Source organism: Ascaphus truei, chromosome 8, assembly GCF_040206685.1.
Source record: "Ascaphus truei isolate aAscTru1 chromosome 8, aAscTru1.hap1, whole genome shotgun sequence".
In the NCBI taxonomy this organism is placed as follows: Eukaryota; Metazoa; Chordata; class Amphibia; order Anura; family Ascaphidae; genus Ascaphus; species Ascaphus truei.
In genome coordinates, this window is record NC_134490.1 from 92,906,433 (window position 1) to 92,978,521 (window position 72,089).

Below are 72,089 nucleotides of genomic sequence, written 5' to 3' on the forward strand. Positions count from 1 at the left end.
GCAGATTTATTCTGAATTTCTTTTCTTTAGTAGCTCCTCTGACGGCTCTTACTTAAAAAGGAGCAGATCCCTTGTCTTGGTCTTCCGCTCCAGTGAAATCTTTTGATCTCTTAAAGAAAGTGTTTGGATCTGCCCAGTTCTGATGCATCCTGATCCTAAGCTCCCCTTTACCCTCGAGGTATACGCATCTGATGTAGGTGTAGACGCTTTTCTGTCAAAGAGAAAAAAAACCTCAGGCCAGGTTGCATCCTTGTGCTTTTAACTCCGCCCATGAGAATTCCCTCAGTTTTTTTTCATTTTGTCCTTTCTCAAACCTGTGATCCAGAACGCTCGCTCCATTCCCGTTCCCCCCCACCACTTCCGTATTGGTACAGGGTCAGCCCGAAAACGAAATACAATCTATCCTGGATTACAAATTCTATCGAGGCTCCTTCCATTATCTCGTTCATTGGAAGGGATTCGGTCCTGAGGACAGATTGTGGGTTCCTAGTCATCGGATTCATGCGGTAAGAATGGTCAGGAAATTCCATTTGAATTTTCCAGAGAAGCCTTCATGGAGTCGCCTGGAGGTTACTCCTAGAGGGGGGGATACTGTGAGGATTCTCCATTCTGGTGCTTCTGTTCCCTTGACCCTTACTCGCCCACCTGATCCACATGGCAAGAGTGGCAACCTAGTGGTGGTTCTTACGCGCGGCGTGCTGGTACTGCGTTGGCCCCGTTGGCCTCTTTTGTCTCTGGGTGCAGAGCGCATTCCCATTCCTCCGGCCTTGATGCACGGCGCGTCCGCGGTCTCCCCATCAGTCTGCGGTCTCCGACCCTCGGTCCCGCCCCGTCCTGATGTCAGGACTACGCGGCGCGGGTGTGCTCCTCATTCCGCCTCTTTTCCCACGGGCCCCACCTTTGGTCTCTCCCCCCATAAGGGCGGGGGGTTGTGGCGTGGTATGACGGCACGCGACCAGGTCGCTTACATGTTGTGCGGGTTTGCACGCGGCACGCGCGCACACTCTAATGCGGTCACAATTGGCTGTGCAATAGGACGCACCTGCATGATCCAGCAGTCTATCTAGAACCGTAGCCCCACTTCCTGGTTGCCTCACATTGGTGGGAGGTCCTTTAAATATGCTCTCTGAACTCTCAGTCATTGCCGAGCATAACTCCAGTTTGTGTGACACTGTTACTCACTACTTTGTGCCTGTCTGCCTGTACCTTGCTGCCTGACCCTGCCTGGAACTTACCTTGTGATACTCTCCTGCGCTGACCTTTGGCTTTGGAAATGACTACTCTACTTTCTTTTATACTGACCCTGGCTTTGGCTCTACAACTACTCTACACTCTCCAATCCTGACTCCGGCTACGTACCTCAACGATCCGCTACTCTATACTCCTAGACCCAGCAAGTACCTCATTTACGCTGTCTTCTATTACCCTGATCCGGCCTGCAAGACTATCCAACACTCTAGATGCGCCCTCGCGGTTGTGGTCGGTGTTCTATAACAATCCCTACCTCATCACAGAGAGGGTCAATCCTGTCGCTTATCGGCTGAGACTGCCGGCAACCATGAAAATTCCCTTGGTGTTCACTCTTCACTCTTAAAACCCTTCATACAAGATTCCCAATCACCTATTCAGGAATTACCCCCTGAACCCATCTTAGTAGAAGGCCAACAAGAATTTGAGGTGCAGGCAATTCTCAATTCCAGAGTATCAAGGGGAAACTCTAGTTTCTGGTACATTGGAGGGGCTTTGTTCCTGAGGAGCGAGAATGAATCCCCCATGAACAGGTACATGCCTCCAGACTGGTCCAGGTCTTTCACCACAGATACCCTTCTAAGCCATACTTGGGTCACCCGGAGGTCGCCCCTGAAGAGTGGGGTACTGTAATGAACGCGGCTGGGATCCATCCTCCGCTCGCGTCACGCACCGCTGATGGGGACGCGCACGAACTCCCGGTTGTGTGCAAGTGCTGCACCAGAAAGGAGATTCCGGGTTCTCAGCCGCCTGATTTCACCACGGTGTGCAATCTCATAGGTGACCGGGTCACCACACACAGCACTTCTCTTACACGTGCACACCGCATGCTTCATGCACGCGTGTGCCGGGTAATGCTGGGATGAACCTCAGCTGTGCCTCTCCTGATCTCCATCCAGGCTCATCCTATTAGCAAAATGGAAATGTCCGTCTGTAAGCTCCAGGACAAAATGACAACATGTGCCAATGTATGCCTTGATAATATAATTGGATGTATAACGGAGCATATAGTGGAGTTGTGAATGCCTAGTGTGGAGGTAAGTGAAAGGGTGGAATAGGTGCAGACCCGCACCTCATCAGTGGTACTGCTGCAGCTGCAAAATATTCTAATTCCTTATAGTAGACAGGTATGGAGTCACGCTTGTACTCACAATTGATACCGTTCCCCCGCCTCCTGGCTTCGCGGTCCCACCCCAACCGGGTGTCGGGCGTCCCTCCTCGGCATCTCTAAGATCAATAAAGCACTAAAAAAGGTAAAAAAAGATCAGCAGACCTGCCGCTCCTGACAGAGATCAGAACTCACCAGCGGAAAAGTTTAAAAAAGTTTATTTCATCTACAGTACATAAAACAGATACGATCCACAAACAAAAAGGAACCTCATCCCACATGTTTCAACCAACAACTGGTCCTTCTCAAGGAGTATGGTTTGCAAAGGGGGGGGAGGGTACTATTTAAACCTCTCCTCCAATGATTTCATCAAGTAAAACACCTGTATAACATATGTTAAATGACACAACAAATTTAATAGGACATGGGTGTAACATATAGCTCATAGTATTAACACCATTATAACTTTGTTGATATACATAAGATTGCATGGGTAGAAAGATTATTTGTAATCATTCAAATAAGCCAATTGTATGACTTGTATACATAAACAATATATATAGAAGATACTTCATTTTACAGTACATCACAAAGTGTAAGCAGATGACAATCTAGTATACTAATAAAGTAATGGAAACTATTATAACTACTTCATGTCTCAATTATGTAACCAATTATTGTATCTAAAGTATTGCTATTGCTATATACAAACAAGCTTGGAATTGAAACATGCAATGTCAAATATCTAAATGGACTTAGATGGATAGTTAGTGCAGAAATGTATAACTAAATCTCCAAAAATATGTCTAGATTTTAAAGTATTTTTAGACCACGATTAGACATGATAATATCGTCAGAAAAATAGTTAATATATAATATATGTGTTGGTCCATCCTCATAGCTTCTTGCATTTCAAATAATGGATACAAAAATATTTGGACCAACATATATTAACTCAATATTGAAAAATGGCTTTCACAGAATTGAAGGGACATGTCGAGAAACTAGGGCAGATATGGGGATCAAAATGAAAGACCCCAGATTCAATGAATAAACCAACAACAACAACAGTGATATGACTGTCTAAGAAGTATGGGACTAAAGAAAAAACCTTAAGTCCCACTCTTTATTCAGACCTTGTGGTATCAGTGTGCCCATGGTGAATATCCAAAATGCTTCTCTTTTGTTTAAAATCTTTGATCTATCTCCCCCTCTGACATGAGGTTTTATGTGTTCTAAGATGACACGTTTAAAAGATGTTAGGCTGCCATTCTGACATGATTTGAAATGGTTAGAGACTGGATGCGTGATACCCATATTGGTAATGTTTCTCATATGTTCAAGCATTCTAAATTTGAATGCTCTATTTGTTAAACCAATATCTTTTGTCACATCCACACGTAATCATATAGACCACGTGATCAGTGCTGCATGTGACAAAAGATAAAATCTGAAATTATTTTGTTTTCTCATTATTAGTAAACATTTTAGTTTTTTGACACGGATTTTCCACACGGATAGCAGCCAAGTAGTCATGGAAAAAATATTCTTTTGTTAGTATTGTAATCTTTGGTATTTTTTTATTAGGCTAGGTGATATAGTGTTACCCAAGGTTTGTGTTTTTGTGAACACAAGCCTTGGATCACCAGAGACCAAATCTCTTAGTAAATGATCTGTTTTTAAAATATTCCAATGTTTCCTGATAATGGATTGGACTATGTTAGCCTGGCTGCTATACTGGGTAATGAAAATAGGTGAATGGCAATCTTTGCTTATACAGTAGTTGTTCAACCATGTCTCTCATTTTTAATAGATCTACTGTATTGGAATTGTTATACTGTATGTATTGGAATAACTGGAAGGATTAGAGCCAATCAGGTCCTCTCTTGATTTTGCTCTAGCATTTTCATATGCTTCTTGCACAATTTTCAGATTATAATCTCTATTCAGGAATCTCTGAATCAATTCATGAGACCTATCATCAAAATCTTCCATCGTTGAACAGTTCCTGCGTAAGCCTCTAAAAATATTGGAGCTATGACAGTTAGAGGTATGCAAGAGGGTATTCCTAGAATGAGGTTTACGATATGTCTGTATAAACTTTGAGATCCAAACCTACATAAAGGCACAAGTCCAAGAAGTGTATGTGTGATGGTGAAATTGGTGAGTGAATGTTAAATTAAAAGTATTGGGTTGAGAAAAAGAATGAATGCGTGCAATTGGATAATGGTGCCTTGCCAAACAATAAGCAGGTCATCAATGTAGCGATGATAACTGATGATAAGATGTCGATAGGGATTTCTATCTCCAAACATGAACAAGTTAGCATAGGATGGTGCAAAACAAGATCCCATTGCAGTCCCACGTGTCTGGAGATAGAAATGTCCATCAAATAAAGTAATTGTGTCAACAAAAACTGAACGCTATCCAAAAGAAAAACTACTTGTGCAGGAGAGTGTGGGATCACATTCCAGATAGTGACGTGTAGCTGTGAGTCCGTGATCATGTGAAATAATGGTGTAAAGGGAAGACACATCTAATGTTACCCAAACATTGTGTGGTGCCCAAGTGAAAGAAGAAAAAGGTGAAAGAACGTGAGGTGTGTAACAAAAATGAAGGAAGAGTGGAAATAAGTGGTTGTAAGTAGTGATCAATGTACTGTGATAAATGTTCCCCCAGTGACCCAATGTTAGAAATGATGGGTCTACCCGGGGGATGTGAAAGGGACTTGTGCACTTTAGGTAGGTGATGGAAAATGGGTAGGATGGGATGTGTACAATGTAAAAAATCATATTCCTGAATGGATAGGGCCTGAAGGGCTCTACCTATATCCAGCAATTCATACAACTTCATGTGTGGGGTCATGTGGTAACACCATATAGGAATCACCATCAGTAAATTGTCGTAAAGCCTCCTGAATATAATCAGTGTGGTCAAGGACCACGACCGCTCCACCTTTATCCGCATTCTTTATTACAATGGATCTATTATTTTTAAGTGATCTCATTGCCTGTCTTTATGCGACATTTAAATTATCCAACAATTGTCCGGTATTAATGGTGGTATAAATGCCTTTAGAGAGCAGTCGTAGATTCTGTTCCACAGCGGAATGAAAAACATTAATAGCATGCCCTTTAAAGAAAATCGGACAGAACTTAGATTTATTTTTCAGTCCTGATTCTTTCTTGTATTGTATGGAAGTTTCTGTAGGAGCTCAAATGCTTGGTCCCTTTTTCATAAGTTCATGCATACAGAGGTAACGACACAAGGGGAGTATAAATGACTGAAGTACAGTTCTCAATTTCCAATTTTGCATATATTGACACAATAATCCCTAGAGATATCTAGTGAGGATGTCGTCTCTTCTCCTTCTCGTTGGGGTGGCCCATAAAAAATGAGAGTACTCACTGTTGTTCCCCTGTGGGTCCTCAGGCATACAGCTGCATCTGAAGTCCAAAGTTATCCAAAATGTAGCAGCAAAGAACAGGTCATGTGGCAATGAAAGAATAAATTTATTTGGGCTGCATTATAAAAAACGGTGGATCTACAACACTCCTACTCGTTTCGTGCACTTTATCAAGGAGTTACCTGATACTAACAATTTGTACACTACCTCGTACTGTAGCAAAAATTTGCGCCAAAACAGTGATGTCATACCCATAATGCATGGCGTTCCAAACTAGATCAATCGCGCAAGCTCGTCAATCAGCGGGAGGTGAAGCGCGATGCACGTAACCAGGACGCTCGGTGGCCACCAGATGCCTAGTAACAGAGGCCGATGCCATCGGCGTCCTGCCGCCCATATCTCCGCCCACCTCATTATACCGATTTGATGCGCATGCGCGAGTGGCCAGAATGTAAACCACAACGACGCACCGAAGCAAGCAAAGAAAGAGGGTGTTTAGAAGCCAGCGGTACATCCCGCCCCCAACGTTGAGTGACATCAGATACTAGTGTAAGGGGGTCACCCCGGGTTCCCCTGATCTTCCTTTGCCCACTGCCTTACCCCTGTGGCAGTGGGGGAAGGGATGGCGACTTCTCCTGGCGGGCACCGCCATCTTGGTTGCGGCGTGAGGTTCGTGCAATGCGCAGAGGTTAGCCAGGGTAGCGGTGGCCATCACCAGTGTGCCAGAGCTCTGGGAGGTTGCGCAGGCGCACTTAAGTGTAGCGGTGGCCATTACAGCGTCGCACATGCGCAGTAAAGATCGCGCACACGGTCCCCATAGGAAAGAGCTGTGCCAAGGACTACAATTCCCAGCAGCCTCTGGGGACTGCACTTTCACCCTGGTCACAGGCAGCATTGAAGTCAATAGAGCTGGCAGATTCTCATGCTGCAGAGTTGCAACAATGTTGTGTGCAGACAGGGTTTTTGTCAGTTGGATCCAGGAAGAGATTGGGGAAGGTAGTGTACACAGAGCAGGGTCCTGCTGTACTAGAGGGAAAAGGGAGACCAAAAAGCGCACCAGCACAAACGGAGCAGGAAGAAACCACGACAAAAAAATGATTAAAAGGGCACTTTAATGTGGCAAAAGACCCATCCAATGCATTTCGAACGTCGCAGCGTTCTTTTTCAAGGACCCATTGGATGGGTCTTTTGCCACATTAAAGTGCCCTTTTAATCATTTTTTTGTCCTGGTTTCTTCCTGCTCCGTTTGTGCTGGTGCGCTTTTTGGTCTCCCTTTTCCCTGTATTGCATTGAGTAGCTGCACAGCCTGCCTGCCTGCCTGCCCTACCAGGATGTGAGTATTTGCATATTTTTCAGGGGAACCTGCCAATGAGACTGATGGTGAGTGGGTTGCACCACACACCACCTTTCTTCAGGAGGATAGTACCCATTATATGACACAATAGGTACTATATCAATTGTTAGTACCCTGGTACAGTGGTCTGGCTTATTATCATTTTGAGATATACCTGCATTTGAGCGCTTCAGCTATTTTCCATATTCCATCCTGCTGTACTAGGCCAGAGAAACCCCAGGCCCCAGGTAGGCCCCACTCCCCACTAGGTTAGTGGGTAAGTTCATAGGGAAGGCCCCTAGGTTAGGGACCCTGCCCTTAGGTGCATGTGAGGTGCAGCCTTGTCAGTGTCACGGCTGTCAGTGCTGTGAGTGCTGACAAGAAGGCATAGTGTGTGTGCAGCCGTTTGCTGCAGGTACCAAGCAGGTTGCAGTGCGTTGGTTGCAGTGCGTTGCTGCAGGTACAGTTAGTGCAGTGGGTTGCTGCAGGTGCTGGGAGTATTAGTCAGCAGTCAGGACCGGGAAGAGCTAGGGGAACGGATTAGGCCAGAAACCCCTAGGCCCCAGATAGGTCTTCACTCCCCAGCTTGTGGTGCTACAGGGACAGGCCCTAAGTTAGGGACCCTGTCACAGTAGTACTATTGTTAGGTAGGGACACAGCGGACGCTGCGCTCCCCGTGAAGAGACTTGGGCTCAAGTCTGTAGCCCCAAAGAAAGAGACAGAGACTATCTCCAGGGTGGGATCGCTGCTGGCGGGCCCCGTGCGAGGCAACATCGGATCAGACGGGATCATGAAGCGGCAGATCCTTTTCGAAGTTGCTTGCAGGCCCGAGTGCAGGAGTGCTCGGCAGGTATCTTCCTATGTGCACCAACGTATAATAACATATCACAACTACACATACTGTAGTGGCAGCGCTGACCACGGGACAAAGGGGTTGGGCTGTGGACACAGTGTGGGGATACACGGTGACTGTGGAGTTACTCCCTATGGGGAATGTTATAAGTGTGTGTTATTGCCTGCATATATATAAAGTGGTTATATACATTCCTGTGTATGTGGTTATTGTATATGCGGGTCCTGTGTAGGCAACCTTCTACATCCCTAGAACCCTACACAGGTGGAGGCGCTGAAACCGAGAACGTTCCAGAGGATTCACCCAAGGCTCTCACTAGCGGAGGCTCAGACCTCCTGTGAGCCTGACAGGTATACTGCACCACACCTGGTAACACATAGGTTGCCACCCACACACACGGTATCTGTGATTGGGATAGAGGGAATACCCGTTACACTAGTTACACAGTACCGACAACAGCCACCTCATAAGGCTCGGGTGTCACTGGCTCCTATCTCCCCCAATCAAACTATCCCCACTGCATCTGCACCAATAATGGAGCTCTGTATACGAGCTCCATTCTAACAATCTACACTTCTCCTTTATTAATATAGGGAGACATAGGGATGCAAAGATAATAAATGTTGGGTGATTCTTTCCTGCCCAGGAATCTTTGAGGGTCATGATCCTGATCTTGTTGATCATTCAAAAGTTCCACCAGATCTTGTACAGTAATGTGTGTGTGTGGAAGGGCCACTTTTTTAGAGATGTTCTACTGCACCGACACACTTTATTCGAGCAAATACCCAGTATGTACCTGGCAGATACCTGGAATGCGCCGCTCCTCACCTCTGACAAGCCCCGTTGCGTTTGCCTTCCCAGCCTGGGTTCATGCCTGGCTGACGGGCGGCTGATCTGTTAAATGATAATGATTAGGATTTAATAGGCTGCAATGCTTCGCGTGTCTACCAGATGGCATAAATTCATGAATTGTAATGCAGTATATATATATATATACTGTGCAGTATTGCAGCCAGCGGGAATAAAATGCTTCAATCCCTGCTTGGAAAATACCTCAATGCACTCGGGCAGAAAACAGTCACAAACCTCAATACACCCGGGTATACCCGAATTCGTGGGACTAGCCGAGCTCGAATAAAGTGTGTCGCCAGTGTATCAAATGGTGAATAATGATTTTAATAAACTAACAGAAGAATCAAACAAATTTAAACACAATCTAACAAAAAAAAAAGAAAAGGATGCACTGGAGAGTCTAATAGAGAACAAAGACTTATTATAAAACAGGCGATAAATGTGGTGGAGTTGTTGTTGTTATGGACCATAGTTTTTATATAGGTGAAGCAAATAGAATTTTAGATGATAGTGACACGTATTTAGTATTGGACAAAAATCCCACCAATAGATTTTTTTATAGAACTTAAAACATCATTATTAAAATGAAAATATTTGGGGATTCTTAATGAGGATGATTTTAAGTATCTGTGTAGGGAGAAAGCGATTGCCTCTCTTTTACTTTCTCCCCAAAATTCAAAAGGACATAGTTAACCCAACGGGGAGACTGATTGTATCAGGTGTTGAATCATTAACTAGCAACTTGTCCCATTATATAGATTGTTTCTTACATAAATATGTGACCTCCCTCAGATCATACGTAAAGGACACTTAATTAGGGTCCTAGAAAATATTGAATGTGAGGATGGTTTTATACTAGTAATGGCAGATATGACAACTCTCTACACATCAATTGTTCATAAAGTTGGGATAACAGCTGGAGAAAAAGAGCTCTAAGAGAAGATAGTGATCTACAAGAAGAGAAGGTGCAGTTCCTTATTGAATCAATGTTATTTATCCTGAAAAAAACTATTTCTGGCTCAATGATAGATTTTATTTGCAAAAACGTGGAACGGCCATGGGACCAAGGTTCGCACCGAGTGAAGCCAATATCTTATGGGCACATGGGAAGAAGACCGCATTTGACCAACCATGAACTCTGTGCGAACCTGGTCACCGGGCCATTGACGATACAGTATACTGATATTGATTCATTGACGATATATTGTTCATCTGGTGGGGTAGCATGGTAGAATTGGAGAACTTCTTTGTATATATGGGAAAGAATTACCTTAATTTAAAATGTACGACTAATTATAATAAAAGAGAATTGGAATTCCTTGACCTTGTCATTTATGTGGAGAACAATGAGTTGAAAACAAGAAATATTTTTAAAAACGTAGATACTTTAGTAAAAATTTCATTATGGAGAGTAGTTGTCTTAATCCAGATTAGATTAGAAATATTCCTAATGGACAGTTTCGTAGATTAAAAAGGAATTGTACAGAGGAACAGACTTACTGTAGTGCCGACGGTTATTCTAACACAAACCAGTGGCAATCGCCAAAAAGACCCAGGTACATGCTGGGTACATGCTGGGTCGTGTTTAGGGCATTTCTGCATTGACTAATGGCCCATCAGATTAACAGCGGGGTCCCTGGCAGTCCAATTCAAACTGAATGGGACTGCTAGGCACTCATGCTGTGTTAATCCAATGGGTCATTAGTCAATGCAGAAATGCCTTAAACTTGCCTTTAACTAGCCAGGTTACACCCAGCATGTACGCAGCATGTAACCGGGTTAGTTTAAGGCAAGCCTTAGAATACTCGTTGTCTCGTCTGTACCACCAGCAATCCGAAATTCTAATTAGAACATTTAAGGATAGAAACTACAGTCCTATTACTATAGAGAAAGCCGTCAATAAGATTTGATAATGTTCAGAGGAAGGATCTGATAGAGTGAAACAGCTATTATTAGGAAACATTTTAATATGTCTGTTTTAACGCAGTATAATAGTATAATAGAGAGGCACCAAGAATAAGAAATATATTATATAAACATTGGCATATTTTAAAGAACGATCCTATTCTTAAAGACCACATACCAGAGAGACCTAATGTAATTTTTAGAAAAGTCCTGAATCTCAAGTGTAGACTGGCCCCAACCACTTTCAAAAAGAACATTTAAAACAAACCAACATGGCTTGATAAACCCAAATGAATTTTTGGGTGTATTATGTGTAAAGCATGTGTACACAAAGATAAGGATACATTTCATTTTGTTTTGAAAAGTACTTGTGAAAATTTTGATATAGAGGGTTACATTAACTGTAAAACAGAATTTGTGATATACAGTATATGTTGGAGTGCCTTTGTGGCCTCCAATATATAGATCACACCTCAAGGTCACTAAGAGTGCATATTCTACGCTCTCCAATCCTGACTCCCGCTACGTACCCCAACGATCCGCTACTCCATACTCCAAGATCCGGCAAGTACCTCATTACGCTGTCTTCTATTACCCTGACCCGGCTTGCAAGACTGTCCTAAACTCTAGACGCGCCCTCGCGGTTGTGGTCTGTGTTTTGTACCAATCCCTACCTCAGCCCCGCGTTCGCGCCTTGTTTGTTTTGAGCTACGCGTTACTTAAATAAATACATTAAATTCAATTTCTGAACATAAACACTAAATATTAAAATATACTAATAAAACCACAACATTGCTCCAAAAATCGATCGGGGAGATACAATTAGAGAGAGAAAAATATCAGTAAAAGTTTTGAGTAACAGATGATAAATCATGATACAATTAATCTAATAAAAACTTATTTTAAACGTGATAAAAAACAGATATAGTAAAATGTATATATACACATAAATCACATACAAACATGTAGGAATGGATGATGCTTCACACTGGGGTATAAGAGATAAGAGAAGTATCAAATTAAAAAGGGTCCTATTTCAAAGGCTGCATTGAGAACGCTTGGTATCATTATATTTAATTTATGGATCCAAAACATTTCGCGCTTCCCTAAATATTATCTCTATCTCGGCCCCTTGAGTGTTGAGGCACATGTTCAATTCCTACATATTTTTAGCCCTTAGGATTGGATTGATGGTGCATGGCGAAGTGTTTAAATTATTCTTCCAGCCAAACCCCAAATATTTTCAGAAGGGCCCCCAAATATGAAACAAATTTTGGCACCTAGTTGTTTAAAAAAATCAGCCACTCGATCCACTTGGCTAACAGAGTCCAACTGGCTAAGAGGATCAAAGTTTTACATGCACTAACTGTAGTGCTTGTAAATTCAGCATTGGCAGCAGTAAATTCATCTCTAAGGTGTGGACTCGGGGGTCACGTCGGTGGCAGCGTGACCTCCCCTCACCTCTGTCCGCTCCCGCGGCTGTGCGGCTCTGTCCTCGCCGCTCCCACCTGGCCTCCATGGTGGGGAGCCTCCCCCTCCTCCCCGTCGGACTGCCGCTGCCCCGCGCGGGGCTGGTGCTTGGGTGCCTGCCGTTGCTCCTGCACGCGCATCCACTGCGTTTACGGAACGCATGACAGCACCAGCTAATTTATTCACTGCTCTTGCAGTGAAGCCACGCCCCCCTCCCACACACTGTTACTAGTTAACCCTAAACCTTACCACCTGGCAGCCTATTATGGAAACCAATCCTGGACTGCTCCTAGGGCTCCTCCAGGCCTGCCTCCATTACCCATTGGTCAGCCACAGTACTTAATGCCTGTTCTGCCTCTCCCACACCGCTCGACATAGTCTCTGCTACAGACGTCTATTCTGGCTCTCCCTTTGTCTTCGTGCATTCAGGTAGTGACCCGGTTTGGCGGACGTGCTTATCTGGCTCTGGATCCCGGCTCTCTCCTGACCCTGCAGCTGCTTCCATCCCTCGACCTCAGCTTGGACCTCGACCTTCCGTATCTCTCTCTCCCCGACCTTGGCTAACGGCAACGATTTCGCATCTTCAGTACCGGTACCGGCAAGTATTGCTACACCTGTTCACACCTGGCCTGGCAACGCCAAAACACCACACTCCGGACACGCTCCTTCTGCTGTGGGTGCGTGCACATATATGTCCCCACCTCAGTATAATGGATGAGTCTGGTCTGCGGGCAGCACCAGCGTAACATTATTTCGAGCCCACAAGATGCAGACCAGACTGACATGGCCACCATGATGACAGCCATGTATCAACAAGTCCAGGCCCTAACTGAACAAGTGACTCTCCTCACTCAACAGGTACAGGATGTTTCTTTTCAGGCACCACCTGGGGCCGCACCGCCACTGTCACCAGAACCGGCAACCGCCGCGACCTCCGGCCGAAGATCCCGGCACCTAAACCGTATGCGGGGGATCCGCAAGCCTGTCGCGTTTTCTCAATCAGTGCGAGATTCAGTTTGGGATGGCTCCTCAGCAATATTCCACTGGTCGCAAAGTGGCATATGTATACAGTCTCCTTACAGGGAAAGCACTGGCATGGGCCTCCCCGATTTGGGAACTACGTCCTGATATCACCCGCGACTACGTGGCCTTTAGATGCGACTTTCGACAGGTCTTCGATACCCCCGCACGCCAAGAAACTGCCTCTGACTCTTTGCTTGAACTTTCTCAGAGACGTCGTTCCGTGGCCCAGTACGCCTTGGTGTTCAGGACCATAGCAGCTGAGACACGATGGGACCAGGAGGCTTTAGTCGCAGTCTTGTGGGGAGGCTTAACGGACCCCGTCAAGGACGAGTTTGCCTCACAACCCAAGCAAGGGCTTCTGGAGGAACTCATCACCCAAGACAATCGAGTGGATCAGTGCCTACAGGTACGCCACGTCCAACGCCAGCTTCAAGGATTTACACCCTTCCATGCTCCTTTTCCCAGTTTCTCTCCATCCACAGGACCTGTTATCTCCCCGTTACCCGCTTTGGAGGCTCCGGAGCCGATGCAACTTGGAGTCCAGCGTTCCCGGACACTGATACAGCAAGCTTGCCAAGCTGGTGGATTATGTTATTACTGCGGATCCTCCGAGCATCTGGTCCGTGAATGCCCACTATGCCCAGGAAATGACCAAACCCAGTGAGTAGGAAAGGGCTCTCCCTGGGTGCTAAATCTCCTTGTCCCCTTTCCAGGAAGGAACTTCCTAAAAAATTAACCATTCCTGTCTCTTTCTCGGGTCCTACCTTCCGTACCTCCACTGCAGCATTTATCGATTCCGGCGCGGGAGGAAATTTCATGGACCAAACCTTCTCTGAACAGAACCAGATTCCCCTCGTTAGGAAGAAGTCTCCCGTTGCCTTGGCTGGGATCAACGAACGTCCGCTCACCCCAGCATACATTTCCTTGGAGACTTGCCCCATCACCCTTTCCTCTCATTCCAACAAGGAGACCTTGGCCTCTGATGTAATCCACGCTCCTGGAACTCCAGTCACTCTCTGCTTAGCTTGGTTGCAGAAGCACAATCCTCTCATCAACTGGACATCCCAAGATCCTATTGCTTGGAGGTCGAGGTCGGAGGAGCCGTCTCCAACAGCCGTACTTCCGCCTCGACTGCTGGCCAATGCATCCAACCCTAGGGAGGGTTGCCCGCTCCATATGCTGCTTTTCTGGATGTCTTCTGCAAGATCCAATCCGAACTTCTACCCCCTCACAGACCTTACGATTGTGCTATAGACATGGTACCTGGATACACACTGCCCAAATCCAAGTCCTACCACCTCTCTCTTCCTGAGACGGAAGCCATGAACGAATATATCCGTGAGAACCTTAAACAGGGTTTTATTCGGCACTCCAATTTGCCCGCAGGAGCTGGTTTCTTTTTCGTCAAGAAAAAGGACGGTACTCTCAGACCGTGTATAGATTACCGGGGACAGAACCGCATCACGGTGAAGAACCGTTATCCACTTCCTCTCATTTCTGAATTATTCAAGAGACTTCAAGGTGCTAACGTGTTCTCCAAGCTTGACCTTCGCGGGGCGTATAATCTTATTCGCATCTTGGAGGGCGACGAATGGATGACCGCCTTCAACACCAATAGCGGCCACTACGAATATCTCGTGATGCCTTTCGGATTATGCAACGCTCCGGCGGTTTTTCAGGACTTTATCAACGACATCTTTCGGGATGTCCTTAATCGTTTTGTTATTGTTTATCTGGATGACATCCTTATCTTTTCCAAGAATTTACAGGACCATATCATCCATACCAAGTTTGTACTCTCCCACCTCCGGGAGAACAGTTTGTTTGCCAAGATGGAGAAATGTCTCTTTCACCAGTCTACTACCTCTTTTCTCAGATATATTATTCCAACACGGGGTTGGCCATGGATCCTGAGAAACTTAAAGCCGTAATAGACTGACCACAACCCGACTCCCTCAAGTCTATTCAGCGGTTGCTAGGCTTTTCCTATTATTACCGGAAGTTTATTCGTAACTTCTCCTCCATCATAACCCTGATCACAGCACTGACCCAAAAAGGAGCTAATCCTTCGTCTTGGTCTCCTGAAGCAATCTCAGCTTTTGAAACACTGAAACAAGCATTTGTCTCAGCTCCCATCCTTCGACACCCGGACACCAATTTTTCCTTCATGCTAGAGGTAGACGCTTCGGACTGCGGGGCCGGCGCTGTCCTATCCCAAAGGTTTTCTCCCCAGGATAAACTTCACCCTGGCAGTTTTTTCTCGAAAATTTTACCACAGCTGAGAGGAACTATGATGTGGGCAATAGAGAACTTTTGGCCGTCAAGTTGGCCCCTCAAGAATGGAGGCATCTGTTGGAGGGGTCAAAAGAGCCGCTTACTATTCTCACAGACCACAAGAATCTTTTATACATCGAGAATGCCCGTTGCTTATACCCCCCGCCAAGCCCGCTGGTCGTTATTTTTCTCCAGGTTTAATTTTATTTTGTCCTACATTCCCGGCACTAAGAACGTCAAGGCGGATGCTCTCTCTAGACAATATTCTTCTGATGAGAGACCAGAGAAAACTACAGAGTCTATCCTTCCCAAACAAAAGATCCTCGCGGTCGCTACATTCAAGAATCTTGAGAAGATCATCAAGTCTCAAAGTCACCTTCCGAGCGATCTTGAGATCTCGAAGGACACCTTATACGTGGAGGCCAAGTTTATTCCGGACATTCTGGAATGGGGACATGCTTCCCGTTCGGCAGGACATCCAGGCTACAAAAAGACTTTGGATCTCATCTGTCGTACCTTTTGGTGGCCCAATATGGCCAAATCTATTTCTGAATTTACCTGGGCCTGTCCGGTATGTGCACGCAACAAGATTCCTCGCCAGAGACCCCATGGTCTTCTTTTGCCCTTATCCATCCCGGACAGCCCCTGGTCCCACATATCCATGGACTTTATTGTCGAATTGCCTAGGTCTAATGGCATGAACACCATTCTAGTAGTGGTGGATCGTTTTTCCAAGATGAACACATCTCCCTCCTACAGGACTCTTGGGCTAGAAATCAATCTGCACTTCAAAGGGCCTCTCTGTCTTCTAAAATCCAGGCTGATCGCCGTCGCCAACCTGCACCCAACTACAAACCAGGGGACAAGGTTTGGTTGTCTACTAGAAATATCCGCCTCAAAACCCCCTCCACCAAATTGGCTCCTAGGTTTTTGGGGCCATTTCCTATCACGGAGCAGGTTAACCCGGTGGCCTTCCCTCTTCAACTACCCCCAAGCTTGCGAATTCCTAATGTTTTCCATACATCACTTCTCAAACCCTTCATCTCTAGTCCTCTATTCCTGGACCACACTCTTAAACCGGATCCCGTGATCATACAGGGCAACGAAGAGTACGAGGTCCAGACAATACTAGATTCCCGTCTCTCCAGAGGGAAAGTTCATTTCTTGGTTCATTGGAAGGGTTTCGGACCCGAGGAGAGGTCTTGGGTAGCTCTTAACGACATCCACGCACCAGGACTTCTTAAACACTTCCGGAAAAAGTTTCCATCCAAGCCTTGGAAGGATCGTCCTGAGGCCGATCCTGAAGGGGGGTACTGTGAGGACTCGGGGGTCACGTCGGTCGCAGCGTGACCTCCCCTTACTTCTGTCCACTCCCGCGGCTGTGCGGCTCCATCCTCGCCGCTCCCGCCCAGTCTCCGTGGTGAGGGGGCTTCCCCATCGGGCTGCCGCTGCCCCGCGCTGGGCTGGTGCTCGGGTGCCCTCCGTTGCTCCTGCATGTGCATCCCCTGCTATTACGGAATGCATGCCAGCACCAGCTAATTTATTCACTGCTCTTGCAGTGAAGCCACACCACTCTCCCACAAGCTGGTTACTAGTTAACCCTAAACCTTACCACCTGGCAGCCTATTATGGAAACCAATCCTGGACTGCTCCTAGGGCTCCTCAGGCCTGCCTCCATTACCCATTGGTCAGCCACAGTACTTAATGCCTGTTCTGCCTCTCTCACACCGCTCGACATAGTCTCTGCTACAGACGTCTATTCTGGCTCTCCCTTTGTCTTCGTGCATTTAGGTTGTGACCCGGCTTGGCGGACATGCTTATCTGGCTCTGGATCCCGGCTCCCTCCTGACCCTGCAGTTTCTTCCATCCCTCGACCTCAGCTTGGACCTCGACCTTCCGGATCTCTCTTTCCCCGACCTTTGGTAACAGCAACGACTTCGCCTCTTCAGTACCGGTACCGGCAAGTATTGCTACACCTGTTCACACCTGGCCTGGCAACGCGAAAACACCACACTCCGAACACGCTCCTTCTGCTGCGGGTGTGTGCACATATACGTCCCAACCTCAGTATAAGGGACGAGTCTGGTCTGCGGGCAGCACCGGTGTAACACAAGTTAACTAACAAAGAATACAAAATAAAATCATTTATTAATTGCAGCAGCACACATGTATTGTACATACTGCAATGCCCATGTGGGTTCCAATATGTTGGTAGAACTAGCAGGCAGCTAAAAAGAAGACTTTGGGAACATATTTATAACAGCAAGAAGGGGTTACAAACCCATAGTGTATCTAATAATTTCAGATTAGTGCACAACCAAAACCCTGGAATGGCCTAAAATGTATGGGAATAGAATGTCCAAAACCAAACTGGAGGGAAGGGAACAGAATTTCTCAAATCTCCAGAAGATAAACTTTTTGGATACACCAGCTGAAAACTCTGTCCACTCAAGGGCTGAATCTGGATTTCTATCTGGTCTAATTTCTGCAGGATTGAGCTATACTCTGGCGCTATACCCTTAATAAACATTCTTATAACAATGTTCTGTAACTGGATATGTATTGAATAGTGTTATCAGTCCTGTACTACCTTATACATTAAACTATTCCATCTAGATTTAATCCATGTAATATTGTTTAAAAGTTGCCATGATCAAACATACCCGCAAAAGATGGGTGCAGTGACCACCAACCTCTTTTGCTGCCTCCACACAGGCCTCCTGCCTGCTTCTGCCTGCTGCTTCCGACGTCGCCTTCTACCCACTGCAGCCGCTGCCTTCTGCCAGATGCTGCTGCCCCAGGTGAGGAGATGATCCGTGGTGGTGGCGGCTGCTGCTGCTCCGGGAAGGGGGGGGCTGATGGGAGATGCAGGACGGATTGTGAGATGCAGAGGGGGCTGATGTGAAATGCAGGGGGGGCTGATGTGAGATGCAGGGGGGGCTGATTTGAGATGCAGGGGGGCTGATGTGAGATGCAGGGGGACTGATGTGAGATTGTGGGGGGGCTGATGTGAGATGCAGGGGGGGGCTGATGTGAGATGCAGGGGGTTGGTATATGAGGGTGATGTGAGATGCAGGGGGGTGAGTATATGAGGGCAATGTGAGATGAGGATGATGATGTAGGGTGCTGGGCGAGATATGAGGATGATGATGATGATGATGGGTGCTGGGGGAGTGTATGAGGATGATGAAGGGTGCGGGGGGAGATATGATGATAATGATGTTGATGATTTTACCCATGAGGCTCGATTTAAAAAAATATTTATTGGGCGGTGGGGGTCTTTTAAAAATGTATTGAGGTGGTGAGGGTCTTTTTAAAAGTTATTGAGGTACTTGGGGTCTTTTTAAAATGTATTGGGGCGGCGGGAGTCTTTTTAATATGTTTTGGTGTGGGGCATTTTGAATATATAGTGGCGTGGACAGGTATTTTTATTATGTATTGCGGGTAAGGTTACATGTATTTAGGGGGTGGGGGTTATGTGGGGGGATAGAGTGAGTGGGGTAATTGATGGAAGATAAGGGCGAGTGAGAGGAGAGAGGGGGGTGAGTGAGGAAAAGTGAGGAGTAAGAGTGAGACGCAGGGGAGATAAATACAGGCGAGGTGGGAGGGGGGAGAGTGAGTGAGATGGAGAGGAGAGAGAAATACATGGGTAGAGGATGGGAAATAGAGGGGGCTCGTGAGGTGTGACATTAACCTAAGGTCGCCCTTACAGTGCCAGCGCCGCTGATGTCATGCTGCGGTCGCTGGAAAAATCAAATTGAAGTGACTTCCAGCAATTGAGACCAAGCCGTTGCGCCGTCACGTCCATCCTATTATAAGCGCATGCGACGGCGTTAATACATTTGTTTTGACGTAACGTCGCCGGTACTATAAGTGCGGCCTAATATGTGTCAGCCAGATAGGGGATCCCTGAGATTTTTTGAAATATTTCAAGGGTTCTTCCAAACAAAAAAGGTGAAAGGGAATCACTGCTCTAACTACATCACTATACTGCTTGTTCAAGTGTAGCAGCACTCCGACCCGCCACAGACTGATTTAGATTCTGTATTTTGTTTGTTTGTTGTTTTTTCTGGTCACATTTATTTTAATAGTAACTAAATAAATGTAAGTTTTATTAATTGTCACATTTAACTATCATGAGTGCAAATCGCAGTGCTTTCCCTGTTGTGCCCCTATTTCTGCACCTCTTAGTATGCAGAGATGTAATTTTTGTACGCCTGATACTAGGCTGCCAAAGTCCACAACTTATGACCTCAGATTGGCCTGATGAAGTAGCAAGATCTAAAAAATGCATTGGAATCAATTGTGTGCTATTTTCTATTCTCCATTGGTCACCTTGACCATTTTCCAAGTTACACCTTTATTGCCATACTATTGCTGGTTAGCTATATCAGGTATCAATCGCCTTATTGGCTGCCGGGTGTCCAAGCAATGCTGCTGCCTTAAGCTATTCTATCTCAGCTGTAGTAGCAGAGCAGGTGATTTTGTCCACACACATATATGCTCAGCTGACGGAGAGGTACAGAGCTCATTGCGGAGGATCGGGAGAGGGTTCATTCCCTACCAGAGATGATCTTCATCTGCCATGCTCTTAGTTTCTCCCCCGACTGAGTGATTTTGGCTGTGGGTTACATGAGGCCGGACCTGCACCTCTCTCTTCCATATCTAATGGGACTGTTTACAATACCCAGCCAGGAGCGGGTGCTTTCCCTACCAGCTATACCATCCACGTGTGGACATATAATCATCCTCTATTTGGCATTTTTTCTAGAAACCAATATCCATCGTGTGATGTCTATGGGAGTCCGGTAACAATGTATCACTGTCTACTCCCGTAGTAGCACTCACATATGTGCTGTTTAACTATGTGTTTATTTTGTATATTATTTTCAATCTTACTAAAGAATCTTTATATGAAGTTTGCGCTAGTATATTATTTTACCATTTCTGTTTGATGTTCTTCAGCATAGGATAGGATAGATGTGATGCATCCAAATTGGTCAGAATTCCTCCATAACATGTGTAAATAATACTGGATGACAGTAGAAAGTCCGTGAATGATATGGCAATTTGTCAGTTACGGGCTAGGTATCTAGTGGGGTCCACTTGACCTCCACAACCAAAACACCATATAGGCCCCACCTAGTAACCAATATAAGATAAACAGAGGCACTGGTAACCATAAAAATATATGTAGGGGCACTGTGGCCCTTTACGGTGGGGCCTATAAGGTGTTTTGGTTGTGGAGGTCAAGTGGACCCCACTAGATACCTAGCTCGTACCTGACAAATTGCCATATCATTCATGGACTTTCTACTGTCATCCAGTATTATTTACACATGTTATGGAGGAATTCTGACCAATTTGGATGCATCACATCTATCCTATCCTATGCTATTCCTATAGTGATTGCTCATGGGACTGATTCCTGTTATACTCTGAGTGATACACTCCTTATAGGTCATTCTATTATTGGTTATTGCATAAGTGGTGGTGCATTCATTTTTTCCCCCTATTCTATGCATGGTAGAAGGGGAGTTACACAATTCTAATGGAACCTGTATAGGAATTTATTATACTAAAAGTGTACAACATCATCTTCCTAAATACACATCAACCAAAGGTTTTTTCAATTTTGTTGTAACCATGGACACTGAAGAAATTGAACATGTTGACCCTGAAGATCCCACTAATTACATCTCTGGATATTTTGATAACGCACATAGGCTTAGAAAAGCCAAAAAAGTTTTTGACAACCAAACAGTTTTGGACTGTGATGATTTAACAGATCTGGAAGATCACTTCCAGAAACTTAATAAACTTATGACCAATGATACCAGAATATGGTGGGACCTCATTTCACTAGAAAACTATTTGCTTGTTAAGAGGATTCCAAGAGGCTTAAGAGTTAAAAAATCCCCCACATTTGGGTTTGTAAGCCCACAATTTGAAAATGACTGGAAAATCATTTTAAATGATTGCTCGTTCAAATTGATGGAACTAATTGTGAAATTAAAAACTAAAGAAAAAATAGTTCTTGAAAAAGAAATTAAGGACTTACAAACATACCTGACCAAATTTTGTAGAATGGAAGGTTTCAAAGAATTAGATAAAAATCTTGAAAAAAGTATTAAAGATTTAGAAAAATCCATTATGGATAAAAAACAACAAAAATTTGAGAGGGACAAATTAGACTATGATCGGCATCAAGTCTATTCATGGAAAAGGACAACACCCAATAAACGTAATAATAAAGATGCACGTCCCTACCATTCAACGCCTGATAATAAATCGTATAAATACAGAAAATCTATTCTGAAACCAAGAGGTTATTCTAACACTGCTTATAGTGGAGATTCTGACACAGTGGACACAGACAATATTGCACACACAGTTTCTTTCTTCACCACACATGAGGAAGACAATTCCCAATCAGATGTGGATGCCCCTAAAGAACAACGCCCCTTTTGGGAGAGGAAGTATAAAGAAAGAGAATCAGAACAAAGACCCCAACAAGGACATTCCTCTGAGTCCTCTAGACCACCCGAGGCGTCAAAAAACCCAAAAGGACGAGGCGGGGGACAAAAACAACAAAATCAAAAAGGAGCTCCAACAAAGAGAAAGAAAAACTTTTAAAACAAGAATGTGGCGTGATAAATATTTCTAATGTAGTACTCTCGGAGGACGAACTATCACTACTTAACAAGGGCTTGGGATATGTTCCTGACACTGATTTCAATTTATTCCAAACTGTTGTAGATCTGAACAAATTCATCAGGAAGTGTACTCTCAAAAAATTCTATTATGATAGAAATAATCAAGAAATTGATAATAATAATGCAATGTATGATACTGATTGTATTTCTTCCTATGTAAATAAAGATGTTAACATTAATTCATTTAAGGAACAGTGTCTGGTCCAGGATATGGAAGAGATTCAGGGATTTCAAGATCTTGGATTTAACCCTGAGAACTTATTGGGTAATTATAAAACAGGTTTGAGGAGAAAATCAGTATTCTTCCCCACATTTATTAAAGGAAAATTTATATCTACATTTGAGTCCCTAGTAGAAAGAGACCTAAGACTCCTACAAAAAGGATTTTTATTTACTACAAAATATGGCTTCAAACATGAAGATAATTTATCTGTAAATGAAAGACAGGCACTAAAGGATTTACAAACTAATAAATTGTTGGTAATAAAAAAAGCCGACAAAGGAGGGGCGGTGGTGGTGCAGCATAGGGATGATTATCTCAGGGAGGCGTTGCGCCAACTTGGTGATCTGACTTCCTATGCTGCACTACCCTCCGACCCCACTTCCAAATTCTAAAGGGATCTCAAAAATCTACTAGATGTGGGCTCTATGTTAAGAGTATTGGATGAGAATGACATTGATTTCCTGTTTAACCCCATGCCCACCACGCCCGTGTTTCACCATCTCCCAAAGATTCATAAGACGTTGGTGTCCCCTCCTGGGAGACCAATTGTCTCCAGTATTGATTCTTTGGGAGATGGTGTTTCACGGTACGTGGACTTTTTCCTTCAGCCCCTTGTTCAACAATTGCCTTCATACATTCGTGATAGCAGTGATTTATTAACCACTCTTGACCAAATTGTATGGAACCATAATATGGTGTGGGTGACACTAGATGTCACGTCATTATATACCATCATTTCCCATGAACATGGCTTGACAGCAGCACGTCACTTCCTCAATCAATCAGATCTAGCACCAGCACAAGTCACCTTTCTCTTAGACGCCATTCACTTCCTCCTCACTCACAATTTTTTTCTTTTTGATGGGGTTCATTATCTCCAGAGACGTGGAACGGCTATGGGCACGAGCTTTACCCCATCATACGCCAACCTCTTTATGGGGTGGTGGGAGTCGTTCCACGTCTTTGGAGATAAGAACAGATTTAGGGAGCACATTATATTTTATAGACGCTATATTGACGATCTCCTGTTTATTTGGGAAGGAGACATCACCACACTTTTGGAGTTTATTTCTGCACTTAATGACAATGAGCATAATCTCTCTTTCACTTTTTCTTATCACTTCCAACACATTTGTTATTTAGATTTATGTTTATATATTGACACAGCACTCTCCATTCAGACCACATTATATCGGAAACCGAACTCACGGAACACTTTTTTAAGACCCAGTAGTTGCCACCCTCAAGCCACGTTCATGGGGATACCGAAAAGCCAATTCATCAGAACCCGCCGCAATTGTTCAAATGACGATGAATTTAAAGTGAAATCACATGAGTTATATGTTCGTTTTTTACAAAGAGGATACAAAAAAACTGACTTAGACAGATTGCTCAATGATATGTGTAAGATGGACAGAAACAGTCTCCTTAGACAAACAACTGTTAAAAGCTCTAGATCTGAATATAGTCCATCTTTCATAACACCATTCAGCAAACAAGCACAATCCATCAAGGCTATTTTCAAAAAAAAATTGGAATATCTTGTCACTAGATCCTGTGTTAAAACCGTATGTGTCGCTAGGTCCAAACATTATATTCAAAAGGGCAAAAACGATAGCAAACACACTATCACCCAGTTTATTTACTACTGCAGATGAGAATAAATCTCCATTACCAAAAGGAATGTTTACATGTACTAAATGCAAAGCATGTATTTCCATGAATCAGAGCAAAACGTTTACATCTACAGTCACGAGAATGACATATAACGTCCCATGTTTCATTAATTGCAACTCCACACATATAGTATATTTACTCAAATGTGGGTGTGGACGTCAATACGTTGGGAGGACTACTAGAAAATTGAAAATTAGAGTCCTAGAACATCTCCGACTGATTAGGAATAAAGATCAAAACCACCCTGTACCAAAACATTTCTCGAATTGTCCACATGGTAATGCCAATCTACTTTCGGTTCAAGGTATTGAACACATCCCTGTCTCCCCCAGAGGTGGAGATAGAGTTAAGATGTTAGACAGACGTGAATCCTACTGGATTTTTACTCTGAGAACTAGAGAACCTTTTGGCATGAACATTGATTGGGATATAAGTCATTTTATAAAATAATTTAAAATAATAAAAAAATTCTTTCCCTTTGTCTAAATAAAATTATATGAAATTGTTTATTAAATTATTTTATTTTTCTCATATATTTACAATTATCCTTTATGTTTACACATCATTATAGACAAATATGGATTCATTGTTCTATCAATTATCAATCATCACTAACTATCTACCTAAGCAGTTGCAATTATCATTTGCTTTCCCAATCTCTGTTCATGCTCCTCTAACAATAAATGTATGTGGATTATAAGTTATTGTATCATTCGTTATATTGTGTACACTTATGGTCATGCATATACATGATATTATATTAATCACAACTAGATGTAGGGTAATTTCATAACAGTCATCTGTATAGGGAACACTCTTACAATATCTATTGTACTGATTAGATAGGATCTAAACATCTATAGAAGTATATCAGTATATATTTAATTGTTCCTTTATACTGTATTGACTGGTGATCATGTTCCTTTCACGAATTACAAATTTCCCTGTATCACTTGCACAGGCATATGTCAAAATATATTTCAGCAGGGGCTTAAAATAGTACTAAGTGCATTTCAACAATGTTCTAAATATGCCCCCTATAATATCAAGCATTTGCTGACATTGCCTGTGTCAATTTGCTGCTATTACAGTATCTAAATGTGTTTTTAATGTGTTTTTTATTCAACTGTGTGTTTATTTTGTTGTTAATAAAGTTTGTTTTAGAAAAAAGAGACAGTCAGCTAGCATTAGCCAACCACCTGACTTGCTGAGCCAATGGTTGTGCACGCCGCGTCACCGCGACCCGTTGCGACGCGGGATGATGACGTCACACCCGGTAGCGCGAGGCATAGTGCAGGTGAGTATAAATTACGCAGCAATACATGTATTTGTCACCTTGATAAAGTGCCCAGTGCACGAAACGCATAGGTGCGTTCGTGTTGCTCTGTTGTCCTGTTGCTGCACCACCCTGCAATAAACCTGACCTGTTGCTCATTGGAGTGTTCACCTTGTTATTCTTTCCGGTCTCACTGGGAGCTGGAATCTGAGGCTGTGCTACACATCACCACTTCTCTTCTTGATGTTCTTCAGCAATCATTTATTTACTAGGTGCACCTTTCTACTATAGAGCACTTGCATCTAGGATTAGGTTATTTATTTAACCCATTAATAACATTGAAAAAAAGGAAATGTGTATACTAGCGCTAATGTGATTTAAAATACACAGTGAGCCTATCACACCTGTGGTATATAATCTAATAACATAAATATAAGGAAGGCTGCCAAAACTTAAAAAAATGACCTTTAAGATCAAATCAAACAATTACAAACAAATAATTTGGCGCCTAAATATGAATAAATATAGTGCAAATAATAATCTGACCATATAAAAAATCCAGACTTCGAAACCTGAAGTCCATTTAGATATATAGGAAGTCCAATCATGGAAACCTGTGGTCTATCAGATGTATCTCGCAGGCGATATCACAATATGAAAAAGAAAGAGAAAACAACCATTCATAGCGTAAACCAGATAAACTGTAAATGGGACAAACATACAGTACATGTAACACTAGACACACAAACTCACAATAACAATACACCTACAGTATGAACTGCACAAGACTATTTAATTAATGATAAAATCAATAAGCATACACCATAACATAAGGCATTTGCAGGGAGTTTTAACAAATGAATGCTGTTCCAGTGGAGAAAAATTGAAACCCTACTTACAAAAAGAAGGATAAAATCAGGCACAGTCTGAACAAATCTTTCTCCCAAAGCTGCCAACCATGGGACCAGGTTGCGGGGGCTCTCCTCCCCTTGTGTAACCGCTGATGTAGGTACTGCTATGCCGGTTTGATGTGCGATACAGTGGCTTTTCCATCTTGAGGATTTCCTCCATAGCAGCTGTGAGTTCCTTGCCCAGCCAGTGTAGCAACGATGCTCCACCCACCCACATCGACACCGCAGGAGAAGGGCGTCTGACGAGGACTGTCATCGCAGTGGTGCGGACACTCTACTTGTCCCCCAATGCCCGCCACCCCTGTACGGAGCCTAACAACAACATCGCGGGAGGATACATAGGCACCCGGTGTGTGAGAAGGAGAATCTGCAGGCGCAGGACTCTGCCACGGTCATCGGGCCACGCATCCTGGGTTACCACCACCGCAGGTAAAGAAGGAAGATGTCCTACCTGGATCTCCGATTACGGGGGTACAGATTATTCTGGCGGGTCTTCACAGACTGCTATCTCCACGCGGGACTCAGGTGAGGTGGTTGTCGCACCAGTTCCATATAAACTCGGTTGAAGCATATGGACTAACAGCTTTCATTATTTATATACCGGCATTTGACTCATGAATATATTTCTACAATTTCATTAATGTTATTAAGACACCGCAGTGTTTGTACAGTAGCATCAACATTGGGGACATCCCTTCTCTTTTCTCTATGGGACTCATATACTGTACTTGTTTGATAGCTCATACTGGCAGTGAGAATTTATTCATTACAGTACATTAATTGATTTTTTTGATGTTTCCTTATTATAAGGGCTGGTTATGTCTATTTTTTATTCCTTGGATTTGATTATTATTTTTCTTTGCTCATTCACACAATACATCCTTTTTTTAAATAAAATCATTTTTTCTTTAAGTCATCATTATGGAGGATATTGAACAGATTAACACCCAAGATACAAAGAGTTATATATATGTGCATAGTTGCAGTGACAATACTAAGAGAAAAAAACGAGCTGAACATGTCTTTGAAAATTCTACTGACTTCGTATGTCAGGAAACATCAGATCTTACAGCACATTTTTTAGAATTGGAGAAATTACTGACACAGAATATTAGACTTTGGTGGGATGTCACTACACTAGAGAACTATATTAAAGTAAAAAGAATACCAAGGGGGCTAAGGATAAAAAAAACACCTACCTTTGGCTTTGGTAGTAAAGAATTTGAACAAAATTGAAAATCCACACTAGGTGAATGTTCTTTTAGACTTATGGACATGATTATTCAATATAAATCAAAAGATAGTTTGCTCCTAGTTACAGAAATACAAACATTACAGAATAAGCTTAAAGCTTTTGAAACCATGGAACATTTTGAAAATAATGATCATATATTGTTATCAAACATAGAAGCTATGGAGAATACTATTATGAAAAAAAGCAAACTAAGTTTGACTGAGATCATTTTGATTACGAGAGAAATCAGGTCTATGTTTGGGAAAAAACAGGTATCTCAAATGGTAATAGAGGTAGATCGAGGACACCCTCTCGTTCACATGGGGACAGAGAAGACATTTCAAGTACACCAAAGAAATCTGTTTTGAAGTTTAAATATACTGATACTTCAAGTTTTGAATCTGATACTTCAGAGGGGGACAATCGATTTCCCTCGGTATCATTTGATTTACATCGGATACATGGAGAGGAAAGAGCTATATACGTACACATCAGCGGGACTCATCCACCTCAAGTGCATCGGGTCATTTTGCACAGATGAAAAAAAACAGGAGTCAAAAAACTCCACAGGACGAAGAAGTCAAAGAGGAAAAGGGGAAACAAGAGGGTCAGCAAAGAGGAAGAAATACGCCTAGATGTGCCTGAAGATAATGTGATTAACGTCTCTCACAAAATATTAACAGTTATCCCTCATACAGAAGGACAGTTATCCCTCCTTAACAGAGGACTACATTTTTCCCCTCAAAGTGACTTTCATCTCTTTGACACTTACATTGATTTACAATGTTTCACTCGTAAATTAAGTCTTAAACATTTTTTCTTTAACAGACAAAATGTAAATGTACCTGTGGTGGTGGGTTCTCCGGCATCATCACTGAATTATTCTGTTGATGATGAAGTAGAACCAGACCAATCAAACTTTGATCTTACATTTAGAGAACACTGTGCTATTTCCGATTTGGAAGATTTATATATAAAACAAAATGATGAAGATAGTACACATGATGAATCCCTGTCCAATTTTTTCAGTTATGAACATACAACATTTCGGAAGAAATCTACTTTTTGTCCCTATAATTCTAAAGGTCCTTATATCACTACATTTGAGAAGCTTGTGGAAAGGGATCTTAAGTTGTTGGCAGAGGGCTATACTTTTAATTCATATTTACATAACAACCTAACCTTCTTAATTGAAAGAACTTCAAAATCTAAAACAAGATAAAACAATTGTTATAAAGAATGCAGACAAGGGAGGGGCGATTGTTATACAACCTGCAGACAAATACAAACCAGAAGCATTGAGACAATTATCTGATGTTAAGCCTATCGCAAACTTAATAGGACCCAACCACCTGCTTCTTACAAGAATTGAGTGTATTGCTTGATATGGAAAAAGTGCTTTATGTGTTGAACACCAAGCAATTTGACTTTCTGTATTCTCCTAACCCTGTGGTGCCCATCTTCCAAAGATCCATAAATCGCTCAAAAGTCCTCCGGGATGTCCCATTGTGGCGAGCATTGGATCTTTGGGAGATGGGCTTTCACGATTTGTTGACGCGTATCTACAACCAATAATATAATCATTACCGTCATTTATGAAGGATTCCAATCAATTAATATTTGATATAAAGCAGATTAAGTGGCGTGATAGCTACAGATGGGTTACCATAGATGTTACATCGCTTTATAACATTATAAAACATGAACAGGGTATTACTGCCATACAACATTTTCTTAAATTATCTCACTTAGCACCAGCATTTTGTGCTTTTTTTGCTTGATTCAATCACTTTTTTACTCACACACAATTATTTTTCTTTTGATTCACAATTTTATTTACAACTTAGAGGCACCGCTATGAGCACATCTTTCGCACTCTCATATGCTAATCTTTTTATGGGGTGGTGGGAGTCTATCTTTAATTGTAGTGATCTAAATCCTTTCAGGCACCAGATTTTATTTTAAAAACGATGTATAGATGACCTACTATTTATATGGGATGGTGATCTTCCCTCACTTCAAACTTTTTTTCACCAACTTAATATTAATGAATATAATCAAATATTAACTATTCAACACAATATTCATCACATTTATCTTTTAGATTTAATGTGTATGTAGACATACAAGGTAACATCCAAACGGATATATACAGAAAGCCAAATGCACGAAACTCATATCTTATGGCCGATGCAATCATTCCAAATATCTAATGAAAAGCATTTTAAAGGGTCAATTTATACTATGTTCCACGGAGGAAGCCTTTGAGGCACAGTCCAGGGACTTAGACTCCAGATTTGCTGCTAGAGGCTATAGGGAATCCCATATCAATGAAGCACTTGATTCTGTTAAATCTATTGACAGAAGGAATTTTCTGTTAAAGCGTTCTAAGACAGTCAAACAAAAACCATTACATGAGACATCTACACCTTTGTTTATAACACAACAAAGTAGACAATCAGACCAGATACGGTGCATTATTAACAAACGTTGGGATACTTTGAAATTGGACAGGGATCTAAAAGTGATTCTCAAGGAAAGACCTAAATTTGTATTTAGAAGGGCTAAGTCCCTAGCATTATTCCGCTCTCCTAGTTTATTTGATTCTAGAGCAAATTTTCCCAGGATTAAAAATGATCCAAAAGGTTTCTATACAGTCTATGTGGACATTGTGTGGTATGCAAATATGCCAATCAAATTAAAAAAAGTCAAATGTGTTAATCCAAAGATTGAGCGACCTATTCAAACTTTTATTAACTGTAACTCTAGTTACACAGTATATCTTCTGAGATGTGGGTGTGGCAGGGGCTATATCGGACGAACCATTAGGCTTCTCAAGAAGAGCATAATGGAGCATGTCTGTGCAGTTATCAAACAAGACCTGTCACATCCAGTCTTGAAACATTTCACTACATGCCCACCAGGCACTATTAAGAATTTCTCATTTTCTGGTATTGAACATGTCCATGCCCCAATTCGGGGAAGAGATAGATTGGACATGTTGAATAAAAAGGAAATGTACTGGATTTACAGTTTAGACACAATGGGGCCTATGCAGAGAGCAGCGAATTTTAAAATTGGCGAATTTATTAAAAAGTAGCTTTTTTGGAGAGTTTTATTCTCCATATGCAGAAAAGTGCGAATTCTGCTATGTTTAACATGGATGCGTGTGGCGAGTTTAAATTGGCGAGATGCGCGCTTCAGAAACGTGTAAAAACAAATTTTTTCCCATTGCAATGGCCGCGAGCGGCAGCTTCTTGCCAATTTTTTCTGGCGAGGCAAAAAGGAGACAATCGCGCCATTTTATTGGCGCGAACAGCCGCTAGATGCCGTTCGCGCCTCTCTGCATTAGGATATTTTTAAAACTGGCGAGATTGAGGTTCTCGCCAGCCGCGAGGCGAGTTTTACAAATAGAAAAGAAAAATTGGCGCGTTTTTCGGAACTCGCCATTTTCTGCTGCTTTCTGCGCGATTTTCTCCAAAAAATGGCGAATTTCGAAATAGCGCTGCTCTCTGCATAGGCCCCATTGTATCCTTCAGTATTAACATTGACTGGGAGTTAAAGCACATTTTATGATTTTTTCATAAATACAACAAAATAGGAAGCGCTCTAACTAAATAAAGTCCAAACTTGAAAAGGGAAGATGTGGTGCAGCGTGAAGAGTCGAAATTGTTCCCAATTCCCAGCAGCAATATATGTCAAAATAATCAGCGCACCTCGTTTCATAGGAAGAAAAAGAAAAAAGAAAAAGAGCACAGTAGTGAAGCAAGTTCATAACACAATGCTTGTATCTGTAAATGGTGAGATATGCACTTATATTTCAGTGCCTTTCTCAGGCATGTAATGATATCTTTAAGCGTCCTCACCACCATGAAGTCATCACAATTTTCAAAGAACTTCTTTTTCAAAATGTTGTTTTATGTAAAATATCAGGAATGTGATTTCACACAACAAGTTTAAAACATGGGCACAGAGCAGTTCATGATGTTCCGCAACCTCCGGTGTCTGCGACAGTCACTTGTCGAACTGATCGGCGTTCTATGTTACTTCCTGTTCCTTCAGTGAAACTGGTCCTCCCGGCAACCCTACGCGTTTCAATGGTGATCCGTCTTCGTCAGGGGTAAGTATGGTATGCTCCGGTGTCCCTTCTTTATATATCCCTCTCTATCAAAGCTACACAAACTTCTTTAATTAGTGCTAATGATGGAAAGAGACAGACAACATATTATACATAACAAATAAGATTCTATACAAAATATATTAAAAATGTCTAACTACATACCATAAAAACCATTTTGAAAGACAAATTTATTAAAATTGGGATCATACAAGGTTATGTAGGAGAAAACACAACAGACAAAACACACTAAGTGCAGATAATATGGTTCAGGTGTGAGATAGGATGTAGGTAGAATAAGTACAGTGGCGTGATCAGTGGATTCTGGTGGGTCCCTCTAACCATACACAGGAAGCAGCTGGGACTGAGATATCAGTAGCAGGTGTACATGTAAAGATAAAGACAGACCTCCATGGTGCAGATCAATGGTATACAAATAAACTTTATGAAATAGTATAAAATGTGCACTCACAATGTATAAAATCAAAATCAGCGTTTTTTCACTATATAAGTGATAGGAAGGTAAGGGTGGTTGCCACAGCTCACCGCACCGCCGATATCCTGGACTGTTCACCTCCGCAGGCTCCCTGTGCTTATTTCACAGCACCATAACAGTATGGGGATCTCCTGCTGCAGTGTCTCCGGTGCATCGCGTCACTTCCGGTGGGCACGATCAGCTCCGTCGCGTCACTTCCGGTTCGGCGGTTGATTGACAGTTCACGGGCACCAATCCTCTCACCTCCTGAGCTGGTCCACTCTACGCGTTTCGCTAATAGAATGGCTGGCTTCGTCAGGAGTATGGACCCTCCCCTTCTAGTGTTAACTTATATACCTTGTTCAATTACTGGTTTTATTAACCCCTGCAGTGCTGGTCTGGGGTCTATGAGCATGATTGGATGTGTTCACAAATTCATTATAAAAAACAGGGTTAAGGTTGGGAGATATAAAGTACTTGTCCAATCAGATGTCTTGTTTATTTAATTTATTTAATTCAATTAGTTAGGCTATTTGAAATATGGGGAGAAAAAAGATAGGAGGTATACAAAAAATGGCAGCAATGTGAACACTTAAAAAATAAAAGATATAAATAGATAAATATACTTAATCAAAAATATGAGATTACTTTAAAAATATATAAAATATATATAGTAGTATTTTAATAATATTTTAATAAAGTTCAGTAATTTATTTAGTGATGAGGATGTGAATATATCCCTAAGACAATGCTCTAGCACACTAAACACTCAACATAGCTGTAGCTCTTTTCAAAGGGACATTGTAGTAGCAGCATAGAGGTTATAACACTTCTACTTCTTACATCAATTTATACAATAATCTCAAAAAAGACTTAAATCCTTGCTAAACAGGACCTCATAAACAGACTCCTAAATGACCTTGAGAATGGATATAAAATATTCTTATATATAACAATGTATAAGCATATAAACGACGCATATGGAAACGGAGGTTTCTTGTTAACCTATGGTAGGAGGGGATGAATGGAAAGGAGAGAATTCCATATTAGAACACATATGACAATACAAAATGATAACAATATAGAATTCATGTGAGATAATAACAGTATAAGAAAAGAGAGGGGTCTTAAAATAGATAAAAATAAATTTTATTAAACATATAAAACCAATAAAATTTGTGCAAGGAATTTTATTTCAGAAAGGGGGCTACGTCTATTTCCATATTTAGTCCTCTGGGATGGAGGGATTTTAGTTTGTGAATCCAAAAGGACTCCCTTTTGATGAGCTCTAAATTCCTATCTCCTCCACGCCAGTGTTGCTTGACCAATTCTATGGGCATGTACGTTTATGTATGTATGTTTATGTTTATGTATGTACCTTTGGGGTCCCCCTGATGTTTTTCTAAGAAGTGATTCGGAACACTATGAGTGACAAGTTGCCGTGTATGGTTAGAGGGACCCACCAGAATCCACTGATCACGCCACTGTACTTATTCTACCTAAATCCTGTGAGTGACAAGCACACAGAGGCCAAGCATCATTATTATCTCACACCTGAACCATATTATCTGCACTTAGTGTGTTTTGTCTGTTGTGTTTTCTCCTACATGCTCCCCCTGGGTTGAGAAAATATCGTTTGATCTTCTGGGACCAGCCAAGACAGTCCCTTCAAGAGGGTTTGAGCAGGGGGTTACAACGTTTATTATATTTTTCACTATTACACTATTTTGAGTCACGATTCTATTTATATCACTATATATGTGTTACATTTATTCACTGTATTTTAAGTGATCATTAGCACTTAATTAGCGCCAGTTTCTTCACCAATCACATTGTTGTATCATACAAGGTTATAACATATATCCTGTTAATTTTCCTTAAATAGTCTATGAGAAAATACATGATTCCTCTATGTTTAAATAATGAATAAAAAACTAATTGTAAATTAGTGTGAGGACGTTGTACCCCCAAGATTAAATCCGCATAATTGAATATAATGTATGGCAATTTAGGATACATAATATCTAGTATCAAAATTATTAATTTAATAAAGTGCTTAACTAAGTATTACATTTTAATTTTGATCTAAATATAAATGATAAAGTGATGTATTATTATTTATTCTACTAGTAGTTAATAATATATATATATATATATATATCTATATATATATATATATATATATATATATATATATATATATATAGATATATATATATATATATATCTATATATATATATATATATATATATATATATATATATATATATAGAATCCAATGCACAGCCGGCACACCATATGCAAGTAAATAAGTTTTGGTGCTTATCCCATAAAGCAATAACAGACCATACGATACCGGTTGCAACACGACATCAAGGGACAGCACGCAGGTAAGTAAATCAAAAATGTTCTATATTTGATAGAATACACAAAAACCGACGTTTCGGTCCCCCAGTGGGACCTTTCTCAAGGTTTGCACCACCTTGAGAAAGGTCCCACTGGGGGACCGAAACGTCGGTTTTTGTGTCTTCTATCAAATATAGAACATTTTTGATTTACTTACCTGCGTGCTGTCCCTTGATGTCGTGTTGCAACCGGTATCGTATGGTCTATATATATATATATATATATTTAGCTAACAATAATAAATTCCTTAAAGTAATATTAGTGAATTTAGTGATTATGATTAATTTAAGTGAGAAAACAACCTAAATCAATATTAATATTTAATCCCCTAGGTGCTAGTGTTTTTAATTTATGTATCCATAAAGTTTCTCTTTCAGATATTTTTTTTAACTAAATCTCCTCCTCTTTGATTTAACTCTATCTTGTCAATTCCCATAAATTTTAAACCTTCTGGGTTACTAGAATGACATTGTTTTAAATGATAGGAGACATTGTGAGTCCCTTTTTAATGTTATGATAATGCTCATCAATGCGCTGTTTTAAGCATCTCTTGGTGCGTCCCACATATTGCAAATTGCAGGGACACACCAAAAGATATACAACACCTTTGCTATTGCAATTTATGAATTCTTTAATTTTAAAAGTCTCTCCTGTTTGTATTGATGTAAATTCTTTATTGTTAATACTATATTTACAATAAACATATTTTCCACATTTAAAGAATCCTGGTGGTAAACATTTGCTGAGCCAATGACCTTCTCTTTTGTACTTCCTAGGAATGCTTGGAGCAATATATTTTTTGATACTATCAGCCTTTGGATGAAACTAACTAAATAAACTTCCCGACTTGGAATTTCTTGATATTTATATTTAAAATCACATTAAGTGCCTATTTTAGTCAAAGTTCAGAGTTACCAAAATATAAAACTCTGATTTTGAAATAATGTAAAAAAACATGTAATTCCTTTTTCAACCAAAGAATGTAGTTAATAACTTTTACCTCTACAACAACGATATATTGAAAGTATGCTAGGGTAATTAAATGCTTGAATGGGGTATGTTGCATTATTTTCTCTGCTATCCTTAAATAATCAATATTAAGCAATTGGAAAATGGGAATTTAAATAAAAAAGTGTGCTACACTCACCTAAAACTTCTTGAAGGATATTTTAAATGTGTCTAATGAAGAACACGAAAAAAACCAGCGCACCGCCAAAGTGGGTCCCAAGCAAATGTAATGTAAAAAATCTTCTTTATTTAATCCATCTAAAAGTGGAGGTTAACACCCTCCTACACGTTTCGTGTAAAAATACACTTTATCAAGGAGTATGCAATACATATACATCACTACCTTTTATATACACATAATCATTTCCTATATTCGTGCCAAAACTGACGTCATAAACACGCCCATAATGTGTGATGACGCGACTAACTCCCTGGGACCGCCCCATGAGATCCTCCATAACATCTAAATGAGTATGCTACAAATCGCCTCCTACCTCGCGTTCAGTCATCCATTGAGAAGGAGACCCGGTAGGCATGACCATAATCCCCATGGCGTCCCTCCCCCAGTGATCGCCGACAGAACCATTCCGCTCCATGTCATCACCAGGGGCGGACCCACGAGGTCACTGCCGGGCTCCGACTCCCCCCTCAGTGACGCGTGATTTTTTACAATACATTTGCTTGGGACCCACTTTGGCGGTGCGCTGGTTTTTTTCTTTTTTTCTATTTGCCTTTTGAGACCAGCATTTCCCTACCAGGCTACACGCCTCCACAGGACATTGGAAAAGGGGATTTTATGAGTATCATTCATTACTGAATACTTATTATGAGTCCAGGAACCATCCCAATGAGGGCTTGGTTGAGGTTAGGTTATTTTACCCTTTGTCTTGCCCTTCAGGGATTATTGGTTCTTCTGGGGACTTCACTTTAATTTTCTCACATACCCTCATGTCCTATATTGTTCATCTGTTTATTGCAATCATACAAGGGATCAAGCGTTGAGCGCCTTTATCACTTCAATTGTTGTAATGAAGAACACGGACTGAACTGTAAAATAACAAGCTGCTTTTTGGGGGGAACTAAGGAAAATTAGCTTTTAGATTCTAAAAGCTACAGTGGTTTCATGCAGAATTTTGTGCTGTGGAATGTACTTTCACAACAGTTTCATTGTTTAAACACTGGAGGGGAGCAACCTATCCAAAATAAATGTGATTCACTTGAAGGGTCACTTATAGTACTTAACATTAAGCACATAGTTTTGTTGATTAAACTGTTTAAAAGTTATTTTTTTTAAGTATTTTGTTCTACCATGATTTTTATCACTGCTTCTATACTATAGCCATAAGAATAAATACTAAGTACTAAAAAAAGTCTTCATTCTCTACACTTGCAATTCTTAATTTCTAGTACAAAATAGGCAGAATGTCTGATTTTCGTTTTCTCTCACATGTACTCAATGGTACTGTATCACAAAAGCAACATTGGAACAGTGTTTTTTTGGAACTGATTGAAATAAGTCAACATGATATTCACATCAAATCAGTATAATTGTTCCTACAAAGAAAATAATGCTAATAAAAATATATATTTAATTAACAGGATATAGAAAACCGAGGAAGAAAAACCTCTAACACGTTTAAAAGCCCTAACAGTGCTTTATCAAAGAGCAAGTTACATATGTGTTTGAAGTTGTTTAAATACACGTCTCCGATTGCGCTCGCTGCCGTGAGGTAGGGCATATTTATAAACAATTGAGAGGAACATATGAGCTAGCCTAAAATCCCAGACCAACCCATACCTGATCATAGGCATCTCAGGGGATGTCAACGGTGTGTCGTTAATAAAGCAAAAACTAAACAGAACATTTGAAACCAAAACATTGTCTATTAAAACCATATACAATAAACTAAAAAGACTCCAATAAAAAAACACACACAATGCATAGAGTACAAACATAGATGATTAATTGAAATGTATACACTAAACAAAACAAAAACAAGCAAACAAAACAACAACAACAAAATATATATATATACTATAATTCTAAGTTGTTTAATTATTCCGTCTGTTTGCTTGAAGCATCGAAATCTCAGAAACGGCACCATGTAGAACCACAAAACTTACACTGTACATTCTGCTGCTGATTTGTAGGTCAACGCAACTATTTTGAGCTTCCAATGTGACTCACCTCCCAAATTATGAACGTTCTAATTTTCCCTCAGCTGTCCAGCAAATCTGTTAGAGCAGGAGCAGGGGGCAGGGGGCGTGTCTACTAAGGGAGGGGTGTGTCTTGCCTAGATCGGGGCGGGGAGGGGGGAGATGTAGTGAAGAAGAAGAATCAGGCACACGGTCTTAATCATCAAAAGAAAAGGGGTTTAATGTGCCAAGGAATCCAATGTTTCAGCAGTAATACTGCCTTTCTCAGGGTGTAGACTCATGTGAGATGTGCCAGCTAGCGGGGGGAGATGTACCAGCAGGGTGGGGTGGGGGGGGGGACATGTGCCAGAAGCGGGGGGAGATGTACCAATGGGGGGGTGAGATATGCTGGCAGCGAGGGGACATGCCACAGCAGCGCGGGGAGATTTGCTGCCGGCGGGGGCCAGGGACATGTTCTGGCAGCAAGGGGGAGAAATATATATATATATATTAGCTTTTGTGCCTGGCTTTGCCTGGGGAATGTAATATTGAATACATGTCCCTGGCCCCCCCTCCCCCCTGCCCCACTGCCGGCACATCAACCCCGGGTCCACCCTCCCCCCTGCTGCTGGATGTAGTGCGGGGTGAAATTGTCTCTGTCTGTGTGTATCTGTCTGAGTGTATTTCACTCAGTGTATATACTGAGTATATATATTTAAACATCTAAATCTTTTACCAGCAAAGGTGGAATGAAATCTAACATATTATTATATTGCTATTTTAATTTTATGAAGATAAAACATAACAGATGGTCATAATCTAATGTGTGATTGTGTTCGAATCCCATCTAGAAAATATCATTGGAACTCTAACACAGTACGACAATCTGTTCTCAAAAAAAGATAAAAAGATCATATATTGGAAAATGAATAAGGCTTCCTCTCTCTCATTAATCCTAGATCTAGAGCCTATATCTAAACATAAAATTAATCTAATCACAAAATCCTGATTATATCATTCAGTGGCAGCCTGTACACTTTGAACAACATACAGTAGGAGATGACATAGAAACCTGGATACTCCACATGACAAGGGTGCTTGTGCAAAGGAGTATACTCCGGAACATACACTCTGTGACCTGCCAGTGAGAAAATAACCAGCTGAAAACTGTGCCATCCCATCCACAGAAATCATTCAGGTGCTCAATTAAGATCCCATATTCCACGGTATCAAATGTGCAGAAAGGTACTAAGATCAAACAGTCACATCTGTCTCTCGCCACTAGGAGATCCTTATGCACATGAACCAGAGCAGTTTCAGTACTATGCCATCTTCAGAATCTTTACTTGATGCAGCATACATTTCATGAGTTGATAGACTGGTTTTCCGTTGGGTTGAAACCACTTTCTCAATAGTTTTCCCTAGGAAAGGAAGGTTTGATACTGGCCTGTAATTAGACATGCAGTTCGGGTCCAATAATGGCTTTTTTAGAAAAGGTCGGCTGACTGCCTCCCTCAGTGATTCTGGAACTATCCCTGCTTGCAAAGAGCACAGGACTAGTTTGATTAACACTGGGCTGATTACATAAACACAGACTAAGAGAAGGCATGTTGAGACTGGGTCCAAATCACAGGTAATAGGACGCAACCCCTGGATAATTTGCACAATGTCTTCTGCATTCTCATGATCAAAGCTAGTCCATAAAGCTTGATAATATGAATTTTCATGCCCGGCACTCATTGGACAGCACAACTGGGACCCCAGGCCAGATGGAGTTTAATTTATCAGAGAAGGAAAAGGCAAAATCACCACAACAGTACTGTGAAAATGCTTCACCAGTCTGCGGACATGCTGGTTTGCAGATCCTCTCCAGAGTGCAGAAGAGCTGAGCTGGTCTTTGGTCCGCTGCCATGATTTCATGTGACAGGAATTCAGAATTCTATTGAGTAATTGTGGACTAGTATCTTGTGATGTGGTCAATCATTTTCAGCTTGTCGTCACCCATACGAGTAATAAACAATACAGACCGGCGCCAATTAGTCCAAGGTGATACTAATGTCCAGCACTGAAAGAGTCTTAGAATAGTAGATGGCTGCAGTAGTATCTTCACAGCTTGTCTTCAATGATTGGACTCCATATATATGTGCATGGAAGAAAAAACAGACAAAGAAAACATATCATAGTGCAGTATGCAAACAACCAACATGCAGGACAAACAGGACAAGACAAACACTACATAAGTCACCCATACGAGACTTCAGCCAGCACTGTGACCCTTTTTCAATTCACTAAAAGAATTGTCAGACCAAATTGATAGGGCTTGTCATTGACACAGGCATTGAAATCCTTCAGAATAAGCCATCTGGGGTGCTTAAGGACTAGGCCAGCAATAAGGTCTGCAATTTCCTGCAAAAATATCATCCCATTTCCATTGGGCAGTACTGTGGATGAGAAGGACTGTAAACCCCACATCAATAGCACTCTGAATCGATAGTTCTTAAGGAGTTAAGTTCAGTAATAGCCAAACATTTAATATTCAAGGACTCAATTTCCACAGGTGTAGTACCACAAGATTGGTGTAAAGGAGATGTTGTGCCTATATTTAAAAAGGGAGCTGCATCATCTGGTGTTCACCACCGTCAGAAACCCAGCCAGATCTGGGTAACGTTCAGCGCCAATGCTCAGCACCAGGAAGCCTCTCCAAATGGGGCACTACTCACTGGACCAGACTTGAAAACCAGTCTTCCAGGGGCGTTGATCTGCTTCTGCAAGGAGCCAAAGTCCATCTCCTTCCGCCAAACGCCAGGTGATAGGGTGACAAACTACCACGACTGGCAAATCCACGAGGTGATGCACTCTGTAGAGAAAACTACAGAGTCAAAGGGACTGTTCTCTCACAAAGTTGAAAGGAAATAGTGCCAGAGTTTCACAGAAAGACATTGTGGTGAACCCAGCTAACCTGGACCAGTTCATCCACCCAACGTTCTTTGCTAAAAGACTTTGCCAAGGGATTTCAACGCCAGTGTACCGGCCGGTATCACCTCGTTATGTGGACATGAACTTTGCATTGTTATGTTATGTTATATTGCACATATGTTCCACAAATATCTAGAATATAGTGGTATCTCCAGATACCAGACGGGGAGTGTCATGGAACAAGAACTACATTTCTGTTCCACCCCCCACTTCCTTGCAGTTCTGCCTGTCAGTTTCTCATTTCCAGCTGCATGTGTTTTGCTCTGTGCACACACACAGTGCCCGTGTGATAGACACAGTGTTATTTCCCCTGTCCCAGCAGCTTGCTGTATCAGAAATGCAACATTATTGCTACATGTTGTGGTTTCCTTAGACATTTCAGCGAGTTGCTATAGCAACCCCAGCCTTTCTCCCAAATGGGCTAGTCTGCTTTCTCCCCCTCTGCTCTGCCCACAGATGGTCTGTCCCCAGGCTATCTTGCTACCCAGCATACAGCAAAGGGAAGTCCTTTTCCACCATCACCACTGGCTGAGTGAGTACCTGCTGTAACTGCTCTAGTGGCAGGATTACCCTTTTCACCTGTCCTTAACTACAAAGCACCCACAGAGAGACATTATCTAAACACCAAAATCTCTTCACAAGTGCCTGTCATTTATGCTGCTTTCCCCAAATAAAGTGAAGAAAAGATACAGGACTTGTTGTGCTTTGAAAAGAGGGCTGAGTTGAACCTATCTGGGCTAATCATCTTACACATGACCCTGGCCTCCAGAATAAGATCACAAGCGGGGAATTACAGATCCACATAAATAGTGGGTAAGCTACTTGAAGGTTTAGTACAGGATCATATTCAGGAATACATGTTGGAATTTTTTTTTAGTAGTAATAGTCAACATGGATTTATGAAGAATAGGTCATGCCAAACTAACCTTATTAGTTTCTTTGAGGAGGGAAGTAGGAATTTAGACCAGTGTATTGTAGTTGATGTGGTCTAAGATTTTGCAAAGGCTTTTGATACGATTCCACACAAGAGGTTAGTGTACAAAATAAAGCTGCTTGAAGGATAAACAACAGAGAGTTGTAATAAATTGAACTTTTCCAAGTTGGGCTAAAATTGTCAGTGGAGTACCTCAGGGATCGGAATAGGGACCCCTGCTTATTAACTTGTTTACAGATGCAGCAACAAGTATTAGAACAGTTGTACCTGGGAAATTCTGGGAGATTTTGGGGCAGTCTCACAGTAAATGCCTCAGCATTTCCTCAACATTTCTGTGAGATTCTTAATGGCCCATAGGATTAACACAGCGGGAGGTCCCTGCAATCCCATTCAAACTGAATGGGACTGCAGGGACCCCTGCTTTTTTAATCCGATGGGCCATTAAGAATCTCTCAGAAATATTGGGGCAATGTTGCAGCAAGTTGAGGCATTTACTGTGAGACTGCCCCAGAATTTCCAAGGCAAGAGTTCTAATACTCGTGGCTGCATCTGTATTAATGACCTTGAGGTTAGCATAGAGAGCAAAGTCTCCATCTTTGCTGATGACACTAAATTGTGGAAGGTAGCAGAATCAGAGCAGGATGTAATTTCTCTCCAGAAGGACTTGGATAGACTGGAAACTTGGACAGGTAAATGACAGATGAGGTTTAATACAGGTATAATACAAATGTACGGTTATGCATTTGTGAAACAAGAGTAAACAGATGACACACATTAAGGGAGTCCTTCATGGAGAAAGATTTAGGAGTGCTTGTAGACAGCAGGCTTAGCAATAGTGCCCAAAGTTATGAAGTAGCTGCAAAGGCACACAAAATCTTATCTTGCATTAAACGGACAATGGATGGAAGCGAAGTAAACATGATTATGCCCCTTTTAAAAGCATTAGTAAGACCACACCTTGAATATGGAGTACAATTTTGGGCACCACTCCATAGAAAAGACATTAACGAACTAGAGAAAGTGCAGAGAAATTAATAAAGGCATGGATAATCTAACTTATGAGGAGAAGCTAGCTAAATTAGATTTATTTACATTAGAAAAGAGGTGTCTAAGAGGGGATATGATAACTATATACAAATATATTCGGGGACAGTACAAGGAGCTTTCAAATGAATTATTCATCCCAAGGGCATTAGAAAAGACAAAGTGTCATCTCTTAAGGTTGGAGGAAAGGAGATTTCACCAGCAACAAAGGAAAGGGTTCTTTACAGTAAGGGCAGTTAAAATGTTTAATTCAATATCCATGGAGACTGTGATGGCAGATACAATAGATATATTCAAACAAAGGTTGGACATCTGTTTAGAAAGGAAAGTTATACAGGGTGTGACATAGTCCAAAGATGTTAGGCAGCTTTCTGCCCCATTTTAAAGCAGAAAGTGCAGGAATAGTTACAAATGATCCGTTCCACAGCTTCCCATTAACTCAGGCAGCTGGATGGAAAATCCAGACCACAGATTACAATGGCTCTAGTTCTCCCTCACCTGCTCTTCTAATCACATGCACAGGTATTTAGAGCAGAGAGGTTTTGCATTTCTCGCTCTCTCTTTGGAGCCTGGGGGCTGGGGGTGTCGCTGCTCCCCTGCATCCAGTATCGGGGTTGACGGCCCCTCCACGTATCACAGTACCAGAGGATTTGCCTGGACTCCACGAACAGATAAGAAGACTGTACTGTATCTTGTGACCCTAAATGAGAGAGCATTGTTTTAAGCTGGGGAACCAGTTTAGTTGGCCAGCAGCTGTTAGAGAGACTGATTCTGATGTGTAGTTAGATCCCTGAAAGGGATAGGATTTTGCTTATATGATTTTGGTTTTATTTCTTGAAATAACAGTGTGGGAAATATGGTAACACTGAAATGTGTGAACTGCTGAATGAAAGTATCTGAGTACCTCTAACCTTCACATGTTAAAGCTGCAGTACCTTACTTGGATGAAAATAAAGCAGGCAGAAGCCTGAGTTAAGCAGCATAATACTTTGCATGATCCTGTTTGTTGTATAATTAACCCTAGAAGACTGTGTCGGGAAGAACCCAGACAGACGTCAGCACTACAAAAGAGGGGCGTTTGTCACAAGGGATATGCCCAACAAGTAAACATGGGGAGGATGTTGATCCAGGGATTAATCCGATTGCCAATTCTTGGAGTCAGGAAGGAATTTATTTTCCTCCTTATAAGATATCATTGGATGATATTTCACTGGAGTTTTTTGTTTGCCTTCGTCTGGATCAATATACTGTAAGTACAGATATAGGATAAAGTAAATCCAAGAGTAACGAAACACAAAGTCCCGAGCTAGTGCTGCATAGCCCAAGCAGATTCTTTTTGCAATCACAAATAATACATGTCCATATTTTCAGTAATGTGGAGTAGTAAGGTTGCAGTCCAGGTGCAGAGGGAGTAGAGGTAATTGTTTTGTCTGGTGCCCTCTAATGTATAATGAATGAAGCTGGAAGTTCAATAATAGATCCAAAGTCAATGAGGGTTAATCAAACACTGTGCCAAGGAGAGGGGGCGGGGTGGGGGGAGGGATATATACTCTTGAGAAGTTGGGACACAGTCCAAGGTTGATTCAGGACAGCCCAACCCACTTGCTCTACTATAGCTGATATCCCCCTCGGAACCAGACTTATGTAAAACCGTTCATGAACAAAATAAGACTAAGCAGTCACCTTATATAATTTTGTGAAACTTTGTACTCAACGCACCGATGAAGGGATAAGCATCCAAGCTCTGTGTGTGTGCGTCTCCAGAAAAGCTGCAAAGAGAGAGTTAGAAAGGCATGGGAGAGAGTTTGTTCTTTTTGTATGCTTTTCCAGTACCCTTACTAATTCCAAGTGACTGAAGAAAATAATTAAGGGATGGTTTGATAGGAGCTGTAGCACGAAGAAAGTGGCGTAAAGGGAGACTAGAGATGTAGGAATACATCAGGTCATCATCAAGACAGTTAATGTGATAGATATCAGACTGTGAGGGTTGGTTTGTGGCAGAGGAGAGTGGGAATGACTAAATTAGTGTATCACATTTGTGGAGGAAGGGTTCAAAGAGTCCTTAGGGCTGGTAGTAGGATGATGTAGGATCCGTAAGGCTGTATAGCTGTAATAGACGGAATAAATATAAAATTATTTTTCTGTATACAGTTTGTTCAGGATATCATAGTTATCTAACGCAGAGTAAGCTTTGTATGTTGTTATATGACACAACTCTACATCAGAGCAAGCTTGAGTGAGATGTGAAAGTTATTTTAAGTGGAGGTGTGAAAAACCTTCCAAGTGGATATTCCTCAAGCTTCCATGTGTACTGATATCATGGTTTGTAGAACAATAACAATTTTCGTGTGACTTGTAGAATTTCGCTGGAGTCCTGTGTGTTGGAAAATATTTTTTCCCCAGTTAGATAACATGTAAAAAACAGTGAAGGATGGTTATTTGCTAGATAAAGAAGAAATCCGGAAGTTGTCTCTCGGCATGTGGAGTATTAAACAGCACTAACTTTGATTGTATTTCCTGCTACCCTGTACATGTACAACTACTGCTCAAGGATCTTTATAGTTAACGTTAAATTACTTTAATTCCTTAGCTGAAAGATCTCCATCGTACTCTATATTTTGTTACACTGGGGTACGATATGTGTAGGATGGTGTTGAGTGGACCAAGTGTCCTCTTGGGTAACTTTGAAGGCAGCAGAGGCTCATGGTGCGCAGCAGAGGCTGACAGGGCCTTTACAGCTTCCTTCCCCACCAAAAAGGCAGATGGGATATAGCAAGGTGTAAGGTCAGGGATACCCTTGGGAGAATCCATTTTAGAGTGTAACTCATGTTGAGCATAGTTCACTCAGCAGGCATCTCAGAGAGCCCACCTCAGACTTTTCACAAGGAGGATTCACCACAACAGGCTGATAATACAGTATGTGAGGTGCCCAACATACTACTTCCCCTTCCATCATACCCCCAAGCAATCCCTTATAAGCCATATTGTGTAATTGGTTTGGAAAATCCCATCTAATCCCCCTCTATCTGTATTATATGTGCAGGTTGAGCCCCTCATGTGATACTCTGAAAGGGCAAAGCCAGAGGTAGACCCTGACAGATCTCATGTCCTTTATACAGCTGTGCCATGTGTGGTAGAAACTGTGGTCACAAAAACAGTAAGTCTTACAACATTCATACATATATTAATAAACACAAGCAAAGCACTCTGCCAATGCCAACCTGCCAATGCTACACACTGGCCAGCCCTATCACTGGCACTGGTTATGCTAATTGAAAACATCTCTGCCCTGGTCAATAATCCTGGAGATATGTAAAATATATATTTTTTGCATGTTCTTTTTAAAGGACTAAAGTACTGGTAGTGTTATAGTTGGGTGGCACTTGTAATGTTGGAATAATCATCGTAATTAGCTCGCTCCTCCTGAATCTCTCAAATGCAGGGTGAAGAGGCCTTCAATTTTGGAGGAATCAGATGTTGACTCAAATGTAGATTCATCTAGATAAAATTGAGCCTTTCAACACCACCATGGGGACAGTTTCATCGATTGGTTGGTTTGCATTCCAATAGGTGCAATCAACACTGGCAGGAGGAGAACTCAGCCACTCCTACTGTATGACACTTTTGCAAAAGCAGCCAATGTTTCTGTTTTAGCAGCCTAGTATTAAAGAAGATAACAGTATTCAAGGTGTAATAATCAGGACAGATTGCGTATTTAACTGTGCTGTTTGTCACTTTTTATAGACATGGTTTAAATGATAAAATTTGTAACACAGAATTTTGGCTAGTTTTAATACTCGATTTATGACCATGTCAAATCGTGCGGTTTTACAAGGACAAACTTGCAGCTACTAGAATACCCCCTTAGTCTGTGGAATGCAGGAAAAAAAGAAATGTGCTTTTAAAAAAAATAAAAGAAACAAAGTGTTTCACTATATGGAAAGCAAAAGGTAAGAACATTAATTTATATAACAGCAATAATACTGTATATCTGCTACTGTATTTAGCAGCATTTACTGTAGTTATTTTTTTCAAACATTTAAGACTGTAGTTAATCTTTTTTAATCAATAATGACTTCATAGCACAAGTTCAAAACCCTAAACAATAAATCTTGCATTGATTTGCCTGTTCAAATAATTATATAGTCTATGAAACTAACTTCAATACAGTTTTATGTAATTCTTCCAGATCAAGTTCCTTAGAAGTTAACATCAACCAATGCCAGATTAATAGATTTTGTCCACATATAAACAGTGTAGTATGTTTAATAAGGAAGTTAAATGCATTGAACTTGCATTTATAAGTTGAAAGAACACCTCATTAGCAAATAAATACTGTGGGATTTTACAGATGTTCATGTAGAAAGATATAACTGTACATTAATCTTGTACATTTATACTTAATACAGCTAAATATTAAAACAAATCTTAACTCATTTTAACAGTTTAACAGTTTTGCTGTTCTTTTTAATGAAGTACTGTACCACTTTCTCAGGAAATAAACTGGTCGAATAGGGATACTTAATTCAAGCTTAATTTTCTGAGACAGTTTTCAAAAGCCTGATTCTTTCCTGTTATAGAGACGAGCAAATGTATTACCTCAAGAGCCGCTGTCTAAATGAAAATTTTCATGACCAAGGAGGCGCGAGCTTCCCCCCGTTCCCCTTATCAATACCTACACATAAAACACGAATAACGAGAAGACACACTCTAGAGGTATAAAGGCCGCGGCTTTATTTATTTATAAATGGAGATAGCGTACCTGCCAGTCCCTGCCAGAATGCTCAGTGATGGGCATCCCTGGACCGGATTGGCTGCAAGATCAGCCATGGGTGGCATGGGGGAGGGGCCTCGTGATGTAGACTAGCAGCCAGATGCAAGGACGGTCACTTGCTCCTGGCTGCAGCGGTTTCTCACCTACCCATCCCTAGAATTTAGTGTATTAATGGATGTTTGGACAATGTAGTTAACATCTTGTGCCTTCTTTTCTAAAACAAAATTCTGCTGCAGAAAGAAATGATGATGTTGGAAATCAGGAACTTCTGGCCATGAAAATGCTCTAGAAGAATGGAGATTTTTGATTGAGGGGGCAACTTCTCAGATCACAATCCTTTCAGATCACAAGAACCTCGAATATATTGAAGGAGCAAAAAGACTTGGGGCTCATCAGGCGAGGTGGGCTCTCTTCTTCACTCGGTTCAACTTTGTGATTTCCTATCATCCAGAATCCATGAACGTAAAAGCAGATGCCTTTTCCAAGAAATTCTCTCCAGACAATGCCAAGAAGATAGAGCAGGGGCCCATCATTCCATCTTCTCAGATAATTTCTGCAGTTTCTTCGTCCCATCTGCAACAGATCTCACAGGCACAGACAGAAGATCCCAGGTCAACATCCACTCGTTCGTCCAAACTATTTGGTCCCCCCCAATTTTGAAGTGAGGTGTTGCAATGGGGTCATCATTACAAGACGGCCGGCCACCCAGCAGTTAGGAAGACATGTGATTTCCTTGAACAGATCTTTTGGTGGCCAGAGATCCGCAAAGAAGTGAAGGATTTTTTGATAGCCTGCATTGTATGCAACCAGACTAAAGTACAGAGGACGTTATCCTGTGGATAGTTCCTACCCTTGTTAGTTCCCACCTGCCCGTGGACCCACCTCTCCATGGTTTTATTGTGGAGCTGCCTCCCTCCAGCAGCATGACTACCATACTGATGGTCGATCGAGTCACATAACAGGCCCATTTTGTTCCTCTCAGGAAGCTACCCACAGCCTCTGATCTATTGGAGATATTTATTAAGGAGATATTCCACCTACATGGAGTCCCGATGGATATAGATCCCAATTCATTTCCCGAGTTTGGAAAGCCTTCTGCCAAGGAATGGGTATCTACCTACATTTCTCATCTTCCAACCATCCTCCTTCCAATGGTCTCATGGAAAGGGCCAACCAGTCCTTAGAACAATCCCTCTGCTGCTTTGTTTCTGAGCAACAGGAAGACTGGGATGATTTTCTCCTGTTGGCTGAGTTTTCCCACAATTCCATGAAGCATAATTCAACACTGGAATCACCACTCTTTTTTGCCTACAGATACCATCCTACTGCCCTTCATCCTTCCAGTCCCCTCTCCAGAGTTCCTGCAGTGGATGACAAAATCCAAGAATTCCAATTTTTCTGGAAGAAAATCCAAGCCAATCTGACCAAAGCCACCCTTCAGCAAAAACCCAGGTGGATAAACGTCGATGACACCACACCCATTTCAAGTGGGAGATCAGGTTTTGCTGGCTACAAAAAATATCCGCTTGAAATTGCCTTCCTCCAAACTCAGGCCCAAGTTCATTGGACCATAAAAAATCCTGAACAGGTAAATTGGGTGGAATTCAAACTGGAAATCCGGATAATTTAAGAATACCCCCAGTGTTCCATGTCTCCCTGCTCAAGTCGTTCATCCAGAACACCTTCTCTTCTCCTACCCTCCCTCCTCTTAGACCATTGTTCGTGGATGGCCAGGAGGAATTTGAAGTAAGCCAAATACTGGATTCCCGTAGATCCTGTGGGGGGCTACAGTACTTGGTCCTTTGGAAGGGTTATGGACCCGAAGAAATTTCATGGATCAAATCCAGGGATGTCATCCTCCCAACCTGGTCCAGGCATTTCATTGGAAATTCCCTGCCAAACCAGCTTAGATCACCCGGAGTTCTCTCCTCAAGAGGGGCGTACTGTAAGGATTCTGCTTGATCCTTGCTGTGTTTTGCTGGGGTTTGGGTTTTCCAAGTCACCTGCCCTTTCTGCTCACAGTGGCCATTTTGGGTACTAGAAGCCAGCTATATAAGGCTGCAGTTCTTAGTGGGAGTCGCCATGCAAGGTTCAACGTTGGCCGTTCCTGTTTGTTTACGCTGTCACACCTTACCCTTTCGTCTGTTTGGACCCCCAGTTTCTGACCCCAGACCGTGACCTCAACCCTGTCGCTGCTTTCTGCCTGCCCTTACCATTTGCCTGTTAACTAGACTTTGCCCCACTGCCGCCAGCCCTGACCTCTGCCTGTTTACCAACTACGGATACTCTTTTAGGAATCTGTCCCTAGGCTCTGGTTGGTTTATTTGCATCCCTACCTGTAACGCTTGCACTGCCCACGAGCAAGACAGACCTCGGTACTGAGGTGGGGAAGTATAGAACCACGCACCAATAGCAGAGGAAGCGTGCCTGGCAGGCAGATTGTAAACATAGCCGGGTCTGGGTTGGAGAGAGTTAGTTAGTCCTGATACTAGCCAAGTTCTTGGGATGGAGAAGTCAGAATTGTCAAAGTCCGTTAAGCCGTGGTCTGGGGTTGGAATCATAGAAGTCCGTATAGCCGTCGTCTGGGTTGGAGTGGTACGCAGAGACAAGGGTAAGCTGGGGTCAATATCCAGAGGAGTTCTGAAGTCAAGCCGGTACACATAGAATCCAAACTGCAAGAGAGACAAGACAGGAGCAAGGCACACCAAGCGCAGGAGCTCAGGGCTACAACCAGTTATGCTCAGCAAAGCTTGAAAGTGAGAGCAGGGTATTTAACAGAAACTGAATCCAATAGCCAGGGAGGCAGACCAGAGACGTGACCTCTGAGGAGGCTAAGATAGGCTGCAGGAGACACGTGGGCATGAGACAATCTTTCCACGTAGCTGGGGAGCCGTGCACGGCGTCACGTGAGAGTGCCGCACCAGAGAGAAGCGTGGCGTGTCCAAGGGGGTGGAGCTAAGCTCCTTGGCAACATAGAAGAGCTGCATGTACGCGCACGCTCTGTAAACAGAGCGGGGATGCGCGCAAGCTCTGGTGCCAGAGCGGAGGTCTGTGCGGCAACAGGTAAGGAGGGAACATTTCGCAAAGGATATTTTCCCCGATTCCTTACAATACCCCCCCTTGAGGATTGGCCTCAGTGCGATTCCCATAAGGCTTGTGCGGGAACCTGGTGTGGAACCGCCTCAACAAGCCGGGAGCATGAATCTGATGAAGAGGTATCCATGAACGTTCCTCTGGTCCAGTGTACGAGGAATTGGACCACTCCTCTGGAGTATCTGGAATCAATTATGGATTGAATCTCAATTTCTTCTTGACCCTGTACAATGACAGGTAGAGGTTTTGGGTGAGATGTCAGGTAACTGAGAACTTTGAAAAACAGGTTTTAACAATGAAACGTGGAAGACTGACGGTATTCTCATAGATGGAGGCAGTTGCACGTGGTACGCCAAGGGATTGACCTGTTTCAGAATGGTGAATGGACCCAGGAATCTTGGAGACAGTTTCAATGTACAGTAGGTGTCTTCAATCTTATGTTCTTAGATGAAAGCCACATTTTGTCTCCTGGTCTAAACTTGGGTTCCTTACGACAATGGCGATCCAACTGTGTTTTTTGTCTGAGAAAGGCTTCCTGTAGAGTTTTTTGAATTCTCTTCCAAGAATTTTGAGCGAGTTCACTCTGGAATCTGCTGCTGGAACTCCGGAAGGATTAGAAGAAATAGGAAGATGAGCTGGATGGAACCGTAATTTATAAAAAAAAAATTGTTGATTCTTGGGTGGACTAATTTCTGAGTGAGTTATGGGCGAATTCGGTCCATGGGAGTACACTGGCGACCAACTTTATTCTTACTTGGCTAGCTCCGCGAATTTCAGAAGATCCCAGTGATGTGCGGTTTTGTGTCGTTTTCTCCCGGGGTTATTTTTGCGGCTGTGATTTAAGCATTTTATTCCCGCTGGCTGCAATACTGCAATGCCGTGTAAAAATGCATGGGGGCGTTTGCGAGCTGTTGTCTCTGAAGTCTAATACCTTCGCGGTTCAACCTGCAGTACACAATCTGTGCGTGCGCGCACAGTAATAGTAAAATTGCATATTTAATTTATTTTAAAGTACAGTACTGTACATGCTCGGACCCTGTTGGGGTGAAGTGAGGGGGTTCCTAACATCTGGGGGGAAATTAATTTTAATTCTATGGTGAGTACTGTCTTGTTGCCGTATTATTTTGGTGGGGCTGGCTGGGTACTTCTTTAGGGGGCTGATCATTACTGTACATTAAAACTTTTCTTTTTTTTCCTCAGAAAAGAAAACGGCTATTGGGGGGATTTCGATGGATAATATTGTACTGTATGCTGATGTTTTCCGGCCGTACAGTATACTGTGTAATAAACCCGAATAAATAAAACTATGCATTTATTCTACATACAGTATTCAGTATCGTTTCATTATGTGTCTTCCACAGTATACTGTACAGTGGTATACAGTGCCTAACATCTATGGGCAAAAAGAATTGTATTCTTGGTGCCCTAGAACAGAAGTTCCCACGCCAATTGCTCGTGAACTTGACCGCGGCCCTAAGTAGTTCCCACGCCAATAGCGCGAATATAATGTAAAATAACCCGTTCTGTGGGTCTCAGCGGGTTGAAATTTACCTGGTCCTCATGCGGGAGGACCCTTGCCATAGTGGCAAAATATCAGCCTTCCAAGACCCCCGGAACCGGAGGTACCAAAAGACAGTTTAAAAGCACATTACCAAAGTGGCTTTTTTTCTGCCATGCAAGACAATGGCAGAAACCTGAACTTTAACATCACCCTGACTCCGTTCTGTTGCCACGAAAGGGTCGCAATTTGCCATGCAATCCTGCCGCAACTTGGACTACATGGTGACCGAATATGAGCCCTCTAGGTCGAACAGAACCGGAGTTCTGGGTTCCAGGTTTCTGCTCATTGTGACTTAGCCGCTTCAAAGCTTTCTCCGCCATTTGCGCTCAATGGTAGGACCCTCCTCGCCAAGTGAAGAGGTTCCTAACATCTAGGGGCAAAATGAATTTTATTTGTAGGCGCCCTAGAACAGAAGTTCCCACGCCAATTGACCTAGTTCCCACGCCAATTGACCTAGTTCCTACGCCAATTGCGCGACCAGCCAGTTAAAAAACAGTGCAGCAAGCCGCTACAGTACATTTGTTACACTGGCAAAGGAGCAGATGGAAACAATGTGAGGCAATTCAACATGGTCTTTTATTGGTGGAGTCAGTACAAAAATATTTATTTACAATATTGAAACATTTAAAGTGCACAAATAAACATTTTTGGTGCATGGGGCACAGGGAGTTAAAGTGACTTGCTTTTTTTAACCATCCACACACAATAATACATTCTGCAACCTTTATTAAATTCTTCTGCCTGCCACAAAACATTTTTGGTGCATGGGGCACAGGGAGTTAAAGTGACTTGCTTTTTATGTACTGTATTTGGGGGTTGTCTTTGGGGGTTTATTCATCAAATTATTATGATGAACTGCCTTTTGAAATTACACTGCTGTTAACTATTTCAGCCACACACCTCCAGAGTTTTAATCCCTCCCTAGCCAAGCATATTGCCATTGTGTTCTTAATCCGCCCATAGCCGAGCTACAAACACAGTACGCCTGCGTCTAATCACACCATCCCCCTCCCCCAACCCTAAATCTGATGTGCACAGCACTGTGAGAATTGAGAGTACACTGAGACAGTATTTCATCAGGGTGTGAAAATATTTGTCAGTCACTATGGTTTACAGTCACATGTTTTTAATACAATGCAGTACATTCTTTAATATCTTTAAAATAAAAATATATAAATCCTGGTAAAATATTTTATAAATAAATAAATAAAATAATTCATTGGTGCACTGTAGGGGTGGCTGTCAATGATTATGATTCGCAGGAAAGTGAATAAATATTTATTTTATTTTATCAGGAACCAAAAAATACAAATATAAAAATAATCAGGAATAATACATACAGTAATGCAGTCTTTATTAAGTTATTTTGGCAGCTTGAAATTGGATAACCATTTGGAAAACCTTTGTAAAACATGGGGAAACATGAGTAATGCACATTTATAAGAATATTATTTAATACTACAGTATATACAGTACAGTACTGTAATGTACTGTATAATATACTGTACTGTATATACTGTATAGTAAAATTAATTTTTATTTAGTCTTTATCTTTTCCTCATTCTGTCTACAGTACAGTAGTTCATTGAGAGAGGAGAGGTTTTGTGTACATCATTGCTGCTGTTTATATACTGTACATTTGACTGTACAAGCAGATTTGACTGGACACAACGCCCCCATCCCCCTAGGCCACCGTTTTTCCTGGAACGACAAGAAAACCAAAAATTAGTGCAGTTACTGTACTGTATTATGGCAGAACTACTGTAGGTGGCTGGTGCAGCTTTCTCTGGAAAGAAAAAAAATTGGGCAGTTAGTAGGCAGTTACTGTAGTACTGTCAAACTAGTGTACTGTATACTGTACTGGAACTACTGTATACTCTGACTACTGTTAAATTCTATGTACTGTAACCTGATGGCCGGTGCTGCTCTCTCTGTAAAGAAAAAACTAACTACTGTATACTCTTACTATCTGGAAAGAAAAAATCTGTGCCATAATTACCAGTATCATACTGTACTTACAATACTACAGCACAGTACTACTTTCCTGATGCTTGCCCATTACGCGCGATGACAATGGGCAACACAGTGGCAATATGGTCTATATATTTATTGCAGCGTTCCACGGTGAGTACATCGTTCCAAAAACTCAGTATGCCTTTCAACAACTCGTCCTTTTTGGAGGGTTTCACCTCTTTCCGGATATGGTCCTTCAGCTGATGCCAGACCATTTCGATCGGATTGAAGTCTGGCGACCTGTCATTGGAAAGAAAGGACAATTGGTTTAAGAGCTAAAAACAGTGGGGAACAAAAATGGGACACGGTCTACTGCACTTACTCCGCTGGCGTCTTCACCCAGTTGATGCCGCGCTCAAGATACACTGGCGACACACACGGCTAGTCCCGCGAATTCGGGTATACTCGGGTGTATTCAGGTTTCTGATAGTTTTCTGCCAGAGTGCATTGCGTTCTTTCCCGGCAGGGATTTAAGCTTTTTATTCCGGCTTGCTGAAATACTGCAATGCCGTTAAAATACACATGGTGGCGCTTGCGAGCTGTTCTCTGTGAAGCCGTCCCCTATAATGAATTGTAATGCAGTATATATACTGTATATATATATACTGTATAACAACAACCCCTATAAGCCCTAACATACAGTACTGTACACATACTGTACAGTACTGTATACTGTATGCATATACATAAATGATACTACTGTATGGGCGGCGGGGGCGTGATGTGTTTGCAGCAGAGAGAGATCCGCTGCTCTCTCTCTGCGCAAACATCGGCACAATAAAAATTATTTGAAATACATTTTTATTGATAGTGTAGATGTGCAGGGGGTCTCCGGAGCTGAATCGCATTGGTTTTAGGTCTGGGGACCCCGTGCCCCCCGAGATACAGGCCCCTTTAGGGGGTACCGGTATCCCTCTGCGTTTAAAGGCCCCGATCACGTGACCGCGGCCTGTAAACCAAGCAGAGCAGAGGGATACCGGCACCCCCTAAAGGGGCCTGTATCTCGGGGGGCACGGGGTCCCCAGACCTGAAACCTGTGCGCTTCTGCTCTGGAGACCCTCTGCACATGTACAGTATCAATAAAACACATACAATATACAGTATAAATAAACACTCGTTCTTTACCTTAGCGTCTATGCGCTATGTTAAAGAAGCATCATTTGTGTATTTTAATAATATTGTACAGTACAGTGAGCAGGGGGTTCCCTGAGCCAGAAATTAATGCTCAGGGACCCCCCCTGCTCCTGATCAATATTATTAAAAATACAGAAAATGCTGCGTCATTACCATAGCGGATAGCCGCTAAGGCAATGAAGGGGTTAACCCACCGTGCCCGCTTTATTGTGTGTAGTGGGGATGGGTGAGGGGGGTATTTGGCCCTTGGTGTGAGTTTAGGACTTGCGGGAGGGGGGGGGGGAGTTGCGGGTGCACTTAACCCCTTCACGACCATAGCAGTTAATACCGCTACGGTCATGAAGGGGTTAAGCCCTCCCGCTACCCCCCCCGCAAGCCCTCCCCAACCATCGTTGGGGCTAATACCTCATTCACCCACCCTCCCGCTACCCACAATAAAAAAATACACACACACAGCACAGCAGCCGCCAAAAAATAAATAAATAAAAATAAAAATAAATAAATAAATAAATGACAATAAATACATTTGAAATACATTTTTATTGATAGTGTAGATGTGCAGGGGGTCTCCGGAGCTGAATCGCGTTGGTTTTAGGTCTGGGGACCCCGTGCCCCCCGAGATACAGGCCCCTTTAGGGGGTGCCGGTATCCCTCTGCTTTTCAGGGTCCCGATCACGTGACCGCGGCCTGTAAACCAAGCAGAGCAGAGGGATACCGGCACCCCCTAAAGGGGCCTGTATCTCGGGGGGCACGGGGTCCCCAGACCTGAAACCTGTGCGCTTCTGCTCTGGAGACCCTCTGCACATGTACAGTATCAATAAAACACATACAATATACAGTATAAATAAACACTCGTTCTTTACCTTAGCGTCTATGCGCATTGTTAAAGAAGCATCATTTGTGTATTTTAATAATATTGTACAGTACAGTGAGCAGGGGGTTCCCTGAGCCAGAAATTAATGCTCAGGGACCCCCCCTGCTCCTGATCAATATTATTAAAAATACGGAAAATGCTGCGTCATTACCATAGCGGATAGCCGCTAAGGCAATGAAGGGGTTAAAGCATAATAAACAATTAATACATTCAATACATATTTTTCACGTCTGTGTTAAAACTCCCTGCCTTCTCTCTAATCTACTGTATGTAAAACCCCCTCTTCTCGCTTTTAAAACTCCCTGCCTTCTCTCTAATCTATGTAAAACCCCCTCCCCCTATTCTCGCTTTTAAAACGCCCTGCCTTCTCTCTAATCTATGTAAAACCCCCTCCCCCTATTCTCGCTTTTAAAATGCCCTGCCTTCTCTCTAATCGATGTAAAACCCCCTCCCCCTATTCTTGCTTTTAAAACGCCCTGCCTTCTCTCTAATCTATGTAAAAAAAACCTCCCCCTATCCCCCTATTGTGTGTGTGCGTTAAGCTTCCCTGCAATCTATGTAAAAAAACCTCCCCCTATTGTGTGTGTGTGTTAAATCTGCCTGGCCTGTGTTTCTGAGTGCTGAGTGCTCTGCGTTAAAGGCCCCGATCACGTGATCGCGGCCTGTAAACCAAGCAGAGCAGAGGGATACCGGCACCCCCTAAAGGGGCCTGTATCTCGGGGGGCACGGGGTCCCCAGACCTGAAACCTGTGCGCTTCAGCTCTGGAGACCCCCTGCACATCTACACTGTGAATAAAACACACACATCATTAAAGAATCATTCTTTAGCTTAGCGGCTATGCGCTATGGTAAAGAAGCAGCATTTCTGTATTTTTAATAATATTGTACAGTGAGCAGGGGGTTCCCTGAGACAGAAATCTAATCTCAGGGGACCCCCTGCTCCTGCACAATATTATTAAAAGTTCAGAAATGATGCTTCATTAGCATAGCGGATAGCCGCTAAGGTAATGAAGGGGTTAAGGCATAATAACCAATAAATACATTCAATACACTACCCGCTACCCATGGCAACCTCCGCTGCTGTACAGTAAAACAGAGAAAAAAATTAACACTTTCAAAGTAATGTCCCCTAACCCCTTAATCACCATAGCGGTTATTAACCGCTACAGTCATGAAGGGGTTAACCCACCCTCACCCACCACTCGGGACGCCTACTGTACATACCCTCCCACTCTAACCCCCCACCCCGTGAGGCCTAACCACCCTCAACCCTCACCCACTAACTACCCACAAGGGAGGCCTACCCACATACCGTTGGGGAACATTCCCCCCCCCCCACCCCCCACCCCCCACCCCCAGTCCCCGCAATCAAAACAATGCACAGCCCCACAATAAACATCATTCTATTTATTAAATACATTACCCACCCCCTGTGCCCCCCCCATAAATACAAGATTTATTCTTTTACATTCAGGGTCCATAACGCAGCCCCATGCTAGTCCCCGGTGGGCTGACAGGGCACCTGGACAGACCTACAGTTTACCAGCAGCATTCCACAGGTTCTGGAGGCCTGCTGGTGGATCCTGCCAGCACCATAGCCCTCAGGTGGTCTCCTTGGGTCACTGTGGAACACAATTGGGTCCCCACGGTAGGCCCAAGGATGTCTGGGAGCCCCGGGTCAAACCCACAGGTGTCTGCGGGGCCTCGGGTGGTTCCCATGGGGGTCTGGGGAACTCACGGGTGCTCACTACGGGTCCGCGGTGCCCCCACAGAAGTGGGACCACACATCATCATCCCCGCATGTGTCACCCGTGGAACCACCAGCCTGATACCCTTTAGGATACCCGGGGATTCCCGCGGGTGGTCTCCAGAGGTCCCACGCAAAACCACGGAAGTAACCCTGAATGTAAAAAAAATAAACCTGGCCTATACATTCAATACATACACCCTCCCCCCCAACACCTACAGTACAATAATGTGCAAAATAACTATTATCCAGATATGGATAATAGATTAATTGCCCATTATTAAAAACATTAACTAGCATATACAAATAAATAAAGTACTACTGACCTCATCAATACGAAGTGTCCGACGCCAGCGCCTTCCTTCTCTTGCCCACACAAAACATAGCCAAAACCAAGCCAATACATTGCAATTACATTCAGATATCAATTAACCCCTTAAACACCTTATCGGATAATAACCGCAAAGGTAATTAAGGGGTTAAGCCACACAGGCACGATACCCACCCTTCACCCATGAATTTGTACTGTGGCTTCATCATGCAACTATATATATATATATACTGTATATATATATACAGAGAGACAGAGAGAAAGAGAGAGAGAGAGATATATATACAGTATATATATATATATATATATATATATATATATATATATATATATATATATATATATATATATATATATACTGTATATATATACACACACGTTATATACAGTACACACCCATGATAAACCAATATACAGTACAAATAAATGTAGAAGGGTTATCAAAAGCACTGTCCTACAACCAAACACTACTCCATACATACACACTAAATTAAAATCAATTTCCTTTAATATTCATAACTGATCTCTCAATCTACTGTAAATCATCACTAAACCTCTGAAAAGCCATTTAAACAACTTACATTCCAATATAAATGATGCCTAAATATCTATGCACCATATACATTCTGCAAATTAATCAACCAAGTAAACAAAACTCAATTAGCAATCATTATTTACATCCCTAAACAATTCACACTAGATCCCGAACAATAAAACCATTAACAAATTCACGCCTAGAGCAGAACAATTAAGCCTTTGAAAAAATATAAGTACCGACAAAAATACAACCTTTACAAACCAAGCCTATCCCTGACCTTCCTCAAACACACAATACAATACCAAGGAATACATCTATCTAATTTTAAAATACTTTAAACTCACAATAAAGCATAGCAGCATACACAAAATAATTTAAAACACATCTAATCCAGCTTTTAAAACAACATCATTTCTTAACCTGTACTGTACTGTATGTATATATCTCTCTAGACATATACAGTATACATACATACATACAGTGGCAAGAAATGATATACCACAAAAAAAAAAAATACACATGTTAAAAAACCTTTTGAAAAAATTAACAAGTTAAATAAAATACAATTCTTTACTGTAGTTCACTTACCTTTACTTGCCCCCACCGACTCCCATTGCGCAGCTTACTCACGAACCAATCCACGATCAGGAACCCATAAAATAATAAACCATTCAAAATAATAAACATTAATCTAAAAATCCAAACCAATCCACGGGTCTTCTACTTGTAATACATCTTCATCTGTATTCTTCTTTCTTCTATCTCCTTCCGGGCGGGGCAGGGCGTGGTCTTCTTTCCATCATCGGCCACGCCCTTGTCTTTTTTCTTCTCCGGAGGTCCTTCCTCTGCGGCGTCTGGCTGCAAAATGAGACGACATAGGCTTTTAAAGGCCTATGACGTCACATTTTTCGTCATGGTTCCCACGGTCCTGATTGGACCGTGAAAACCATGTGTTTTGGCCGATAAAAAAAAAATGATGACGTCACTTAAAGGGAATGAAAGCACAGCCAATCAGAATGGCTTTGCTTCAATTGCCTTTAAGATGACGTCATGAAAAGGCACATGGCTGCCCTCACATGGTATGGTAGCCAATCAGAGCGTGGGAACTTTATCCCTACTCTGATTGGCTCTGGTATACCATGTGTCAGGGGCTTGGGGGAGAAAGGATGTGACGTCAATAAGGATAAAGTTCCCACGCTCTGATTGGCTACCGTACCACGTGACTGGTTTTCATTGACGTCACATCCTTTCTCCCCCAAGCCCCTGACACATGGTATACCAGAGCCAATCAGAGTAGGGATAAAGTTCCCACGCTCTGATTGGCTCTAGTACCATGTGTGCACGGCCATGTGCCTTTTCATGACGTCATCTTAAAGGCAATTGAAGCAAAGCCATTCTGATTGGCTGTGCTTTCATTCCCTTTAAGTGACGTCATCATTTTTTTTTTATCGGCCAAAACACATGGTTTTCACGGTCCAATCAGGACCGTGGGAACCATGACGAAAAATGTGACGTCATAGGCCTTTAAAAGCCTATGTCGTCTCATTTTGCAGCCAGACGCCGCAGAGGAAGGACCTCCGGAGAAGAAAAAAGACAAGGGCGTGGCCGATGATGGAAAGAAGACCACGTCCTGCCCCGCCCGGAAGGAGATAGAAGAAAGAAGAATACAGATGAAGATGTATTACAAGTAGAAGACCCGTGGATTGATTTGGATTTTTAGTTTAATGTTTATTATTTTGAATGGTTTATTATTTTATGGGTTCCTGATCGTGGATTGGTTCGTGAGTAAGCTGCGCAACGGGAGTCGGTGGGGGCAAGTAATGGTAAGTGAACTACAGTAAAGAAATGTATTTTATTTAACTTGTTAATTTTTTCAAAAGGTTTTTTAACATGTGTATTTTTTTTTTTTTTGTGGTATATCATTTCTTGCCACTGTATGTATGTATGTATGTACAATATATATGTCTAGAGAGATATACTGTACAGTATACATTCAGGGTAAGAAATGATGATGTTTTAAAAGCTGGATTAGATGTGTTTTTAATTATTTTGTGAGTTTAAAGTATTTTAAAATTAGATAGATGTATTATTCCTTGGTATTGTATTGTGTGTTTGAGGAAGGTCAGGGATAGATAGCCTTGGTTGTAAAGGTTGTATTTTTGTCGGTACTTATATTTTTTCAAAGGCTTAATTGTTCTGCTCTAGGCGTGAATCTGTTAATGGTTTCATTGTTCGTGATTGAGTGTGAAATGTTTAGGGATGTAAATAATGATTGCTAATTGATTTTTGTTTACGTTGATTAATTTGCAGAATATATACAGTATGGTGCATAGATTTTATGCATTTTGGAATGTGACTTTTTTCATTGGTTTGTGATCATATACAGTACAGTAGATTGTGAGATCAGTTAGGATTTTTAAAGGAAATTGATTTTAATGTAGTGTCTGTATGGAGACGTGTTTGGTTGTAGGGCAGTTTGCTTTTGATAACCCTTCTACATTTATTTGTACTGTATATTGGTTTATCATGGGTGTGTACTGTATATAACGTGTGTGTATATATATATATATATATACAGTATATATATATATATATATATATATATATATATATATATATATATATATATATATATATATATATATATATATATATATATATATATATATATATATACAGTGGTTGACAAATCACCAAAAAATCTACTCGCCTAACAAAAAAATCTACTCGCCACCTAGTACCAAACGTGTGCTGCTTGGGCCAATAGGAGCTCGCCACGATGTTAAATCCACTCGCCCGGGGCGTGCAAATGTATAGGTTTGTCGAACACTGTATATATATATATATATATATATATATATATATATATATATATATATATACTGTATATATATCTCTCTCTCTCTCTTTCTCTCTGTCTCTCTGTATATATATATATACAGTATATATATATAGTTGCATGATGAAGCCACAGTAGAAATTCATGGGTGAAGGGTGGGTATCGTGCCTGTGTGGCTTAACCCCTTAATTACCTTTGCAGTTATTATCCGATAAGGTGTTTAAGGGGTTAATTGATATCTGAATGTAATTGCAATGTATTGGCTTGGTTTTGGCTATGTTTTGTGTGGGCAAGAGAAGGAAGGCGCTGGCGTCGGACACTTCGTATTGATGAGGTCAGTAGTACTTTATTTATTTGTATATGCTAGTTAATGTTTTTAATAATGGGCAATTAATCTATTATCCATATCTGGATAATAGTTATTTTGCACATTATTGTACTGTAGGTGTTGGGGGGGAGGGTGTATGTATTGAATGTATAGGCCAGGTTTATTTTTTTTACATTCAGGGTTACTTCCGTGGTTTTGCGTGGGACCTCTGGAGACCACCCGCGGGAATCCTCGGGTATCCTAAAGGGTATCAGGCTGGTGGTTCCACGGATGACACATGCGGGGATGATGATGTGTGGTCCCACTTCTGTGGGGGCACCGCGGACCCGTAGTCTGCGGGCATGACGATGTGTGGTCCCACTTCTGTGGGGGCACCTCCGACCCGTAGGTGCGGGGATGATGATGTGTGGTCCCACTTCTGTGGGGGCACCGCGGACCCGTAGTGAGCACCCGTGAGTTCCCCAGACCCCCATGGGAACCACCCGAGGCCCTGCAGACACCTGTGGGTTTGACCCAGGGCTCCCAGACATCCTTGGGCCTACCGTGGGGACCCAATTGTGTTCCACAGTGACCCAAGGAGACCACCTGAGGGCTATGGTGCTGGCAGGATCCACCAGCAGGCCTCCAGAACCTGTGGAATGCTGCTGGTAAACTGTAGGTCTGTCCAGGTGCCCTGCCAGCCCACCGGGGACTAGCGTGGGGCTGCGTTATGGACCCTGAATGTAAAAGAATACATCTTGTATTTATGGGGGGGGGCACAGGGGGTGGGTAATGTATTTAATAAATAGAATGCTGTTTATTGTGGGGCTGTGCATTGTTTTGATTGCGGGGACTGGGGGTGGGGGGTGAGGGGTGGGGGGGGGAATGTTCCCCAACGGTATGGGTAGGCCTCCCTTGTGGGTAGTTAGTGGGTGAGGGTTGAGGGTGGTTAGGCCTCACAGGGTGGGGGGTTAGAGTGGGAGGGTATGTACAGTAGGCGTCCCGAGTGGTGGGTGAGGGTGGGTTAACCCCTTCATGACTGTAGCGGTTAATAACCGCTATGGTGATTAAGGGGTTAGGGGATTACTTTGAAAGTGTTAATTTTTTTCTCTGTTTTACTGTACAGCAGCGGAGGTTGCCATGGGTAGTGGGTAGTGTATTGAATGTATTTATTGGTTATTATGCCTTAACCCCTTCATTACCTTAGCGGCTATACGCTATGCTAATGAAGCATCATTTCTGAACTTTTAATAATATTGTGCAGGAGCAGGGGGTCCCCTGAGATTAGATTTCTGTCTCAGGGAACCCCCTGCTCACTGTACAATATTATTAAAAATACAGAAATGCTGCTTCTTTACCATAGCGCATAGCTATACCAGATACTTTAATGATGTGTGTGTTTTATTCACAGTGTAGATGTGCAGGGGGTCTCCAGAGCTGAAGCGCACAGGTTTCAGGTCTGGGGACCCCGTGCCCCCGAGATACCAGCCCCTTTAGGGGGTGCCGGTATCCCTCTGCTCTGCTTGGTTTAACAGGCCGCGATCACGTGATCGGGGCCTTTAACGCAGAGGGATACCGGCACCCCCTAAAGGGGCCTGTATCTCGGGGGGCACGGGGTCCCCCGACCTGAAACCTGTGCGGTTCAGCTCCCGAGACCCCCTGCACATCTACACTATAAATAAAAATGTATTTCAAATGTATTTATTTGTATTTATTTATTTATTTATTTATTACGGGGATGCTGTGTGTGATTATTTTTTATTGTGTTTAGCGGGGGTGGGTGACGGGGTTTATAAATGTGAGTTTATAAATAAAATAAAGAATATTATTTCTAGGGGCCTTAGAACAGAAGTTCCCACGCCAATTGCGCCCTCATTGCTCTTTTGTTACAATGTTGCTGGTCTTGCGGGTTTGCAGTCTGGCAGCAAAAAGCAGTTTGTACAGTAGTACTGAGTGTGAGATAAATTAAGCAGTTCTTTTATTGCTGAAGTCGCCACCAAAAACTTTTATTTACAAATACAGTACAAAAACCGTGCAACACACAACAACATTCAGTATCCTTTGTTTAAGTACAGCAGGTACTATAGGGTAAAACATGTACTGTACAGTACAGCACAATATTACAGTATGGTCTCACTGAAAGTCCTCCCCATTTTCCATCCATGGCCGATTCCTTGCATGGCGCAAAACGCCATTAATGCAGTCTCTAACGCCTCTCATTACAGGATCTGTAACAGGGTAATAGCGCTGCATTTCTTCCACAATCTTTTTCCTTAAATTAGAAGGAAGGGTCTTTTTTTGGCGATTCCCATCATAGTTCACTTTGAACACCCACTCGCAGTACAATGTGTAGGGAACATGGTGTTTAAATATGATCAAGGCATACTTGTGTGGTATACCAGCACTCCTCACCCTATACTTCTCCCTCAGCGCCGGTGTCAGATCGCAAAGGGAGATGTCGGGCTCTGTTTGTATGCGAGCGGGTGTAGGAGGTCTTTTGGGAGCGGGTGTACTTGAGGCGATGGGCAATGGTAGGGTGTCTGGGAGGAAGCTTTCCTCCGGTAGTGGTCGCCGGGTTGTCTCCTGGCGTGGTCTTGATGGGGTTGTCATGTCCTCCTCAATAGCATAGTACACTGCATCTTCTGGTGGAGGGGGTGTGCTTGGTGATGGAAGGGGGTCGAAGGTACCATGCATCACATCCATGTCACCCCCCTGCTCCAGCGTCGGGGAAACAGGGGCATTAACACCGAGCAAATAATGTATGCCCGCTATGTCTGCCTCTATCTTGTCCATCCGTTGATCCATCCGTTGCTCCATATGTAGCATCCGTTGATCCAGCCGTTGCTCCATTTGTAGCATCCGTTGCTCCATATGTAGCACCGACTCCAGAAGCAGATCTAGCTTTGCCAGCACACTAGAATTCCCGGGGAGATCCACACTTAGCCCATTCAGGATCCGGTCTAACGAGCTGCTTGTGCATGGCATCTGGAGATCTGGGGGGATGGGTGCAACGGAGGATGAGATGGGTGTTCTCTGGAGAGAAGCGGCATCGATGGAGAGTGGAAGAGGTGACCTGGGGATGCCCGGTACAGGAGAAGCTGCAGCGTCGTCGAAGAGGGATGGAGAAGGTGACCGCTGGATTTCCGGGAGAGAAGCAGAGTCGTCCAAGAGCAAAGGAGACAGTGACCCGTGGATTTCAGAGGCAGCAGCATCTTCAGATGGAACCGGAGAAGATGGGGGTGGAGAAGCCGGGCTGAAGATTTCTGGGACAGCTACAGCAGAGTCGTCGAAGCTTATGGGAGCAAGTGGTCTGCGGATTCGGTGAGTTGGCTGCCATTCGTCTTGCGTACCGAGCACAGTACCGTATTTCTTCTTCACATAATAAGGCTGACGTGTTTTAAAAGCCTTAGCCTTTGGGGTCAGCAGAAGGTTTTCTTTGTTGGCCTTAGCCTGTCGCTTTGCCTTTGGCTTGGAAACGGTAACTGCCTTTCTCTTTTTCAGTGTGGCAGGCACAGCAGAGGTGAGATGGTTCTTTCGTCCATAGAACCGGGGATGCTCCATGTAAGCGGGAGGCACAATGCAGTATCTGGACAATGGCTCAGATAAAGATCAGCAAGTGGTGGGCTATGCAACGTGTACAACCTTTTATGCATGGTGGCCAGGTACAGGTGTTGAAAGTGGGTGGTCTGTAATGTGAGTCATTAACATATAAATACACCATCCATTTTGTGGATTCACTGCACATTGAATACACATCGACTAAACATCGAATACACATTCTTGTGTTTGTATTTATTTCTACAGTACTCGCAGCAATGCCTGTTAAGAAGATTTCAAAGGATCTCAGCATGAGAATGAAGGAGATGTACACGAGCGGAAAACGAATTGCAGATATCCAGCGCTGGTTAACTGCTTCTGGCCTCGTTGTGCCATCAAGCACCGTGTGCTATCATGCACAAGGAAAAAACAGAGACCGCAAAAAGGCACCAAAGATAACAAATGCGTAAGTATACTGTATTTATAAAACTTAACCAAAAAAAATATAGAAAACTGTAGTGTACATCTACAGTATACCGTATTTATATAGTATATTTATATTACAACAGTATATACTGTAGTGTACTGTATGTGTGGTCAATTTATATTTTTTGTGCAGCAGTATACACTTTTGGTATATTGCAATTCATCTTACAACGGAATATACAGTATATGATGTGTATTTATTATGATATAACAACAGTATACCGTATTTATATAGTATATTTATTATATTACAACAGTATATACTGTAGTGTACTGTATGTGTGGTCAATTTATATTTTTTGTGCAGCAGTATACACTTTTGGTATATTGCAATTCATCTTACAACGAAATATACAGTATATGATGTGTATTTATTATGATATAACAACAGTATACCGTATTTATATAGTATATTTATTATATTACAACAGTATATACTGTAGTGTATGTGTGGTCAATTTATATTTTTTGTGCAGCAGTATACACTTTTGGTATATTGCAATTCATCTTACAACGGAATATACAGTACAGTATATGATGTGTATTTATTATGATATAACAACAGTATATTTATATAGTATATTTATATTACAACAGTACTGTATACTGTATATTTTGTCTATTTATATTTATAGTACAGCAGTATACATTTTTTGTATATTTATATTTACTGTATATTACAACATTACATGTACAGTATACAGTATAAATTTTATATTGCTGCATATTAATAACACAATATAATTTCTTTGCATTGTAGGGAGACTACTCTTCTGGTGGACAGAATAAGTGAGGAGAATGATGAGAGGAGCACATTAATGGTTAAAAACACTCTTCAGGAAAACCACAATCTGACTGTATCCGAGAGCAGCATAAAGAAGATGAGACGCAGAATTGGATGGAAATATGGACGTGTGAGGTTAGTACTGGACAGTACAGGAGGAACTGTAAAGTAAAAGTGTTGTTTTGCAAACTGTACTGCGCTGTGACGCTAACATTTTTTATTCATTGTCATTACAGAGCGTACCCCATGATACGGGACGCAAACAAAATCAAAAGAGTGCTCCAGGCCCAGGCATGGATCGACAGCGGTGAGACTTTCCAGGATTGCATCTTCACTGATGAGTCTACTGTGTCGCTGGAGAGATTTGCAAGATTTGCGTTCCACAAAAAAGGCCGCATAACTTTGAAGCCACGGCCAAAACACCCTGTGAAGCTGCATGTGTGGGGTGCCATCTCTAGGTGTGGACCGGGATGCATTGTCGTCTTTGAAGGTACAATTTCTCAAATATAATGCCGCCTAATGCTCTGTACTTGACTAGTGTTGCCTTACCGTATGCACTGTACTGTACTATTGAGCACTTTTCTTTTCTTGCTATAGGAATCATGAATAAAGATTTCTTCCAAGACAACATTGTGCCCGTGATAGTGCGATACATCACACAAGACTTTCCCAATGGTCATCGCTTTTACCAGGACAATGATCCCAAGCACACCGCGTCGACGGCGCATATCCTTGAGCGCGGCATCAACTGGGTGAAGACGCCAGCGGAGTAAGTGCAGTAGACCGTGTCCCATTTATATGTTCCCCACTGTTTTTACTGTGTACTGTATCTCTTAAACTAATTGTCCTTTCTTTCCAATCACAGATCGCCAGACTTCAATCCGATCGAAATGGTCTGGCATCAGCTGAAGGACCACATCCGTAAAGTGGCGAAACCCTCCAAGAAGGACGAGTTGTATACAGCCATAATGAGTTTTTGGAACGATGTACTCACCGTGGAACGATGCAATAAATATATAGACCATATTGCCACTGTGTTGCCCATTGTCATCGCGCGCAATGGGCAAGCATCAGGAAAGTAGTACAGTGCTGTAGTATTGTACAGTAAGTACAGTATGATACAGGTAAGTATGGCACAGATTTTTTCTTTCCCAATAGTCAGAGTATACAGTAGTTCCAGTATACAGTACAGTAGACTAGTTTGACAGTACTACAGTAACTGCCTACTAACTGCTCCATTTTTTTCTTTCCAGAGAAAGCTGCACCAGCCACCTACTGTACAGTAGTTCTACCATAATACAGTACGCACATACAGTACAGTACAGTAACTGAACAAAGTTTTTGTTTTCTTGTCGTTCCAGGAAAAAGGGTGCCCAAGGGGGAGGGGGGGCCTTGTGTTCGTCAAATCTGCTTGTGCAGTCAAATGTACAGTATATAAACAGCAGTAATGATGTACACAAAACCTCTCCTCTCTCAATGAACTACTGTACTATTATTTCACATTACTGTATATTTATCCTGTATATTTTCAGTAATTTAGAAGCAGTGGCTGTTCTGAACAGAACAGTTACTGTAAGCAAACGGATTATTTCACATTACTGTATATTTATCCTGTATATTTTCAGTAATTTAGAAGCAGTGGCTGTTCTGAACAGAACAGTTACTGTAAGCAAACGGATGCACATCAGATTTACATTTCAAATTCGAGAGGGGATTTTTCCAAAGCAGACAGGCCTCCCTCTAAGGAAGGTGGATGGTGGGATGATACAGTACTCTGGCTGGCCTCCTGCTGAATCTTGTTACCGTAGCCAGCCCAGGGCCAGATTAACAAAACAATGGCTTGGATTGGATTAGCCAGACGATTGATGCTTGGCCAGGGAGGGATTAAAAACTCTAAGGGAGGGGGTGGGTGGTGTAGCTGTAGGATTGTACTGGAGGGGGTGGGTGGTGTAGCTGTAGGATTGTACTGTGTCAGTATTTCCAACGGCAGGTCACCCTAATAATTGCATGAATAAACCCCCAAAGACAAGGCCCAAATATAGTACAGTATACTGTATACTGCATACTGTATACAGTACAGAGCTGTATACTGTATTATAAATAAATAATCATACAGTACTGTACAGTATGTATTATTGTGTGTTGATGTTTTGAATTGCTGTTAACTTGAAATGTTTCACCATTGTATTGTACTGTATTTGTAAATAAAAGTTTTTTGTGGCGACTTCAGCAATAAAAGAACTGCTTAATTTATCTCACATAAAGTACGTGAATACGACCGCAATCACCATTGTACAGTAAATGGGTGCATAGGATGGAACGACAGGTGCTAAAGGGGTATAAATATGATATTTATCAGTGTTGATCAAAGAGAGTTGATCAGAAGGATTCCCCTTATAAAGTATACAGCACTCTATTGTCATTCATACAGTATACTGTAGTAAAGGGTAGACAACACATGGTCTTGCAGTATACTGTATTACTAAAAATCTGTCAGGTTGACCAGAATCACTGCGGATATCGGAAAATAATACAATTTTATTAATTCTACGTAGAATTAATAAAATTGTATTATTTTCCGATATCCGCAGTGATTCTGGTCAACCTGACAGATTTTTAGTAATACAGTATACTGCAAGACCATGTGTTGTCTACCCTTTACTACAGTATACAGTACTGTATGAATGACAATAGAGTGCTGTATATACAGTAAGGGGAATCCTTTTGATCAACTCTCTTTGATCAACACTGATAAATACAGTAATTTATCTCACACTCAGTACTACAAACTGCTTTTTGCTTGCAATAAACAAACAAACAGGGAAGCGCTATACTGTATGAGTTAGGATCAGGCCCAGCAGCCACTTTATGTTGAAAACCACATATGAAATGAGCATAAAATTGCATGAATAATTACACAAAAATATATAAAATAAATAGCACAAGTCTCTGACAGAGAGAAATTGTCCAGGTGGTGTGGATACAGGTTAATGCCCCTGTCTGATAGGACAGACTCGGGCAAGAATGGCCTGTGATAGGTGAATATCCAGAATGGTAGCTGGGATGGAAAGCGCTACCAACTGTGCAGGTATTGAAGTGTGTAGAAATGGGAAGGTGCCGTAGGCATCAAATGTGGAAAGCGCTCACCCAGACTTCATACACTTGGCGCTTTTTGCTTGCAGACTGCAAAGCCGCAAGACCAGCAACATTGTAAAAAAAGAGCAATGAGCGCAAAATTGGCGTTGGAACTTCTGTTCTAGGGCCCCTAGAAATAATATTCTTTATTTTATTTATAAACTCACATTTATAAACCCCGTCACCCACCACCGCTACACACAATAAAGCGGGCACTTACAGTACAGTATATATTTATTTCTCTTCATGTATTTATTTAGATTTATTTATTAATTGTGGAGCTGCTGTGCGTGAGGGGCCATGGCCAGGATGGGGGGGGGGGGGGGGTAACGGTACAGTATGTGGGTAGGGGGTGAGGGTAGTTAGACCTCACAGTACATTATGCACATTGGGCCCCCCCCCTCCCCACATTTAAATACACTGCACGACATCAATGCAGGGAGGGTTTACCAATGCAGGGAGGATTTACCAATGCAGGTAAGGCTTTAGGCCTTTATATCTCTCTCCCTTCATTGTATTCTGTTTAACAGAAACATTAGGGGGGAAGGGGCTTTAGGCCTTTATATCTCTCTCCCTTCATTGTAATCTGTTTTGTAATCTGTTTAACACAAACATTAGGGGGGAAGGTGCTTTAGGCCTTTATATCTCTCTCCCTTCAGTGTAATCTGCTTAACAGAAACATTAGGGGGGAGGGGGCTTTAAACAATGCTGTGTATAATGTATAAGGTTTTTTTACAATTAGATAGATGTAATCCTTGGTACTGTATTGTAAGGGTTAGCTTTGGTTTTAAATTGTGTTTTCTGGTTGGTACTTACAGTATATATTGATTTTGGTTTACTTGATTGGTTAAAATACTGTAGTTGACTTGTTTGGAAGTGTTTGTATTTACTGGTAGAGTAGCTTGCAATTATATAGTTAACATTCATTTGCAGAATGTACAGTACTGTATATGGTGCATAGATTTAATGCTATGCACCATTTACAGTATACAATGTAAATGCAATGTACTGTGTGGATTGGAATGTTATGTTTTATATTGTAAAATCAGTTAGGATTATTAAATGGATTATTATTATTATTGTCTGTACTGTATGGAGATGCGTTATTTGTAGGACAGTATGATTTTGATAACCATTCTACATGTACTGTACAGTATTTGTATATTGGTTCATCATCTGTGTGTATATACTGTATACTATACAGTATATATATATATATATATATATATATATATATATATATATATATATATATATATATATATATATATATATATATATATATATATATATATATATACTGTATACTATACAGTATATATATATATATATATATATATATATATATATATATATATATATATATATATATATACAGTATATATATATATACAGTATATATATACTGTACACAGTATATACTGTATATGTGCTGTATAGGGATTGTTATTATATATACTGTATAATGTATATATATATATCCAGTATATATACAGTACTGTATATATACTGTACAGTATATATTTATTTCTCTTCATGTATTTATTTATTTAGATTTATTTATTAATTGTGGGGCTGCTGTGCGTGAATTTTTTTTATTGGGGGTGAGGGGGGTGTTTGGCCCTTGGTGTGAGTTTAGGACTTGCAGCAGCAGCACAATTAATAAATAAATGTAAATAAATAAATAAATAAATGACAATAAATACATTTGAAATACATTTTTATTGATAGTGTAGATGTGCAGGGGGTCTACGGAGCTGAAGCGCACAGGTTTCAGGTCTGGGGACCCCGTGCCCCCCGAGATACAGGCCCCTTTAGGGGGTGCCGGTATCCCTCTGCTCTGCTTGGTTTACAGGCCGCGATCACGTGATCGGGGCCTTTAACGCAGAGCACTCAGCACTCAGAAACACAGGCCAGACAGATTTAACACACACACACAATAGGGGGAGGTTTTTTTTACATAGATTGCAGGGAAGCTTAACACACACACACAATAGGGGGAGGTTTTTTTACATAGATTGCAGGGAAGCTTAACGCACACACACAATAGGGGGATAGGGGGAGGGGGTTTTACATAGATTAGAGAGAAGGCAGGGCGTTTTAAAAGCGAGAATAGGGGGAGGGGTTTTTACATAGATTAGAGAGAAGGCAGGGAGTTTTAAAAGCGAGAATAGGGGGAGGGGGTTTTACATACAGTAGATTAGAGAGAAGGCAGGGAGTTTTAACACAGACGTGAAAAATATGTATTGAATGTATTAATTGTTTATTATGCCTTAACCCCTTCATTGCCTTAGCGGCTATCCGCTATGGTAATGACGCAGCATTTTCCG